The sequence below is a fragment of the Macrobrachium rosenbergii genome, chromosome 55 (assembly GCF_040412425.1).
Source record: "Macrobrachium rosenbergii isolate ZJJX-2024 chromosome 55, ASM4041242v1, whole genome shotgun sequence".
Classification (NCBI taxonomy): Eukaryota; Metazoa; Arthropoda; class Malacostraca; order Decapoda; family Palaemonidae; genus Macrobrachium; species Macrobrachium rosenbergii.
Window position 1 is genome coordinate 14,800,575 of NC_089795.1, and position 72,089 is coordinate 14,872,663.

At 38.6% G+C, this 72,089-nt stretch overlaps 1 protein-coding gene and 1 long non-coding RNA gene across 2 annotated transcripts; both read right to left on the minus strand.

Annotated features, from left to right (window-relative positions):
• Positions 1 to 21,283: 21,283 nt before the first annotated feature.
• On the minus strand, positions 21,284 to 55,280 carry LOC136835138 (uncharacterized). The gene is made up of 3 exons (XM_067098341.1): positions 54,393 to 55,280; positions 47,553 to 47,648; positions 21,284 to 23,085 (listed from the first exon to the last, which is right to left on the minus strand). The coding sequence occupies exons 1-3, from the start codon at positions 54,448 to 54,450 to the stop codon at positions 22,565 to 22,567; spliced, it is 675 nt and encodes a 224-aa protein (XP_066954442.1). The 5' UTR covers positions 54,451 to 55,280; the 3' UTR covers positions 21,284 to 22,564.
• LOC136835140 (uncharacterized) lies at positions 23,577 to 37,004 on the minus strand. The gene is made up of 2 exons (XR_010851992.1): positions 36,865 to 37,004; positions 23,577 to 25,153 (listed from the first exon to the last, which is right to left on the minus strand). It is a non-coding gene; the product is annotated as an uncharacterized lncRNA (long non-coding RNA).
• Positions 55,281 to 72,089: the final 16,809 nt, after the last annotated feature.

Sequence of the window (72,089 nt, forward strand, 5' to 3'; positions counted from 1 at the left end):
CAGAAATGCATGTGAAATAGGACCAGGTATATGTGAAACCTCTTAGGATAAGTATTTGATCTTTAATCTGGAAGATTCTAATTGTGATATTTTTAATGTGTGCAAAGAGATTGTGAAGTGTTGTGGGTGAGAGCCCAAGATATCATCTGAAGATCAAGGAAAACTGATAGTAGAATTGGCCTTAGCTAAAGAAAGTGAAAAATTTAAAGCATTATTTTGTCTTGGAGTAGTTAAAGTAGACTGTTCAGTACATGCATTTTGGAATCACTGCAAGGGAATAATATTTGCACCCCAATTGATGACGTAATCAGAACAGAATCTTGTAGAAGAATTAAAGGATCAAGGTGTGATTAGAATTGAAAGAATGAAGAAGATCAGTGGAGCCTAGTTCCAATTTCAAATATCACAATTTTTGAAAGTAAATTGTATTTTTCCTAACTATACAAACCTGAGGTCCTTTACATTAGGAATTACTTTCAGGCGTAGGCTGGAAACGGACGTTAAACTCTTGAGCAAGGTGGTTAGGCAGTAACTACTGCCAGGTAGGCAGTAATACCTGCCTGCCCGGTCCAGGTTCAGATTGAGGGGTGGCATGAGGTGGGCATGGTATGTAATGTAAAGGACCTCAGGTTTGTATAGTTAGGAAAAATAAAATTTACCTTCAAAAATTGTGATTTGTTCCGACACGATATACAAACCATCAGTCCTTTACAATAGGAAGACTCACTGGTTGGAGGAAGGAATCTGAGTGAGTCTCCTGAACTGACTGGAGTTCTGCACACCTGGGCTACTCCTCCTGGTCGAAAGAGTTAGGAGGAGTACTGTGCCTCTTGACATATTGATCGGAGTGTAGGAACTGTAAGATCAAATGTCAGATACTGGACCTTTTCGCATGAGTTAGGAAAAGTAACTCTTACGAAATAGTCTGGAAGGATCTAGAGTCAGAGGCAGTAAGGAAAAGCAAGGATAGGGTTCCCTTATTGCCAGTCTCTCCTTCCTCCCCTTGCTAGAGGAAGGAGCAGAATTGCTTCTATGATTCTATAAGAAAAATAGAACAGGTGCTCAATGTGTAGTCTTACCGCATCAGTGCCAGTTCCAGCAGCTATTGGTTTGAGTCCTATTCTCATCCCTAAGGAGGAGACGTTGTAGGACGAGGAAAGAGGAGGAAGAGACGCCAGTCACTCTCGGAATCCTTCTCACTTCCAGAACCAACACCTTAGGCGAGATGCTACTCGTCCTCTTGAAGGAGCCGGGTAAGACAACACAACTTGTTGAGCAGCCACCACAGAGCCAAGGAAAAAAGGTTCCAAGGGCCTGTGGGCAAGACTGAAGGAAGAAGACAAGAGCGTGGTATAAGAGACCACATCTTGTTTCCAGACCGACAGAAACTTCCGGAATGCGAGGGATGGACCAAGCCATCGACTTCGTGAGCTCTCAGGTGGAAGGTACCGGTATCATCGTCATCAGCTGCCGAGTACCTCCTTTGATTGCTTCACGAAGTCAGGAGGAAGATGTGCCCTTAGACACTTCTTCCTTGGGAGAGACAGTACTAGTGAAAACGTTGACGACATCCAGGTTAGGAATGTCGAGCCTTCGGAAAGTACCACAGCTCCCTAATAGGACAAAGTAACGAATGATCTGGATCATCGACACAAAGTCCAAGGAGGAGGAGAACCAGAAGGACTCAAACCCGACAGTAGATGCCAATGGATTCGGAGTCCACCTACGGCATCCAAGGAGTCGAGGTATGATCCCCATCCCTGTTCTTCCATCCTCTACGCCAAGGCCGGAGTAAGATGAGAGATGGTCCTAAGAGGGCATATCTCTATCCGATGACTCTCGTAAGGTGTGTGCAGAGCACGGACAGGAACCCTAAACGAGAGTCACATGCCACCCAGGGAACAGTTCCCTGGGACAGCACAACTGAAGAAGCTTCTCGTCCGTAGCTAACTCTCGACTGAGGAGAAAAAGGCTACTTCAGATAGAAGACTAGGTCGCAAGGGCCTACGTTCTACACAAATGAAAGGGAGAGAAGCAGTCCTCGGCGGAGAAGAAGAGGAAGTCCAGACTTGAAGAGCGACTCTGACCCAAGAAGAAGTTCTGTCAACAACACCATCAGTGAAGACGGATCCAGTCCCTGGGAGAGTGTTGCAGAGGACTTCAAGGGATATCCAGCTATATCCGTTGCTGCTCAGCGAGAAAGCCTATGCTTGCAAGGAAAGCTGGAAGGTCTCCCAGTCCTGAACACACAGGGATGTACTGCCTCAAGAACCGCTTCTTGTGTAGCTGCTACAGGAAGTTGGGTCAAGCAGAATTCTTCTCGATGCCTCAGCAATCAGGTCGGATGAAGGTGAAGTCTTCAAGTATTTGTCTGTAACTCGGGGTGAGCAATGCTTGTGAACCCTAGCGAGACAGACAAATACGGAGGGGAAAAAACGTAGATATCGAGTTTTCCCCAAAAAGACAGCATGCCTCACCTAAGCGGCCCCTGGTCTGCTATGAAGGAGCGAGAAAAACTACTGACTTGTGCAGGGAGGCAACAGAAGGACGGTAGGGATTTCTCAGTCGAGCAGTCTCCACATGAATCTACGTGAAGAAAAGAGTGAGCAGCATGTTCCGTCCCGATCACTCAAACCCGAGACCAGGCTTGCCTACCAATACATCCCCACCAGGAATGCATATGGTTAATTGAGCTGTCGAGTGTGCAATAGAACAACACTCGAGTACCTGCAAATGTCAAGATGAAACAGGAGGAAAAAACGATTACTGTACCTCTTGTTTGTCGACAAATGCCACTACTGTGGTTTTGTTGTTCAACGAAATCAGTGAGTGCCACAAAACTCATCCTGAATTCTCGGATGGCCAAAAGGCTGCCCTGAACCCAGGACGGTGATGAGAAGGTACTAATCGTCTCGGTCACACACCTTCAAGACAAGGTCTTACCAGTGTGCACCTATTCCTCAATCGGTGAATCCGTAAGTAGACACAAGATATGAGGGGAATATGCAAGCATATTCAAAGGTTCCTTCATTCAAGCATTAGCCTAACTCCCTCCTCAACTTCAAAGAGGAAAGAAGGACGGAGGAATGGAAGCAGACTTCCATTCTCCACCATGGGGAAGCTTCTGCAAGATGACAGGGTACCGTGCCAATTAGCTCTAGTCGGGCTGGCATTTCCCGAATCGGGAGCACAGGAGAGGAGGCGGGATGGAAGTTCGATGGAAAGAATTGCCGAGACCTAAGGGAAATGGATACTTCTCCTGAAGGAATCCATTCCCAGGTCTCGGCAATGTCGCTGCCAGTTCCAGAGATTCAATAAGTATCATTTCGTCCAGGCATCAGCAGTTGCAATCTTCTTCCGAAGCCTGGGACTTCTTAGCTAAGGAGTTGAGGGGGGGCTGGCTTGAACTCAGGGTCGAGTTGAGATGACTAAGACCCAAAGTTCTTGGCCATTGTCCAGAGGACAAGGCAGTGCCCTGGTACAAACCTTGATTACCGAGGTATCTGGCAAATCTCTGAAAGAGAAAGGCAGAACCAAGTAATGGTTCGTTCCTAAGGGTCGAGCCAACTCGGGACTTACGAAACCGGAGATCCAAATTGGGACAAAGTCCTTCTTAGCACCAGAATTGCCCAAAAAACTGCAGTCGGCAAGACCCTCCAAGGCAAGAAGAATTCATATTCTGTCGAGGCAGGGCGGAAGCTTGGTGTCTCAACCTGAATTAACTCCTTCGAAGAAAAGGATTCATCAGGTTGAGAACGCTCTCGGAAGCCAGGACCGCGGCGGTCCCCGACACTCTCGGCCCCTTGGGAACTGAAAGGGTTGCGAGTGAAAAACATTATTCATTGGGGGGAGCCGTGGTCCTGTCCTGGGGATCCTCGGCGAAGTTCTCCGAAAACACGGGGGCGCAACTTGAAGAGAAAGACCCCTGCTGTTTCCAAAGCGTGAAACTCCTGTACCTCTTCCCTTGGAGGGAGACCTTGACAGATCCCATGAAACCCTCCTCGGCTACCTGGTTATAGTACGAGAGAATCGGGGGACCGACACCCAAAGCACGCCAGGCAGCCGAACTCCAAAGAAGTTCGTTGGAGCTCTCTCTGTCCATCTTGCACCTCTCAGAACAACCGAGAAGAGAAGAGAACAGGTGAGGAGAAAGAGCATCCCTACCTGTCCTGCCAGTAAGATAAGCAGGAGAGGCGGACCGTGAGCGATAATCAACCCAAGGAGATTACTGCCACACGGGGGAAGAAGAGCACTTGTGCCATGGCAAAGCACTTTCCTGGGAAGAGCAAAAAGTTCACTCGAACATAGCCGAGAACCCTGAATTGGAAAAAACAGAGTAGGGTCGAGCCAAGCCGCACTGAACGGAGCCAATCACGCGAACGCGATCCAGCTGGTTGGTATGCGGTGGACTGGGAGGCAGGCGGGCCGCAGGGCGAGCCGAGCCGAGCCAAGCCGATCGCGCGAACACAATTGGAACTGGGCAGGCCGGAACTCATCTGCCGTGAACAATTGCTAGTTTCCCGAACTCTAACTCCTTCGAGGCTGAGGGCCCTCGAGAAGAAGGTTCAAAGGGGAATTCTGTGTCTGCTATCTTGCATGCTCGAACCCTAAAGTTCAAGACACAAGAATGAAGCCCGGCCGAGCAACCGAAGCAGCTGGGGGGCAGTATCGAGACACCTGGCATCTTGGCACCCAGACACCCAGGTGCCCCAGCAACCAGACACCTGGGTGTCTCGGCACTTTCTCTCGTCCTGTGCCTTTGGTCAGGAGAGTGCTCGTGATTCATAGAATTCAGGCCACCCACGAGACTCCCAACAATCGGGAGCGGCTGCTTTCAGTTTCCTAAGACATCGAAAGAGCCAAGCACAGAACCAGTCTTAGACGCAGACTTCCAAGACTGGCAACGAGGGTGTGGCCTCGAGAGGCCGCTATCTCGCGGCCCCCGAAACGCAAGACCCCACAGGAGAATGCGAATCGGTTCCCGCCTGAGGCGGGAAAAGCCAACGAGAGAAACTTGTCTCCCGGAAGAGAGTCAGTCCCTTAGAAGTCCCGCAGGACTCCCGAAGAGAATCTCTTCCCCGCTTTTTTTGACGTTCGAACCAATACGATCGAGACACCAGGCTGGGAACCCGACCGAGCAATGGCAAGCACTCGGGGAGCGCCTGTGGTGCTGGCAGGAAGAGCCGAGACACCTGGGTGCCTCAGCCCTTTCTCTCACACTGCTCCCGAACTGGGCTGAGGAAAATCTCTCCAGACCAGATCCGGATACTCGATATTCCATAGAATCTCGAGCACTCGGAGCGGCTCGCGCCTGAAGCAGCCCCCGTCTTAGAGGCGGAACCTCTAGGACTGGGAACGGGATCGCAGACTGAGGTCTGCGCACCCGTGGCTTCCGAAACACAAAACCCAGGGCTATGCGAATTGGTTTCCTAACCCAAAGGTCAGGAAGAGCCAACGAGAGACCCACTGCTCTTCAGAAGGAGGCAGTCCCTAGACGTCCAAGGGCATCAAGGGGAAGAAGCAGCCTTCCTCTCCGTCGGTCGATGGAGGTCTGTCCGATTCTCAGGACCCCCTTGGACCTCAGGAGAGGAAGGGAAGACGCAGCAGAAGACGAAATCGAAGATAAGATGAAGAAGACGGTGGCTACTTCCACAGGGCGGCTTCCTTCACCTCCACTCCGACATCTTCTACAGGATGGTGGACACGAAACATCGTAACCTCCAGGGCAGTCAGGCAGGAACACAGCGGACGTGGCCCAGGACACCACCACCAGGAGAAGCAGCAGGCATGATCAGGACAGCCGATGCAGGAGCTACAGCAGTGGTTCGGAAGGCAGGAGCTACTGCAACGGCCAGGAACATCTCTTCAACAGGGCGACTTCCTTCATCTTCATGCCAACATCTTCTACAGGATGGTGGATATCATAACCTCTGGGGCAGCTGGCAGGAACACAACAGAAGCGGCCCTGGGCACGACCGCCAGGAGAAGTGGCAGGCATGATCAGGACAGCCAATGCAGGAGCTACAGCAGAGGTTCGGAGGGCAGGAGCTATTGCAACAGCCAGGAACGTCACTTCCACAAGGCGACTTCCTTCCCCTCCATGCCAACATCTTCTACAGGATGGCAGACATCATAACCTCCAGGGCAGCTGGCAGAAACACAATGGAAGCGGCCCCGGGCACAACCACCAGGATAAGCAACGGGCATGATTAGGACAACCGATGCAGGAGCTACATTAGCTGTTCGGAAGGCAGGAGCTACTGCAACGGACAGAAATGTCGTTTGAAAGTTACCAGCAGCGACAGGAATGATCAGGGCGGCTGTGGCAGGAGACCAGGAAAAGCAGCCCAGAGACTCTCGTCGAATTTACAAGAGCATAACACAGGGAACAGCAGGAGCAGATGGACCACAGATACACCGGAGGCAGTGCAACAGCATACGTGAAGACCAGCAATGACAGCGATTGATCCACATCGACGGGAACAGAGTCAGAACGATCCCGATGTGCAAATATGTCGCCTAACCAGGTAATGTGGTCAATCCCGAAGCAACACAAAATGAACGTTGGGACTGCTTCATGCGAGTTATCCTTTGATATACCCAGCCAACTACTGCTGTGTCTCATGATGCTCACTGTCAACCTGAAAGAAAAGCAAAGATGATTAGTAGAGGGAGACCTCTCACACAAGGGGAACTGCCCTACGCAGCGGGAGGAGGTACTCTAGAAGAGGTTGCCCGATCGCTCCCTGCCCCTGGTCTTTGCCCGAAGAGCGAGCGAAGAGGGCGAAGGAGAGAGAAGGAAGAACCTACGGGAAGAGAAAAAGCACGGAGGGGAGGCCACCAAGGGCGCCATGGAAGCGGAACTTACCGACGACGCCTGCAACCTCCCACCCGGCCCGTAGTTCACCGAGCGCAGGCGGCGAGCAACACTCAGCATAAGTAGGTAGGAAGTAGTGATTCCCCTTATACACGGAGGGCACAAGCCCAAGAAGGGAACAAACTCTTACGTCCCGATCAATGTAGGGCAGCGAAGATATTACATCCCAAACTATATCTCCGAAAGTACAGGGGCGCCTTCAGTATTCACGTAAAGGGCTGCTAGAAGAGAAGCATTACCATTCGTTTATGCTTCTCCAGTTACGCCCTTGGCTGTCAAACCCAAGACACAGCACAGGGAACGACAGCTTATGCAAGGTTATAACAAATCGTGGGTTTGTATTAATAAATATCAAACACATGTATATATAAACAAAAATACAGAAGGATCCCACCAGGATAATAAGAGTTTAATGACAGTCAGGCAGAGAGAACCAAAAACACTTCTGTAACGCATGGCGCCCGAAAGCAAACTGGAATGTTTACATCCAGGCAGGCGGTAGTTACTGCTTAACCACCTTGCTCAAGAGTTTATTGGCCATTTCCAGCCTACGCCTGAAAGTAATTCCTAATGGTTTGTATATTGTGTCGGAACAATTAATCATTATGCCCAATTCTACTCACTTACCTAAATTAATAAAAGCAGCATGGTTATGTTTTAAGGTTAAGCAGTATATCCCAACACTGAGGAGATGTTTTTATTGGCAAGAATATGGACTATGTTAGGGTTTTGTAGACAGAAACTACAAGGCAAGCCTGCTGCAAGCATTGAATGTAGTCAATCAGAGCATAGTGTATGTTATAAGGAAGCAAAATGTATACATTGTGGAGACAATCACCCATCTTCTTCACAGAATTTTGATGTGTACATGATGTAAAAAGAAATCCAGATATTAAGGGTAACTGAAAGTATCACATTTAGAGAGGCAGAAGAGAAAGTGTTAAACTTTTTCCAGTATTGCTGCCAACCAAAAAAGAAGTGTAAATGCTTCCAAGGTACTTCCTTTGTAATGTAAAAAGAAGATCAGTGATGATCTGTACTCGTGCCTCTCTGGAGGCTGCACCAGTTATACCTGGTGCGTCGGCCTCTTTGGAGGCTACACCAGCTGTAGCTGGCACTTCTACCTCTTAGGAAGCTGTATTACCTGCATCTGGTGCTTGTATCTTCATGGAGCATGCACCAGCTGTGACTGGTACTCCTGATACTTTGGAGGATGCAACAGTTTTGTCTGGCCCTCACCTCTCCTCGGGCAGCGCCAGCTTTATCTGGTGTTCCTAAGATTGATAATCCTTTGTCAAAGATACCGTCAAAAGTGCCTAACCCCGTTAATACTGAGGAGGTTGTGCCCTCTGCGGCATGTTCTGCCTCCATGGAAACGGCACCGTCATCAACCCTGAAGTGGAAGGCAGCCACAAACAATCCAGAAAAAAGCAGGATAAAGACAGTAAAATAAAATCACTGAAAAGGGGCTCCAGCTTAACAGCCTCAAAATCCAAGTAAAATTTATTAATTTCTTCCAGTGGAACTGTCAGGGATTAAGAACTTAATGAGAAGCACTAAGGTTGCTCATATCAGAAGTGTGTCATGAATGTATAGTTTTGCAGGAGACTATGAATGGTAATAATACATGTCTGTCTCCACAAGAGTATACAGCCTATCATTCCCCTTATAACATTAACATAATGGGGGTGTAGTTTTATATGTTCATAATGACACCCCATAAAATCATGGTAGTATCCAGTCAACGCTGCAAGTGATAGGTGAGTAGATCCATTTGCAAAGAAAATATACTGTATGCTCTCACTGCCTACCGCCTAGTGAAGTCTTCCCTACTGATGAATTAAATCACTTATTCAACAGTTACCTCATCCCTTTGCTATTCTGGATATATGAATAGTAGAAACCCTCTTTAGAGTGATATCATTACAGATCAAAGGGGAAATAGGCTGTGTTCCATCACAGAAAGTGAAAATGTGGGAATCCTAAATACGGGGGAGTCTGCACATTTTCATATTCAAACAGACATATTGTCAGTGATGACTGCCTTATTGACTTTAAATGGAGTGTGATAAATGACAGATTTACCGGTGACCATTTTCCAATTGTCTTGAATGCGTCATCAAATCCTCCATCTTCAAGGGTACCTAAGTGGAACATCAGTAAAGCTGATTGGGGAACATTCCAGAATCGAAGCTCAATAGATGGCTTGGCTTATGACTTTCCCTCTGAAGACAATTCCCTTGATTTTTCCAATAAATTACTTTCTATTCTCTGCTGGTCTTTAATCAATACCTAGGACTTCAGGCATATTTATTTGCCGATCTGTTCCCTGGACTGTGGAAATTAAAAAGGTACAAAAGGAATCTTGGACAATTTTCATGTCATCATTAGATTCAAAAACATGTCTGACGTTAGTTTGGAAGTTAGAAAAATAGCAGGCAAATTTACTACTTGTCAACCTCAAATTATTAAGATCAATGGTTGTGAAGTAGCAGATTCCCAGTTACTGTATAGGTAAATGAGTTTGCCAATCATTTTTCTAATCTTGCAAAGAACATGATGACAGACACTATTCTGCTCAGAGAATGATAATAGAACAGGTAGAAACTGAATTTAATATATCAAGGAATGATGTATATATACCTTTGTAAGGATGGTATGGAGCGACATACTGGCTGGGTGTTGTCTGGTTTATTGGTGGTTCCTTACTGAATGAATGTACAGAATCTTCAAAGGGTTTATTGGCTGGTGCAAGCCACAAAGTAGTATCTACACACAGACAGGGCAAAACAGAGGTAATGTTTCGGACATCTGTGTTTGTCGGCAGACAAACAGATGGTGATTGTGAGAGACATAATAAACGTACAGTGATTAAACATATATCAATGGAAAGGCCAGGAAATTCCACATATGGCCAATTGCATGAGATTTGAGACAGATTAATGAGTATAATGCAGTACTTAATATATGTGAAATGGCGAGACGTTTGGTGTCTTCACAAACAGAATCATACATACAGTTTGATACAGAAGATTCGGTGGAACATTATGAGTACTGTACATGATTAGAATGCTTGCATGGCAATGCAAGTAGTGGTGATTGTACATAAATCAAGACAACAATGGTTAGGGAGAAACAGACGGAAATATTGTATGGTAGAAGTTGCGTTCCTTGAGAGAGAGAAAACGGGATATTCTTGTTTTTGTCTTGGTCCCTCCGATGGATGACGCACACACGTGTGCTCGAAAGAGACCGCGATCGGCACGATGAGGTCTCTGACAATACTCCCCCCCAAAGCAAGGCGTTGATGCGAAAATCGTCTTGCTGACAATTGGAATGGGCACGAAGGGCTTGGGCTTGGGGCGGGTAGGAGGCTGAAGGGCAGCACTGGCCGGCAGGAACTCAAGGAGGACGGTACAGTAGCGGGTTGAAGGTTGACGTAGGCTGATACTTCGGTAGCCAGCTCGAGGGGGACTGCAGAAGGCTGAAGGATGACGTCGGCTGATCTTTCGGTAGCCAGCTCGAGGGGAATGGCAGCAGGCTGAAGGATGACTTTGGCTGGTCCTTCATTGGTCAGCTCGTCCAGTACAAGTTTGGGGGCGGCGTCAGACTTCCTGGAGGAGGTGTCCAGGGCTCCGGTGGTGGGGTGGGTCATCTCAGAGGGTCAGACATCTATTGAAGACTCGGGAACGACGGGAGGCTGAGCCAAGGAGGCGGTGAAGGATTTCGTTGGCACTTGGGTCGTCATCATGGGTCGGATGTCTACCATCAGCTCCTTCGGGTCACTCTGGGGTCACCAGTGTAAGGATGGTATGGAGTGACATACTGGCTGGGTGTTGTCTGGTTTATTGGTGGTTCCTACTGAATGAATGTACAGAATCTTCGAAGTTGTTATTGGCTGGTGCGAGCCGCAAAGTAGTATCTACATACAGACTGGGCAAAACAGAGGTAATGTTTCGGACATCAGTGTTTGTCGGCAGACAAACAGATGGCGATTTTGAGAGACATAGTCCAAATACAGTGATAAAACATACATCAATGGAAAGGCCAGGAAATTCCACATATGGCCAATTGCATGAGATTCGAGAAGATTAATGAATACAATCAATGGAAAGGGTCCCAGGAAACGGGGTTCCACATAAAATCGTCGAAGCCGGAACATCGTCAAAATGTCAAAAATCATAAGAAAAGACTTTTAATGCTCTGGGTGCATTGAAAACGATGTAAACTGCATTATTATTGAGTTTTACAAAAACCTTCAAATTATGATTATTCTGCCAATACAATGCAGTAGCATAATATATGTGAAATGTAAACCGGGACTGCCTGTATATGTGAAATGGCGAGACGTTTGGCGTCTTCACAAACAGAAACATACATACAGTTTGATTCAGAAGATTCGGTGGAACATTATAAGTACATGATTAGAATGCTTGCATGGCAATGCAAGTAGTGGTGATTGTACATAAATCGAGACAACAATGGTTAGGGAGAAAACAGACGGAAATATTGTACGGTAGAAGTTGCGTTCCTTGAGAGAGAGAAAACGGGATACTCTTGCTTTTGTGTTGGTCCTTCCGATGGATGACGCACACACACGTGTGCTCGAAAGAGACCGCGATCGGCGCGATGCGGTCTCTTACACCTTTTACTGTGAGGGAATTTGAATCAGCCTTAAGTAAATGTAGTGAATGAGCTCCTGGACCAGATGATATACAGTCGACCTCCGGATTTATGGGGTGATAGGTACCACAACCCCCTGCGAATACAGTAGCTAAAATCTGCGAATACAGTACTTGTCATCCCTCCAAAAACTCTTTTACCCGTCTTTTAATAGTTTATTCTGAAAAATGTATTTAGTCAAAATAATACGAAAATACAGCAATTGGTGAATATTTCTATGAAAAATTCAGCGAATAGGCAAATTTACCACGAATAATTTGGATATACGTTCCACGGAAAAATGCACGAATAGGTGAAGCTGCAAATCCAGAACTGCAAATAGGCGGGGTTCGACTGTAACATATTCAATGAACTTACCCCAAACATACCAGATTTTTCATATTAAGCCTTATTAATAGAATTTTTTGAGAATACATCTTCCCAAAGCTATGGTTGATGTTAATATTACTGACATTTGTGAAACCAGGGAGAGACCCTTTCATGACAGAGAATTACCGTCCCATTGCACTGACATCATGTCTGTGTGAGATCATGGAATAAATGCTGAATCCACATAAGTGTGGTACTGTACTTGGAACGTGGTGACTATTTGTTACCTGCTCAGTGTGGTTTTTTATTTGTTCATTTTTAGATGCCTCTTCTATGAAACTCGTTTTAAATTTTAGTCATTTATTTATTGATTTATCTTTTTAGTTCCTTAATTTTATTACAGCGTCAATAACCTACCTATATTTTGTGACCCCAGATTTAGTAGCCAATCAGTCAATGACTAATCAAAAAGTATGTTAGTGAAAAAAGGGACCTCTTTTGTGCGTTGCTTTCTTACAACTAAAAACAAAAGGAGGTTATTCTGATTACGCAAATAGCAGGGGGAAGATGGTAAAGAAACCCATTGTTGTCATTATTATAATAAATGCAAGGGGGCCATCAACTTTGAAGACTCTAAACTGTGTAAGTACATGACTGAAAGGCATACAGTCAAATGGATAACAAAGGTCGCCTTTGCTTTTTTTGGAACTACTGTTCTAACCAGTTACATACTATACATAAAGCACACAAGCTGACAGCAAACAGTGTCATGAAAACACTTCATGCTTTCAATAATTAGGCTCTTGATTGAGGACTAGTATAGACCTTAAAGGCAGTTGCACAAAAGGAGAAGCAATGCAGAGATTGCTGCAAGCAGGGATGCTTGAATTGAGCTGCCTTCTCATGAGTTTACAATTCCTGAAGACATTCATGAGTTGCATAAATTGCCCAAAGGTAAGCTGAGAATATGTGTTGCTGGACATGAACACAGGACTCTCTACTAGAATGTCAGAAATGTGATGTTCGGCTTTGTGCTGCATTCTTTGCTTCATAACAAAAGAAGAAATAGACAGCAGGCGTATGGAGGTGGCAGTGACAGTGTCATAGGAGAGGCTGTCATCATTGTGGCTGGTTGTGCAGTCATCTCAATGGTCACCAATGTGCAGAGGTGTGTGCGAGTAAGAGGCAGCATTCGAAACTTACTCATTTATTCAAACAACAAACAGACAGGTCAGTAGCTCTTGCGAGTGGAAATGTAGTGCCTGACAGGAGGCGAACAAAACAGAGGTCAGAATACAATCAACTGTTTGTTGGAGGATGGACAGATGTACATAAGTCAATATACAAGACATGAATGAAGTTATGATACATATAGCCGGAAAGCTGACATTGTAGTGCTTGTACTAAGAATGATACATTTAACATAACATTAATATGAATGATAATATATGTACAAAGGATGTGTGGCATCTGCTGTGTATCTTGTATGTGTGTGCTTTGCACATATGTCGGGAAGATGCTCGTTGTGAGGAGATCAGCCAGCCAGGTAAGATGGATGGTGTGTGGGTCCACACTAGTGGATCCAGAAAAATTTCAGCGGGGTTGGGGCACCAATTTCCATATACATACATACATATACATACAGTATACAGTATGTATGTGTAACATATATATACTGTATATATATGTATGTTTGTTTGTGTTTCTTTTTTGCTTTGCTTGATAAAAAAACACACACAAACGAATGCAGACAGTATGTTGAGAAGGTGACAGCAACATTGAGTGTTTACAGTTATGTGGTACTGGCAAGGTTAGGTGAGGAAGGATGCAGAGTTGCACTTGAACACTAGATTTTTTATATGCTTTCATTTAGCTTGCTTTTTTGTCTGTTTGTTTGTTTGTCTGGGTCAAATCTTGTAACTCAATTTTTTACCTGTTCTCTTTGTCTGATGGACTTGAAATTTTGCATTGTTACTCAGTCTCAGTGACATACAACCTTACACAACCTTCCAGTATCTCAGGATTTGTATGAAAATCATTGGATTTTTCATACCTTCTTTGGCTCGACAGGATAGCATGTTCAATTTCGTTAGCTACATCATCACAGATAATCATACTTGGAGTCAACTAAACTTTTAATGAAATACCAAACAGTAAATCAAGCAATAGTGCACAAAAGAATATTTTATCGCTGTTGATATTTCATCTCTAAAGATATTTAAAATGGAATTTTTAGATGTGGGTAACACATTTTTCTATATATATATACCTTATGTACCTTAAGTCTTATCACTAGCCAAAGCAAAGGGGTATGTGCATACATACATACCCTATGCACATGATTGCGTTTATCTTTTGGGTTTTAAAAATGAAAAATTAGAAAATACAATAAGAGTAAAAATGAGAACAGCAAAAAATAAAAATAAAATAAAGGGAAGGAGTGTGTGTTTTTTGAGCTTCAGTGTAAGTGATATCTCAGTTGTTGCTCTCTCTCTCTCTCTCTCTCTCTCTCTCTCTCTCTCTCTCTCTCTCTCTCTCTCTCTCTCATATCTTGTTTTTTTCTTTGTGCTTCATGTATTTCAGTACAAGTTATAGTACAGTAGTGTACTGTACATATTCTTTAATAAAATGTGGAAAAATCATACATGTAAAAACATGAAACAAAACAAGCTCTAGTAAATCAGACATCCGCCTAGCCTTCTTCACCTAACTAATACTGCATCCACACCCCGTCCCAGCCATAGAAACTGCTCTCCAGGTCCAGCCACCTTCCAAAACAAGCCCTTCTCTGAATGAGTTCCTATTCACAGCCTTAATGCCCCTCCTCTCCCATGGTGCCCAGCCACCCGACCCCTCCCCCAACCCTGGAAACTTCTCCAGGCCTCCCCCACCCCCAAATCCTTTCTCAGTCTGTTTATGAGTGCAGGCAGTGTTACCAGCAATTTCCTGAGGGCACGCAGCTTTGCCAACCATCAGAAAGCAGTTCTTACAAATTTTTAAAAAATTATATATATATATATATATATATATATATATATATATATATATATATATATATATATATATATATATATATATATATATATATATATATATATATATATATATATATGTTACAGGAACAGAATCAACACTTTTTTTTTTTGAAGTGTACATAGCGTGATCTTAGCGATCTACTTCAGGAAAAAGACGTAAAGGTTCAACCCATGATTCCTCGCATTTTTTCCTCTCTCTCTCTCTCTCTCTCTCTCTCTCTCTCTCTCTCTCTCTCTCTCTCTCTCTCTCTCTCTCTCTCTCTCTCTCTCTCAGCCCGAATCCCTCTCTCTCTCTCTCTCTCTCTCTCATCGTTTTCCGAAGCTCATCCACCCGACCTCTCTCATTCTCACAAGTAATTAAATGGACTATTTAAAGAAACACAATCGTTCCTACAAAAATAGGTTTATTATTCAAATAACCCAACAAGAAATGAATAAAACAAAGCAAAAATTAAAATGCATAATAAATGAATTATCGAGTCATATAATTAAACTCTAAACTGCAAACCACTTCTGACTAAAGAAGTCTCATTATGGCTAATAGCCTGGAAATCCCCAAAATCACACATACTCCCAAATCAATAACCAAAAGTCATGTCCAAAAAAACAGTCTACCACAAGTCCACAGACATCTGTCGAAAGAATTAAACATGATAGAAAACTCCCAAAAATATATGAAATACAAAACACAATAATGGAAAGTGTAAAATGCTTAACCAAGATATGGCAAACGTAACATAAAATAATAATATAAAAGAGGTATGAATATCCATATTAAATTTCCCACACCAGTTCACAAGTACATAATGATCAGAAAGTCATGGTAAAAATCACAAGTTCAATTTTCTCCCATAAAAACAGAGATTTGAGACTCTACCTTATCTGCCGATTTTCAAAGCCTGGAACCACTCCAAAGCTATGACTGGACAACTGCAGTTCTATCACGTTAATGAACGATCAAACTCACTTTTAGGGCAGATTTTGGCATAATCTAGATCAAAGTAACGCACGTACTCACGAATATACATAATGCTTCGGAGATCACCTGATCTCCAATATTGCTGAGCTTCTCGCGCAAAGAGCTGAGGAATCAAAATATGCACTGTTTCAGCAATCTTGCATCAAACCTCTCGCCCTAGTTCGCTCTTACACCGAATCTTCCACGATAACATCTTAAAGCATTAAAGCTATGAAATGCATATATGTGTCCTTTAAATATATATATATATCTGTGGGGCCTTGGTCCTGGTCCTGGTCCGGCTATACTGGAAAATGTCCAGTTCCAAAATATGGTGATCTGGATAATTGAGAGATTACTCTATATCAGATACGGATGTATAAATGAATGTGTGCATGAATTCACATTCATATATATATACTGTATATATATATATATATATATATATATATATATATATATATATATATATATATATATATATATATACATAAAAGTGGATGTATATGTATGTGTGTGTGCGTGTGTTCCAGCATAACTCTGAAATGCATTGAGCAATTTCACCCAAACCTTGTATACATATGACTTATTATCTAGAATAGAATACTGTGGGAGTAAGACATCACTAGCAGCAGAGGGGGTAGGGGTGGGAAGGGCTTCCCTGAAATGGGGCTGGTTCTGCCCTTAGACTTAGTAACTAAATAAACTCTATGGGTTTATCATACCTCATTTCTGTATACATATGACTTACAATGTGAAAAAGAATACTGTGGGGGTGAGACATCACTGTATGCATCAAAGTGGGTGGGGGTGGGAAGGGGGTGACATGTAAAAATAATCCTTAGTGTTCTAGGTCGCTGAGATGAATAGTGGCACTCCTGATGCCCTTAAGTCCAAGTTCAGCCCCAATATGAAGAGGTGTGAAAAATAAAATGTCAAAAATTATAGATATTAGTGTCTTAATTCATAGTTTTCAAGGTCGCTGAGATGAATAGTGACACTCCCAACACCCTTTAAGTCCAAGTTGAGCCCCGACAGGAATGAGGGGTGAGAAGGGGTGAAATATAAAATGTTAAAAATGCTGGGCAATGCAATTGAAACCACTGTCTTAAGAGGAAGGGAGAGAGAGAGAGAGAGAGTAGAGGGGGTGGTGGGGAGAGAGAGGGAGAGGAAGTGAGTAGAGGGGGTGTTAGGGAGGAGAAAGAGAGAGAGAGTAGAGGGGGTGTTAGGGAGGAGAAAGAAAGAGTGAGGGAGAGTTGAAGAGAGAGAGAGAGTGAGTGAGTGAGAGAGAGATTAGAGGGGGTGTTAGGGAGGAGAAAGACGGAAGGAATGAGGGAGACTTGGAGAGAGAGTGAGTTTATCAGTTGTCATTCAGAGTTTTCCCAGGCAGCTGCGCGGTTGTTCACTTAGTATATATATATTATATATATGTACAGTATATATATTCACAGCTTCAGTTGTTCACGGATTTTTCTGTGGAACGTATTTTTCAATGCATTGCAGAAAATTTGGCAAGTCGCTGATTTTTTCATAGAGCAATATTCTCTAATTACTGTACTTTCAGGTTATTTTCATGACTGAATAGATGTTGTTTGATAAAAAAATTATTTACTAGTTTTCAGATATTAATATTAATGTAAAAACAGCAAAATGTCAATCAAATGTCTAAGTAAAATCCCTCAATATCGATCTATTGTCATTGTAATATGTACTGTATAAAAAAACAATGTTCACCCTCTCTCTCTCTCTCTCTCTCTCTCTCTCTCTCTCTCTCTCTCTCTCTCTCTCTCTCTCTCTCTCTCTCTGTGACAACATGCTATTGTGACAACATGCTATTGGCTGAAGGGGTTGGAAGTAGCCAAACACATAGCTTGTAGCTCGATGCTTTTGTATGTACTGGTAGTAATGTATGAGTTCTCTCTCTCTCTCTCTCTCTCTCTCTCTCTCTCTCTCTCTCTCTCTCTCTCTCTCTCTCTCTCACTGAGATAAGAGAGAGAATTTTTATGCATATGTAACATGCATGTTTATTTGTTTTGTATGATAAATAAATGATTTACTAATTTTCAAATATTAATATTAATGTAAACAGCAAAGTATCAATTCATTAAGGAAAATATAGTAATTTAGGTAAGATTTTAGCTCGATAATTGTTTTCCTGAATTTTTTCTTACTGTCTCCAAGTTAGGAGGAGGAATGAAGGCCTAACTGTCAATCATCTTCACATATTGACTACTGTGAAAGATTTAGCCCCTGGGCAGAGAGTCGCTCGCTCTCTCTCTCTATGCCAAAGGATACTCATAGAATGTGAGAGATGAATAGACAGGTAGATAGACAGATAGAAAGGGAGAGGGGTTGACAAAGATATATATATATATATATATATATATATATATATATATATATATATATATATATATTATATTGATAATAGATCAATATAATAATACAATGTATATATACACACACACACACACACACACACACATACATATATATATATATATATATATATATATATATATATATATATATATATATATATACAAATATGTGTGTGTGTGTATATATATATATATATATATATATATATATATATATATATATATATATATATATATATATATATGTATATATATATATATATATATATATATATATATATATATATATATATATAATGTATATGTATATATGTATATATATATATATATATATATATATATATATATATATATATATATATATATATATATATATATATATATATATATATATATATGTGTGTGTGTGTATATATGTTACTGTAGTATTATATTGATCTATTATCATAGTAATATGTATAAAAATCTATCGTTCCGACATTTTTAATTGTTTAACTTACGTAAACAACCCAGTTCAGCCTCTCTCTCTCTCTCTCTCTCTCTCTCTCTCTCTCTCTCTCTCTCTCTCTCTCTCTCTCTCTCTATATATATATATATATATATATATATATATATATATATATATATATATATATATATATATATATATATATATATATATATATATAATATATATATATATATAATATATATATATATATATATATATATATATATATATATATATATATATATATATATATATATATATATATATATATATATATATATATATATATATATATGCCAAAGGATACTCGTGGAATGAGAGTTTACCCTCTTTTGGTTTTCTGTAAAGAAAATTGTGTGACGGCTTTGTCCGTCTGTCTGCACTTTTTCTGTCCGCCCTCAGAGTTTAAAAAAACTACTGAGGCTAGAGGGCTGCAAATTGGTATGTTGATCATCCATCCTCCAATCATCAAACATACCAAAATGCAGCCCTCTAGGCTAAGTGGTTTTTATTTTATTTAAGGTTAAAGTTACCCATAATTGTGTGTCTGGCAACGCTATAGGACAGGCCACCACCGGGCCGTGGCTGAAAGCTTCATGGGCCACGGCTCATACAGCATTATAAACTTTACAGAAAACTCAATTGTGCTGAAGAAACTTTGAGGCATTTTTTACTTGTTTATGATTGATTTTAGTTTAACCCTCAATGGATGGGAATCATTCTGTGAGTACAGTATATATAACAGGTTTTGAGTAATGGATGGGATAACCCATATAAGTATTAATACTACGCTTCATTCGGTTTGGATGAATTTAGCGGGACAAAATGTTCATAGCACTTCAGTGGGCCATAAATGACTTACGGCAACTACAACAGCTCAGCACAGGAGAGACAACGATCAGTATGCCTTGAGATTTCTAACTTAGATGTACTGCCTCTCTGCAGCTCCAGGACGTCTTTTTATTTATTTACTCATAAATATACCCAGGGAATGCTGTTGGTTTTAGTTCTCATCTTTTATGATAGTAAGTCAGCTATAAATGCAATTTTGCAAGGAAATATTAGAAAAAACATGTATACCTCACAAAAAGTTACTGCATCTCCCTATCTCAGTAAACCTCATAAATATTTTACAACAAATATACTCAGATTTTGTCACTGATTTTAGTTCTTATTTGTTATGATATTGTGTGAGCTGTAATTAAAATTTTACAAAATAAAATAGAATAAATTATTAGAAAAACATGCATAACTTGGTAAAATTAACATATTTTTACGAGAGTCGTGTAAAAGAGGCCCTGCATAGGGTTGTAAATAGTCACTTTTAACTTCCCGTGGAAGGTAGGGAAAAATTTTTAGAATTTGTTTTCTTACACCATGTGCATTTGCATATCTTCCTCTTTCCATTGATTTGTTTTTTTCTTAAAAGCCAACCTTACAGTTTTCCCGGTCGGGAGGTGTGCTTGATATATATCTAGGTCGTCCCTTAGCAGTGAATGTTTACTGATGAATACTGTATATTATAACCTAGTTTTGTGAATTAATCTTTACCTTTGTGCACATACTGTCACTAGTGTATTAAATATTTTTAATGTGCATAAATATTTTTGTTCTCTCTCTCTCTCTCTCTCTCTCTTAGGGGTAACTTCATTAGTTTTCACACGTAGCTGTGAGCCATATATTTTTAAGGGTAATGTTTTAAGATGACTTTGAAATGATATTCAAGTGTTTTAGGATGATAGTTTAAACTATATTTTTGTTTGAACTATTAAAATAGGCAGTTATAAGCATTTTAGTTTAAGGTATACTGTACTCAGTTCTCTCTCTCTCTCTCCCCATGACGACAGCTATTGGCTGGAGGGGTTGGAAGGAGCTAATCACACAACAGGGTACCAGCTTTCCTTGATGCTGATTGACTGAAAATAGGCATTTACATGTAAGCTTTTTTAGGGGGTGGGGTTCCAATATATCGCAGATATTCGTTATTTGCAGTGTTTCTGGTCCTTAACCCCTGATAATATGAAGTCGACTGTATATATATATATATATATATATATATATATATATATATATATATATATATATATATATATATATATATATATATATATATATATATATATATATATATATATATATATACTATACAGTATTTTATTATATATATGCATATATAAAAAAAAATATATATACAACCAATGCTAATGTATGCGTTATGTAAATATACGTGACATATTTCACATAGGTGTTTTGCGCTGAGTGCCAGTATGCTTAGCATATACTGAATATTTGTGAATTATTCATTGAAAAAATGTTGTATATCCATCTGATTTTGCTTTCCTCTGAATGACAAGTAAATTTGGAGCACGTTAACGTTGGTTTTAGGTAAATAGCTCTAGCAATAATGTATAAAATTACGATACAAAAAGTGGCTTCACTAACGCTAAGAAAATGTATGAAGTTTCCGAAAATAAAGGAAGACCTGGAAAAAATATAGAGAAGACAATAATACAATCAAAAGAGTGTCCATTTCATAAAGAAAAGTTGTGCCTTTAACTTGCAGTTTATTGAAGTAAAAATAATCAAAAGCAACAGATATTACAATTAAAAAATAATTCATTGTTTGTAACTTGTGTGGATCAGCATATCAATTTTAGCTATGTACGAACCACCTGCCGACTGAATTTCCTTCATATTGCGGGGCTTAAATTGCAGAATTTCCTACATTAATTAGTATTCCTTAGTATTCCACTTTTGAATGTATCTACTCAAATCTCAGTGAGGCTGTACAACTGATTTTTTTTATATTTGTCAACAAGATAGAAGGTAGGGATGTGTTTTCAAAAATTTTTTTTTTCACCCAATATCCTTCAGTTATTCATTACACTGAGTATAAGGAACTACCATTATTATCATTTTATTATTATGGCCATAGAAGGGAAGTTGAGGAGAAGGATGATGCAAAACAGGGCAATCTAACAGTTTTGGAAATTTCTAAAGAACTATGCTGTAGTTACTGAAGATGACGTTAAATTCAAATTCAGTCTTACTTTTCTGATTGTCTTGTCTTTTGCTGTTTTTTTATGAACAGTTATCATTTTTTAGTGAATGGCTTTTATATTTTTTTTTTAATTCTGAAAACATTGAATTGAACCTTGATTCTGACTTATTTTAATTAAAAGAAATGTGAGGGAAAACACTTTTTTCAGGTAATTTACGTCTTTTAGACAAATTTTCATGATAGTGTCACACCTCTTACAATGGCCCGATTTTTCTATCTTCAGTTTGTTTTTATGAATAGGTCTAGGAAAAAGCTGCTCATATGAGAGTTCAGTAGGGTTTCCTTCATTTATGGCCACTATTTGCAAAAGGGGTGGGGTGGAGTTACATTGTAAAGCTAGGCTTTCTGTTTATTGCCAAAGAGATTATGAATGAGACTGCCATGAAATTTTGTTTGAAAGGTTCAAGCAAATGGGTACATTGGGAGTAAATGCAACCCCAATAATAGTGACAGGATTTGATTCTCTGACTGTTTCTGAAGGCCTGCTTCACAATAAAAACCTAAGTATATTTATTCTCTCTGACACAATTTACTTCATATTCATTTCCTTTATATCACTTTTCCTAATCTTTTTACAAATATCTGGGGATATGAAAATGGGGTTGGAAACATTTATTGTTTGCTGTTTTCACAGTGATAATTTAAAGGATAACAAGCCACATTAATATTGTTACTGATGGAAGTTCTTTACAGGAAGGAATAGAAGTGTTATTGTGATTTTTCAAATTATGACTTGAATCACCTCTGCAAAACATCAGAAGGCATTTTTTTTATGGGGAGTCTTCTATTTCATTGGATGCGGTGTCAATTTCCAGTGGCGTTGCGGTTGCCATTGGTACCGCTGGTGTCTCTCTCGTTACTTCAGGGGGACCAGAGGGAGGTGTGCTTCCTTGAGTGGTAGTTGTAGGGGCAATGGTCTCCTCCTTGGAACCTTGCTTATCATCAGGAGAGATGCTGACGATGACTTTGGAGTAAAAGTAACTTCCATTGTTACCCTTACTGACTGTCTGGCTTACTTCATAGCTGGTGCCATTTGTGAATTGTATCTTGTCTGTGGAGTTCTCAAAGATATCATCAAAATCAGGCATAGCTGGGAAACTGGGAAATTCAGGGAAACGAGGAAAATCTGGAAGACGAGGAAATTCAGGAAAGCTAGGAAAGTCAATGGTGAATGGCTGACTGAGAGATGAGGAGAACAATCCTTTGCCAAAGAAAGCCTCGAAAGCGCTGTCACCAGAGATTGCTGTATCCTTTGACATTTCATCTGTGGTTGGTGTGCTGGAAAAAATATCTGGAAATAAAATACAGTTAGCTCGAGGGTTGTCTTCATTGTTACTAAACCTCAACTTAAAGGGATAACTTGACTGCAGAAATAACTTCAAAAAATGAAAATGGAGGATCTGCTTCATAGCTAATAATATAAAATAAGAGAAATGCTATTATTATATTTTTATACGTATCTCTACTAATCCACAAAATGATAGCTGATAGGAGGGCATCCAAAACAAACCAAGGTGACTGTAAAGGTGATAATACAAATATTTATGAGTTGGTGTCTGTTTCCTGGAAATCATATTTGCCTCCATTAACCATAGCAGTGAATTATCTGCCTGATGGGCAAGTGACTGTTGTGGGATGCAGTCAGGGCATAGGACTAAGAACCACATTCCAGAACACATGCTGACGTCCAGAGGATTAATGCCCTCTGAAGCTACCCCCTTCCAGGTTGAAAGATCTGTGTGTATGTATGCTGGTGTACCACAGGCTATAAATCATGACCAGTTTTGTCTGTTTTTTTTTTTTTACATCTTCTAGAGGACTAATGCAGTGTGGTATAAATTTACATTGTATATGCTAGGGTGACTGTACAAATGAGCATATTAATGGTTGAAAAAATACTTGAGTGTTTTTCCATGCAGGTGGCTCACAACTTTGCTGTTAGGCATAGGTAATTACTTTCTTTAAAAGCTGTATATACTACATTTTATACGTATTACTTTCGAAATCAGTGGATCAAGTTTTTTACATTCTTGGCTGTTATTCATATTCTTAAACAGACTTTCTTATATAAAACTGGATTCAGTAATATTTCTTTCCAGTATATTATGGGAATGAATATCTTTACAGCATTGCCCAACAGATGACATGATTTGAATTACCATAAGCAAAAGTTGCTACGTTCTGTACATATCTTACACATTTTAATGCTGTTTTATTCATTTTACCAGTGAATTTCCAATTTAAAATATAAAAAATTCTCACATGATATTCAGGGGTTACATGTATGCAACCCTCTGTACTGTCAGGCCAGTTCTTAATAAGTGGTGTTTTATCAGTGCATTGTTTTTCTTAAATGCTACATGAATCTAAACTTTGGAAGGAAGTAGAGGATATCTTTGAAATTATGTTATTATATGGTAGTAAAGAGCAGGGTTGTGTTTTATGTTTCCCTCTAGTATAGGCATGAGAAGTTTTATGCTGCTCTTCGTACAACTTCTAATACAGAATTCGGATATTTTAATTTTTTATTCCCTACATTCTTTACATATATGTCATTGACAATTTATTTGAGGCTACATATTTGTAATGCTCACTAAAACATGGATTAGAAAGCTGATTTCTTTACTTTTTTGCTTTGTATAAAATAAAAATGCACATAGGCAAATCAGTTTTCATGTCCATGTGATTGGGAATACAGGCAAGAAATTAAAATATCTGGGTTTTCTACTGGACATTGCAACAAGAGTTACAAAAAAAAGACAAATAGAGAACACAAAACTTGCTCATACTACGATATTATAATAACAGTTTCAAAGATATTCCCCATCTTAAGAACTTCAGAGTTTATGTAGCATACCAGAACAGTAATACTATGAAACAAGCACCTATAATGAACCCTCCCAATAATAGTCAAGGACGTTTGTATTGAATCCCATATCAGTCATTTGACAAATTATTTTTTTTAATCACCGGGAAAGAGAGAGAACAGTGTAGAATGCATAGGAGACCAGTGTAATTTTCGTTCATGTTAGTAAAAAAGTCATCTGCCAATTGGGCAGGTGCTAAAAAGATACTGGAAGGAAGTATTACTGAATCCAGTTTTATTTATAAATGAAAGCTTCTGTAAGAATGTGAACACCAACCAAAGATGTATGAGCAAGTTGTGTGTGCTGTATGTTTCTCTGTTGTTATTTGCACAAAATATTCTTTTTCGCCACTCGTGCTGCAATGCCAAATACAGAATCAGGATATTTTATTTTTTTGCCAGCATTTTGGCACCCTTTGTTGACTGGCACCCTTTGTTGACACGCATGGTTCGTTCAGCCAGGAATCTGATGTCTCTACTGCCTCTCAACAACCTTGAGCACCGCGCGCAGGTAAGTGGAAGAGAAAAAGTTTTTATTTCATTTTTTAAGTGTATTTTTATTGTGTGTACACAAAATAGGAACTGTGTTACATGGTAGTGTACTGTATGTGCACTATACTGACTGTACTGTGTGGTGTAAGAAAGAAAAGTAAAGTTCTGTGTTGTTGTTTAGCTTTTATTTTTATTTTTATTCTGTGTAGACATTACTATTTTTACAATACAAAATAGGAAAGAAAATACAAACCTTGTTTCACAAAAATAATATACAATACGGTAGTGCGCCATATGTACAGTGCCTACCATTGTGTGTTGTTTTATATAAACATCATATCTTGTTACAAATATGGAAAAAGGTATTGTAATAACTAATGGTTTAGCATTCATTTTCAGTTTATTGTGTTGGTTGTTTTATATAAGCCTACTTATTGTATGTGGTTATTCAGTTTTGACAAGAGGGAGGGTAAGGATGTGGTGTTTCCGTTTTTCACCCATAGAGTGTTTTTTTTTTTTCATCATATCCAGCAGGGCTTTGGATGTATTAATCAGGATACGGATTAATACATCCAGGCGTTGGACCGGGGAAAGAGTTTTGGGGTAAAGCTTTTGTTACTCATTAGCTTAAAACGCACTGCGTCTTTTGACTCGTCATCACGCGTCATTTTGTGTGTTGCTTTTAATTGGCTGAGACAGGTACCTCACCAGTATTGAGGAAGGTGCGTGGGTGGCGAGCACTCGTGTTATTTTGTAAATTTACGCCCTGTTGGTGAAAACTGATACGCCATTATGTTTTTCCTTTTGAACGGCCGATAGAGATGTGCATTATATCATGAAAGTCTCCTTCTCTAACTGGCTGCATTTGAAGAACACCAATGCACTTCGTTTGCTTTCTGAACAATTGTTAAGTGTTCACATGTAGTGATGCTTTCTTTTCAGCAAGTGCTCTTGTTGCAAACCCTGCAGTATTGCAGGTGCCGTGTATTTTGCGTATGGCCACACCACCTAAGAAGGCCAGAAGATGTGTACCCTCAAAAAAGGCCAGAAATCGTCAAGACTCTAGGCCAGGTGGTTGTTGCACACATCATGGTGGAGTATGGTATCGCACATTCTACCCTGGACATCAAGGCTGCTAAAGACATGCTGAAGAAGTATGCAGTGGACTTTGGGAAGAAGACTTCAGAAGTCAGGCCCGCAAGGTCATGGTTAAGCCTTGCCCTAAGGAACTTGAACAGTAGACCTTGATCTGGTTTTGTAAGCAAAGGGCGGCTGGCATGCATGTGCATGGTGCTGAATTGAAGTGTGCAGACACAAAGTTCATAGGTCTGCATGGGGTTGCTGACTGTAAGGCATCCGGGGTTGGCTGTTTTGGTTCGAGATATGTGCTTTCCAACAAGGAGAGTCATGGCAAAGCTGTGGATGCTTCCAAGGGGGGATGGAAAAATTTCGGCAGATGTTGAAAGACTTGATGATGTGGCGGAATTTAAAAAACACAAAAACAATACACAACACATACACAGAACATATAACCACATACAATACTCACTCTGATCCTCAGTTTGCTGGAGATGGATGAAGGTGTCCACTGTCGCCAACACAGTAGACAAATTACACAAACAAAACAGAAAAACAGACTTTCAGCAAAAAAACGAGCAAAAAGAAGGCACATGCGACAACAATGACATCCAGGCACACGACTCACAGAGCATACAATAATCCACCATCAATGTCCGCGCACAGGGCATCAGCTCAAGACTCCCTCCAAAACCGAAAAAACTCCCTCGACATTTGCACAGACAGACAGCACCGTAAACAAACTAACGACCTCATCCCTCTTCCAACAACCGAAGCACACACTAACGACAATTACACTCTCTCTCTCTCTCTCTCTCTCTCTCTCTCTCACAAAACGTTGGGAAATGCTAAATACAAACAAGTTTATTCATCCCTCTGTAATTCTCCCCCTTTTAGCATTCCCAACCAACACCTTCACTGCATTCAAATCGCCTTACGCCCAACACCCACGGATGCTCACTAGAGTCCTCTAGATCGCGTTCGGCGAACGCATAATCATTCTGGGAATCATTCTCTCTTCTAACTTGACTTTAAATTCACATCTTCTCTCCATTCTCTCAGATTCGCGCTATCTTCTTCACTATTGCACCCTCTCAATTTCATCCACAATCTCATCCTATACCCACTCTAACTCGTTCCCAAATACCTCCCAATTCTTCAGCTAACCCATCCCATTCGCTCATTGACCTTTCCAATTCTTGCAACGATTCATTCATACTTTCAATCACTCGTATGTACTGCTACAGCTCTCTTACTCTTACACTTTCGCTCACCTCCAGCCATTCACCTAACCCCTACGTTCAGTCAACTCAGTTATATCAAACCCGCATATGCTATACGTTCTATCATACATCCATTCATCAAGTATTACACGCTTTATCACTCATTTCCCACTTTAGCCCTCACCCCTATCCACAACTTACGACCACTCCGTTCACTCACGTTCTTCCCTTTCTTCGTTTCCTACCATACTCTATCAAAACAAATTGCTGATCCTCCATACACAAGCTCTCATGCATGCTTGGTTCACCCACATTCGATTTCAACCATTTGCCTGCCCATTCTCTCTCACATATTCCGGTACATCCCTTCCCATCCACGCAATTTGGTTATGATGCGATCATCTTCTCTCACACTACCATCTACACATACTTCCTACAACATAACTTCAGCCCACTGGGACAAACCCCAACCTTCATACGGACCTTAAATTTACTACCATACACACTTAGTACATTTCCAACCGCCCTTTCTCGGTGCTTCTTCCAACACTTTCTCGCCCACCTTGTAACTTTCCAGACCTCTCATGTGCCTTCTTCCCATACCTCCCTATGCTCTCAGATATACCCAATCTAGGTCTCACTATCTTTTCAAAATTTAATACATATTTAGGAGACATACCAATACCCTTATGCAGTGGCGTTGTATACCCTGGCAACTTGCCCAACATTTACAGCCCAATCATTATGCATTCACTCATCATCGTAATATCTCTGTCAAGCATTCTCACCGTTAGTTCCACGCCCAATCGTGCACTAGGCATATCGGCGTAGAGTACACATGCTCTATACTGATCACTGTATTTGCCGACTCATCCAACAAATTCAGGCCATTGTCCTCCAAAATTCGCGTCAGCGCACACACACATTGTATCATACAGCCCACCATTCGCTACAGTCACTCTTTTTTGTTCCGAATCGCTACCTGCATGTAAACTTACTCAAATGATCTACCATTACAACGCCATTTCCCACATGTCCTCCTAGCAGTCACAGGCAACGACACACAATCAATCACAGCCATCTCAAATAACTCTTTGCATCTGCAATTGCCCAACACAGGTGGATTCAGCATGCCACGCGATGCCACCCTTCGACGTTCGCACACGTAATCGCGACATCCGCACAAATTTTATTCAATCCAGGCACATTACAATCTCTCTCTCATGCATTCCTAATTTTATTTTTCCCCAGATGCAAACCTACTCATTACACTAATAAACACATACCTGGCTGCATCTTCAGAAAACACTGGCACATACACTTCCCATCACATTTCCTTCCTGATAAAAAATAAACTATACCTTTGCTACAACAAATCTCTTATGCCTTTATATAGAATTCTAACTCAGACAGCCAATTTCCTACTCTTATGCCTCTAACACCTCTCTTAACATACTTATTCTCATGCACTGATTTTTGCATCTGTAATTTCCTCTTCCTCAACAAATCGTTTTCATCCTTGCAATATCTACCATACCTACAAAACTAGTTTTAGACACATCGCCTCCTTTAATGGGTATTTCCTGCCGCCCTTTCTAAATTCCCTCTGACATCACACTTATATCATGCATTCCCTCATAAAATCAATTCCTAATAAAAACATGTTGGCATAAATTATTCTCATCCATGACTACAAAATTATGTATTATTTCAAATCCCCCTAACTGAATTTTTAATTGTACCTCCTCCCATACTAACACACTCCCTTGTCCCAAACCATGTATCCTTACACTCGTTGATTTTCTTTTTATATCCCAATGCTTTCCAATTCACTACTACTGTGCTGCTCACTATGACAACGTATCGTATCTACCAAACTACAATATTCACTCTGATTCACCACTACATTCATTACTAATTTACCTTTAAACTTCATGCATGCGCTCTCACGGCTACATTCACCTGCTTAGCTTCCTCACAGCCATCCCTCCTATCGCATTCATCTTCAACGAATATCCTCAGCCCCCTACCCTTGTTCCCTGTTTTACACTCACCTTTCTTAACCAGCCAGCTACAATTATCCTTTCCACATTGAACATTTAAAATTACATTCGTACCATTTTCATTCACCCTTCCTTTATACTCCACCGGCCTATTCCATCCAAAGAACAATCGTACTGTAATTTTAAATATTTCAGCCACTACCAACAACACTTTCACTAACTTTTCCTCCTCATCTAATTTACTTCCTTCCTCTTGTACTCCTCCTTCCGGCATTTCCTCATCACCTTTTCCGTATGTTCAGCCTTGCAGGTACTCCGTCAATCCAACCCATTTGTTTCAAATTACTCCAGCCCCCAGTTGAACGTTCCACACTCGATTCTCCCCTACATGCTGTTGCTTTACCACAAATCCTACAGGTACTTGGTCCAGGTCCCATTAAACCTAGCCCTATCATCTCGTTCAGTCCACATGCAGCGACATAGCATCTGCAACGCTATATTCTGTCTACCTTGTACATACTCTACCTTAAAACTAAACTCATTTCAAAATCCTCTATCGTTCTCATAATTGTATTACCTCTCCTTTTTAACCATATATACTAGCGGTCGATGGTCCGTCCATTATCACAAAATCTACCCCATACAAAAATACTTTCACGCTTTCACACAAAACCTGTAGCCCAATTTCCTTTTCAATCACGAGTCTTTCAACTCTGGCCTTCAAACGCCTCCATACGCAGTACTCCCAGTTGTTTCTTCCCCATTCGCCTTCTGCATTTAACACCAGCATCCCTCCATACTATATTTACTTGCATCCATTATACAGTTCTAGTTTTCGCATTCTCACTATAGTCCGGGAAAGCCAACGTCACGTCTCTTTGCAGCCTCCTCTTTCCAATCTCTCGACGCTTGATCATTCGCTCTCATCCCATTTTCAATCTTTTCAAATTTCTCTTCCCCGTCCATTCAGTAAGTGGTTTCCAGTCTGAACAATCTTTATAAACTTCCTTCCAAACTCAATTAAACCTAGAAATCCTTTTCAACTCACGCACGGTCGGGGACGTGAAATTCCCCTTACCTTGTTCACAGACTTATCACTCTTCCATACCCTCTTCCACTCACCATATGCCTAGGAATTCCACCTCCCCAGCCAACCAAGCACACTTTCAAGTTTTACTTTTATTCCTACTTCTTCAACCTTTCTAACTCGTTCAAGCAGTTCCATATTCTCTTCTACAGTCTCACTCGCAATCAAAATGTCATCTATAAAAGCAGTTACTGTGCGCAATCAAACCCAGCCAGAACCACATACATTGCCCTTTGGAAGGCAGCAGGTGTATTAGCCAGTCGAAACTGTGCCGGAACTGGTAGTGGCAGGAACTCACTAGAAAAGAGCCATGTGTGCCTGCTCCCTTCCTCAGAGGCATCTGGTAATAGCCTGCAGATCTGATTTTGTAAACATCATTCCATTCATCTTGTACACACATTCAGACACCCACATTCATCGAATCGCTCTTTTCACAGTTACTTCATTCACCTTCCAGTGTCCACACATTCGCAAACTTCCATCTGGCTTATGTACCGGTACAATGGGGGCATTATTCAGGCGCTCGTGCTCCCTTTCAATCCTCCCACCCTCCTCAAGCTCCTCTTGCCTGCTCCTCTATCTCACGATTGATAGACGGAGAAAAATGTCAGGGACGCTGATGTAAGTGTCGTCTTCCAGAACTATTTTTAAATTCTGGGCTTGATCCCCCCAAAATCCTCGTCTCACAACTCAGTACCTCGCCTATCCCACAACATTCTCCTCAATCGTTTCTCACGTTATCACTTATTTTTCATCTACCTTTACTCTTTCATTAACTCCTCATACGTCCAAATCATTACTCCTTTCAAATCACCTGTCATCACCTGCCGTACCTTCACGTACCTCATCATCCATTCACAGTATGCGTAATATTCCACGCAATCTCCTCACATATTATTCCTCGGACTCGCTTCTTTGACACTCAGCTTGTGACGTTATATATACCTCGGATCTCCCATGTTCAAAACCCATCATATACACACACATTTGCCCCTATTACTAATTTATTTACGTCTATACCCTCAACTACATACTCACAACTATCATTATTGGCTATCCAGAACTATCCGTATGCACTTTCACCTCACAACTACTCCAATCTCATGGCACTTTACCCTCTCTGTTCGCAATTACAGGCACTCTCTTCCACAATTTTGTTTCAACCTACCATCTTTAAATACAAATCCCCAAGCACATCCCCTTTCATCACGTAATTTAATCACATTCATAGGACGGACCACCATCCCGCATTTTTCAAAAACTCACATCCCAATAAAATATCATATTTATCCCATTAGTACTCTCAATCACACAAAATCACTTTCATCCATCACTACACCCCCAATTTCTAACCGTTCACACTCTTTAACCACTGCTACCTAAATTTCAATCCCTCATACTTCCCCTGACAATTCCTAATTTCACGTATTCCTCAATTTTCTCACATCCATTCTTAAATATGACATACTACACGGTATCTACTAACGTAATCAATCTCTTACTCCTTACAACACTTGCACCTCAGCATAAATCAGTCTTTCAGCAAAGCCCCCTCATACAACAACCCCCTCATTACATGCATCTGCTTTGCTTGCATCCCTAGAGGATCCACCCATTTGAACCTCCTTCACACTCAGTTTCCAGATTCCGCTGTCACATAGTCACCTCTTTCGTCTCGCACTTGATACATGCCCTTCCATTCCACAATTCTCGACACACTTCGCTCTCGGTTCTGAACACATTCTCATAATGCCATTCTTATCACAGTTGCCACATATTACATTCACTCGGGTACCTTTCTGACCATTAGCAATGACTCACCTGTCACTTTCTGTAGCATTTAACCCCTATCTTTGCATTACACTCACTTACTAATGTCGATTACACGAAACACGCTCCTCTGAAAGCCCACCTACTCATTCTTTGTATGTCCTTCCTTTCCCACATCTAAAACACTTCGCTCGACTTCCGCTGACCGACCCTTTGTACACTACTATCTAACCCACATCCAACCCCGTTTGTTCCCTTACCGACCCACCATTCATCTCACTGGCACCTCTACATTACTTGCTCTTACACTCCTATGTATTACACTATCGGCCATTCTCACTGGGCCCCTCAACACTGCATCCTAAAGCTTCCAAACTCTGGCACTCTCTCATCTACCCCAGCCCTTACACTTACACTTCTGCTCTCTTTTATAACCCTGTCAAGCTCATAATCTTCACAATTTCCAAAAATTTCTCCCCAAGTCAACCTTTCACTCGTCCATCTTTTCTTCTCCTTCCGCTTCAAGTTCACAGATTCTCTAACTCCATCTGGCACTGTCCCCTAACAACTAGTACTAACTCCACATTCATCCTATCCCATCATTCCCAAACTTCTTCCCTTGCCAACGTCTCAGCCTACAAGCATACAGCGACAAGGTTTCCCCAGCTTTTTCATTCTTGCCTCATCAAATTCATTTCTTCCTCTTACTTAACACTCGCTTTCATCGTCTGGCCTCCAACTAGTCTAGCTTTCACCTTGTCATACTCAACATCTCCCCACCTCATAATAACCCTATACATATCAAGCAAAAACCCAAATTAAATATTCTCCTAACTCTGTGCCTCTCTTACTTTCCCCATACTTATCCTGACTAAAACCTTTCATACTCCCTAAAGAAGTCATACATCCCTATTCCATGCTCAGTATACCTTTCACCAGGGTACCTCTCCATACATAGCCTTTCTCACTTCTTTCTCACTTTCACTCTCACTTCCTTTCACTTTCCTCTATTCTTTCATACCCTCTTCGAATACAAAGAGTCCACTTCCACTTACTTACATTCATCTTACTCATTGCACTCTTCTTCTTCCTCTTTTTATCCACTTTTATCCATCCACCTCACTATCACTAGTATCTTCACCCTCTCCCTTCTTTCCTGCCTTTCCCACTTCCTTGCCCTTCTTACCAGTTTCCTTTCCTTTTCCCTTCTTCCCGTTTTCTTCCCCTGACTTATCCTTGCTTTCCCTCTGTTCCTTCCCTTGCTTTTCATTCCCCTTTTTCTTACCCTGCCTCTCATTCTCTCGTTTCTTACTTCCTATTTCCACATCACTTTCATCATTCACGCTTCCATCACTTCTTCTCCTTTTCTTTCTCTCTTGCCTTACGCGTTCCAGAGGTTTTCCATAACAGCCCTTCTCCAACACCCTTGAACATACCTTTCACCATTTCTTCCACACTTTTCATCATTCCCTCCAACTTTTTATCCATCCTCTCTTCCCCCATTCCTCTCCTCGGCTCTTTTCATCTCCCCTTTCATTTCTTCTTTTGCACTCCTTACTTATTCCCCCATCTCCTCCAACGGCTCCTCAACTCCTCATTTCTCACCCCTCAGCCTCCCATTCTCCTCTCTTGCCAGCCATAACTCCTCTCTCAACCTCACAGTTCGTCTTCATTTCCTCGATCCCACACTGCACTAGCCACTAATCTCAATTGCAGCTGCCAGCTGCCCACGTTGGGCACCAAATATTATGGCAAGAATTTAAAACACAAAACAATACACAACACAGATACACAGAACATATAACCACATACAATACTCACTCTGATCCTCGGTTGCTGGGAGATGGATGAAGGTGTCCACAGTCATAACACCTGATGAACAAAATTACACAAACAAAACGGAAAAACAGACTTTCAACCAAAAAAAACAGCAAAAGGAAAGAGACACATGCAGGAACCAGTGTGGCATCAACGGAAAGCACACGACTCACAAGAAACATACAATAATCACCATCAATGTCCGCCTTGCACAGAACTCAATCAGACTCTACTCAAACCGAAAAAAACTCCTCGACATTTTCGAACAGACAGCACCATAAACAAACTAACGACCTCATCCCTCTTCCAGCAACCGACACTTTTTGCTAACGACAATTACACTCTCTCTCTCTCTCTCTCTCTCTCTCTCTCTCTCTCTCTCTCTCTCTCTCTCTCTCTCTCTCTCTCTCTCTCTCTCTCTCACAAAACGTTGGGAAATGCTAAATACAAACAAATTTATTCATCCCTCTATAATGAAAAAGGAGGGCCTTATTTTAAATCAAATCTATAACAGTGATGAAATTGGTCTATTCTATCCTCTGTGCCCACTGGCATTTTGGATGACGAGAAGGAAAAGAATTTACCAGAGTGAAAGCTTTCCAAGGAATGCTTGTCTCCTTTATGTGCAAATGCTTCTGCTAGAATTGTTGCAAACCATTCATAGTTGGACATGCAAAGCAACCATGTGCCTTGCGTGGGTTGATGGATAGTCTCCCAGTAATTTGGTATCATTTGGCAAAGGCTTGGTATACCTCCAAGATCATTTCTATTTGGTTCCATAATCACTTTAGTACGGAGGTTGTCCATCATCACACACAGTACCCTGGCATTACTAGACATCAGGTGAAGGCTTTGCTTTTCGTCAACAATGCATCTGCTCATCTTACCAAAACAAGAGTTGGTTGGTGGCAAGGTCATGTTAGGGTCATGTTTTCTTCCTAATATGATTGCACTTATTCAACTGATGGACCAAGTAGTTATTGTTGAAACGAAATGGCTGTACTGAAGGAAGTTCCTGGAGGAGGTGATGGTGGTGTTCAAGTACACTTAGGAGAAGGAGCAAGGCTTGGATACGCATGGGGAATGGGGCCATCAACAACACAGTGTCACGTTGTATGCAACAAAAATTCACAATTAGGCACGTGTTACAAACTTACCAATCAACTATCATGGTGGAGGTGGGCTGATATCGATTCTCCTTTTCAGTTTAGTCCTGTTTATATACAGGTTCACCGTTTTGGATGAGCTGCTTCCCTCTACCTCTGTGATGCTCTTCTGCTTCATCATGCCCCTTCTCTGTCAAGTCCTCCTTCACATAGTCATTCCATTTCTTTCTTGGTCTACCTCATCTTCTACCCTGCAATTCCATCTCCATAGCAAACCTTTCAATATGGTCTTCTCCCTTCTCAGTAGGTGTCCATACCATCTCAGTCTCCCCTCCTGCACCTTCTTTGATATTTTAACCACCTTTGTTGACTCTCTTATATTCCTAATCTTACCTTCCCTTGTTCCACTGCCTTATGGAACTGTCCATTTAGTCTTAGTGGCACTTTCGTCACAAAGGACTCCAGAGACAGCTCTCTGATTTTTCCAGCCTGCTTATATCCAATGTTTTACTTCCTCATCCATTTTTCCACCAGCCTCTATTACAGACCATTTTTTTTCCACCAGGCTCTGCTATAGACCCTTAGGTGGGTTGATATCGATTCTAAATACAAACAAGTAAAATATGCGCTGAAGTTTCTTTGGCGCAATCGAGTTTTTGTACAGCCGCTATAATCAAGGCCACCGAAAATAGGTATATCTTTCGGTGGTGTCGGTATAATGCTGTATGAGCTGCGGCCCATGAAACTTAAACCACTGCTCGGTGGTGGCCTGTCCTACAGTATATCCATGCCAGAAGCACAATTATGGCAAACTTTAACCATAAATAAAATTAAACTACTGAGGCTAGAAGGCTGCAATTTGGTATGTTTGATGACTGGAGGGTGGATGATCAACATGCCAATTTGCAGCCCTCTAGCCTCAGTAGGTTTTAAGATCTGAGGGCTGACAACAAAGTGCAGACAGATAAGTGCATACAGACAGACAAACCTGGCACAATAGTTTTCTTTAACAGAAAACTAAAACCAGAATTTGAGGGGTGCATGTATCCTACAGCAGAGTCAGTATAAACTTATACCTCATTTGATGGCTCACGGGTCAAAGTCATGGGATTTTCGTTGTTCCGAAAGCAGGCAGCGGTTAAATCCACTGGTGATGGAGCACTTATCACTTATAATAAGGCGGTTCCCAAGGTATAGTGAACTGGATATTAAATGAAATTTGCGGCTTAAAAATTCAATTAGTTATCTTAGAGTTGGGTTGATATCACTTGTAAGTACAATAATCTGAATTCGACAGACTTATGTACAGCAGAGCCGGTATCAACTTATACCTCTATGGCTCATTGGTCAAAGTCACTATTTTCAGTTTCTAAGCCTGACAACAGTAGTTTATATATGTTTACTATATATATTTTTTTATTTATGAATTTATTGTATAAGGATGTGACAACCCCACTGCCATATTTCTAAGCTGCAGTTTACCAAGATTTGGCTGAGTGAAGCAGCATTTTGCTTTCATTTACAAGGTCCATAGATTGTTCCTGGCTTACCACAAACCAGTCGCCCCAGCTGTTAAAGGGCCATTATCTGCTAGTGTCGAGAAAACGGTGTGGGGCTAGTAGCCTCACCTTTCAAAGATCTGGCTGTTCCTTTGTCGTTCCATCTTCTCCAAAGGGGGAAAGAGGTTTAAAAAAAAAAAGATATTTGACAGTTATTTATTTCCTTCTAGAAGAAAAAAAATGCAAATTTTCTCTTAAACTACTGAATATTCAAATAGCTCACCAGTAGTATGTAGAACCCCAGAACACAGTCACCTCTTTCTTGAGTGCACTCTCTAGCTTCTGAATATTAGCCATTCTTTTTCCATCCCTCTCCCTCTCTAATAGTGCTGTGCTCTCTTAGCTTTCCCTTCCTTCTTCGTCCCATCACTTATGATTTATCCACACTTTTCATCAACAAAGTGTATTCCATTCTTCACATACTGTCATGCTGTTTCATATCACTGATCTATTATTCACTTAGCCTAAACATTTAACCACCACTACATAATCTATTATTCACTTCAATCCTTCCTAAACATTTAACCAAACAGATTCACTTTATTTAATTTCTTGAACATACCCACTTCCATAGCCACGAACTAAGGAGTCCCTTCATACTTTTCTTTGGTGTCCATATGCTCCTCTGCTCTTCAATATCTTTTGCATACATCTGGCTACCTTCCTTCCTTCACATAATCTGACTTGTTCCTGTCATCCATTACATATATTGCCAAATAACTATACAAATCAGCTGCTGCTATTTATTCACCATCCATACTGATATTCATTGTTACATCTTTTGTTTCCATTTACTATCATAACATTACTGTTGCTTGCTCACATTCACTTAACAAGTATTATTCCATCTCCCTGGTTCCCCGTATACTTCATAATCTTACTCTCTCGCTCGCATTTACTTTTTAACTCATGTTGCTCAAATGAAAACACTTACTTATGTGCCCTTGCAGTGAGCCTGATTCAAAGATTTCATTGTTGCAGACAATTTATTTAATACCATGCATATGAAAATTTTTTTCCAAACAATCAATTTTCCAGACGATCATGGGAGTGCATAGTGTTGTTGGCGGTGTTTCTTGATCCAAGATAGGTGATGTGTGGGACTGCTCTCTTCCATGCAGTAACAAAAAAAGGATTTTTTTTTTGAGGGGGAGGGGGATTAATTGGAACAAACATTTGCAAACGTGAATGGAACTTGTATGTTATGAATATGGGATTTATTGTGGAAAAAGAGTCGCAATGCGTGCAATTAGCATTAAGGATGCTGGTACTGTTAAGGAATAAGCAGTTATTAATTGGCTACTATTCCTAAAAATTTCCTGCCGATGGTAATGTTAAGGGGCAAAACAGCAATGATGACGCGAGAAAAATTCGAACAGGCTCCTTAAATTAGAGAACTGCAGCATGTGGCTGGGTCTAAAATGTTGGGTTTCAAGAGGAGGTAGTCATTTTTCTTTCAATAATCTCAGTTCAGATAAACATAGAAAGTATCCGGTCATGATGCGAGGCACAGCAAGCGCCCCTGTCTTGGCTGACCTTGTTTGTGCAAAGGAGCCCCTTTGTATGGCGAGAGTTTGTGTTCACACCAAAGCATTGCCATAGGCATGTATTGTCGAGGTGCTGCAGATTCACCTTCACATTTGATTGCATGGTTCAGTGATTTTCTTTCCCTCATCTGCTGAACTGCTTCGGTAGTTCTGGAGTCTAGAAGTATGTATTTTTTCTTAGAATGTTAAAAGGTGCAAAAGGGACTTCATCTGATGTTAGAATTACTCTGGAGAACACCTGTAGCTTTCTCCGGCTGATGACAAATGTTAAAGTTACAGTTATTTATGATGTTTTGTTTGCGATACTCTTGTTTATATGCAAACTGCAATAACACCACTTATGAACAAGGCCCTTGCTTTATCTTTATGATCGTCTTGAATCATCTGAGACATCGTAGGCCGTTAACAACGACGAGAAACGAAAGACATAAAGTATTTGACAGACATTGCTTCAAAGAAAAAATTAGTCTGAACATTTAGTTTCCGAAAAACTCGGCAGAACATTTTCCGAAAAACTCGGCAGATTTGCAGAGTTGGACAGTGTAGTGGAAGGAAAGGACAGTAGATTAATAGTGGCAGACCAACTATACGGTTTCAACACCTCTGTCCCCGAAAGAATAAAATTCATTGACACGCGGTCCATGGCAACACTGTGAGTTGTACTATCCGTAAACAGATGAGAAAAAATGGTAGAGGATGGACACGAGAGAGAATAACAAACGAATACTTATGAGAGATACGAGACAGAGAAACGAAGCATGCAAAAAGAGAGAGAGAGAAAGAAAAAAACGAATTGAGAGAGAGAGAAATAACGGCAATCCCGATGTCTTAAAACATCGTATTATAGGTCTAGGCTTAGACTTTTTTTTTCAAACTCGATTAATTGAATAAATTCAGTACTTTTAATATATAAATTTTAACGTTAAATAATGTATCCAACCCTTTCATAAGTTAGAGCTCATCGAAAAGTGCGTAAGATTTTCAGTTCGGTTGAGCATTGCCTCATTACTTATTATCTACCTTTCATTATTGTTACCCGGTTAGAAGTAAAATCGGAACACCATAGAAAAACCATAAAGCGTCATAACTTGGAGTGGTGATCTCCCTGCCGACCATGCGACCTCGGGCGGCTATATTTCAAAGTCCTGGTCCAGCACATACTTTAGAAACGAAGCACTGCTGCAACTTTGCTTTCTCTCTCTCTCTCTCTCTCTCTCTCTCTCTCTCTCTCTCTCTCTCTCTCTCTCTCTTGTTTAATTATTATAAATATATTTCTCACAGGTAAATTAAGCATCACTGTAAAATATATTTCGATATATTTCTATTTTGAGGTCTATTGCAGTTGAAGTAAAGAATTTTGCAATCTAATCTGTAAAATCCCAAATATTTGAAAACCAAATATAAGTTGACTAGAAAAACTTACTCCCTTATTAAGTAGTCAGTATTCCATATACATAAAGAATAACTATACATTCTCTTGTAACAAAAACAAAAAGAAAAACCTAAAATGTTGACTTATACGATGTACAGAATTAAGCTTAAAAGAATCATGCACTTTAATCTGTATATGTCTGAAATAATAAGTTTGTAGTTGTGAACGGTTTTGAAAATTGAAGCATATCTATCTATCTATCTATATTATATATCTTATTGTATATTTATGTATGCACACACACACACACACACACACACACACACACACATACATATATACATATATATATATATATATATATATATATATATATATATATATATATATATATATTAAACAAAACGACGAAAGAAACAGTTAGCAGTCATTTCTTTCCATTCTAATGCTGTGAGAAAGAATAGTTAAGTAAAGTAACATAAAGTAATTTTGACTTATTTGAAATAGTTGACAATAAAAATACATGCCGAGTCCGTAGGCACAGGCCTAGCACTTGCGAGGCTAAGATTGTTTTCCTTGCTGTTATATACTATTTTAAAAGGCTACTTTTTCCTTGCTGTGATGGTTCGATAACTTTTACCGTAGAGAAATAATTTTTATATATTCGAAAACAATTTGTACATAGAAACAGGTTCAAATGATATAGCATCTTATCAAATGATTAATTATTTAATGGCATAAGTGTATCCTAGGCTATCAAATTTCATTTTCTTGCTATTACCAATCTATGAGACATGGTTCGATGTAAACATATATTAAGCCAAGATTTGTTACACATAAAAAATACAAAAAATTTCACTTCGATTAGGATAATAGTAGTTCCTTCTAGGATTTGGTTAAGCTCCCTAAAATACTGTCATAGTAACATGTTTAAATGACGAGGCTTGTTGACAACCTACACACCTTGCTACTAAGCCTTTTCAATAACAGACAAGCTCGTTTTTACTTTATATGATGGTGGCAAATATAAGATGAATGATGTTGCGATTTCAAAACTGAAGTCGCTGTTGCACATATGTGCCACGATAACATGCTAAAAGTATGACATGTTAACGCAGAAAGTATTTTATATGCTACGAATTAAAAACAACTGTTTTTACCTAGAATCGAATAATAGGAGTTGTTTCCTACGTTTTGTTTGGGTCTCCCCAAGTGTGACGTTTCGTAATTCGTTGAGAAACCACGTATGTTGATATGCATTTTGTCAAACAACTCTAAAACTGAAAAAAATGATGGCATAGACAGTATCCTACACGCCTACATACTGCAGATAATTCTTAATGACTGACAAAATATAGCAGGTGTCCTTATGCATCACAGTAACATGCTTGAAAGACGAGACAAAGTTGACACGTCTGGTGTGATACTTACAGGCCTATGCAGTACTAGGCATCTTTAGTTACAATCAAGATCGTTCCTACTTTATATATTGTGGCTTTTACAACATTAATGATAATCTGATATCAAAATTAAATTGCCACTACATTTATGTCACAATAATATACTGAATATATATGAGGCACGTTAAAGAGAGAAAGTGGATCTACTACAAAGACGTCATATATCTGGCTAGTACAAAATTAAGGATAAAAAAATTCCTTTAGGCTTTGTTTAATTGTGAAATGTTATCCCATTTTCTCTTGAATTCTTTTTCCCATTTTGGCAGTTGTAATCTGTGCACCATAACATTATTGCAATCAGGATAGAAAAAAAAACAATCGCACTAAGCCCTTGTTCAATTTTCGCGGTTGCCAGACTTTTCAAGATGGCTGTGAGGCTCTGCAGCACCGCCTTGGTGGAAGATCACCGAACTACTCGGTACAGCTATGCTCTTAAGTGATACGACATGAGTGCATAGGATTTCGTTCAAAATTCATGAGCTGGCAACTAACATGCTCCATATTGATCTCTTATTTCAGTATGAAAATACGATTATTTCATACATAAGGCCATAGCATGTTTCACAAGAGTGAAATCTGTCATATGTTTCAAAATTGTAAGAAAATATCACGTGTAGCCAAGTTTCGGAAAAACAGTGACGAAACATTTTTAAAACGCGTTTATTCATCGCTGATGTGTTTGACAAAAAAAGTCCTTATCAAACCTCATTTCAAATGTTAAAATAATGAAAAAAGAAAAAATTTGTCATAACACTAATGTTGCTTGCAATGCAACCATAAAATTTCAGATAGTCCTATTTGATTGTTTTTACACTTCATCACTGAAAAAAATTTAAATAAGTAAATACAAAAGTATTATTGTAGCTAAAACGCATCCGCTGACATCAACGGGTAGGCGGGGCCTGTGAGACGCAACCATTTGAGTGGCAGCTCAACGTGAACCACCTGGAACATAGGTCTACAATGAACAGTGACAAAGAAATCATCTTGACAATATCTATTTTACATTTGTTATAGGAATGTTTGGATTTTCACAAAAACTAAAATGATTTATGTTATATCTCTTAACCACTTCAAAAATTATGGTTTACTATTATTAGTTCACAGTACCCGTGCATCTGATATTCAACTCCGTCTCTTACGACGCTCCTGATTGGCCATTGATCAGCCAGTCACAGGGCTGGAAACTAGTCAGTCTCTTCCAACCATCACTGAGTCAACATCTACGCTGCGACCTCTCCTCATGAAATGTCTTTCAAAAGTTATAACTTTCATTACACCTCAGTTTTACACTAAGAAAAGTGGTATTTCTCAATTTCATCACTAAACACCGTCAAGCCAATGATTTAAGGATTATAATGACATATGAATTATGTACTTCAGTAAACTTAGTGTTAAAATATGTATAGTGAAATAAACATGATTTTTTTAATATAAAATATATTCTTTGTTCCTTACATGACATAGCAGTGCATTTATCATTTATCGTCTCGTGTTTCATACAGTATCGTAGCTTAAATGTCATGGATGACAACGCTACCAAAAAATCATAGGTAAGGCTATCAATATGAAAATAACAAGCAAAAGTTTATATTACTAAATTGTTATAACTATACATATTTTAGCATTAAGTTTAACTGAAGTACATAATTCATATATCATTATAATCCTTAAATCATTGGCTTGACGGTGTTTAGTGATGAAACTGAGAAATACTACTTTTCTTAGGGTAAAACTGAGGTGTAATAAAAGTTATAACTTTTGAAAGACATATTCCATGAGGAGAGGTCGCAGCGTAGATGTTGACTTGGTGACGGCTGGAAGAGACTGACTATAGCAATGTCCAGCGTTCTTTTCCGTTAAGCCCCGCCCACGGCTTACGTCATGACCATCCCTAAGAGCTAATTGGCTGGCAATAGTTTCGAAAAGTTGGTTAATCTGTGGTTCTTTTTATGTTCATTAATATTGCAATGGTTGTTGTACAGAACTAAATTATGTTCTGCAGATTATCAAAAATAAACGTTATATTATCCCCTGAAATACAATCGTAATACACATCTCAATAAAGGTGGTTAAAAGAAAGGAAAATATGAACGAAGTCAGGAGTGTTCCGCGATGCTACAGTGTTATGTTTCGTAAAAGAGGTTCACCTGAATACGGAGGTGAGGTGAGGTGACACAGGAAATGTCTGCGTTCGAATCGGTGCACTTGAATCACTGGACAATGATAATTACCGTCTGATATTGTCAAGCGTGTTCACCATTCTAAACTTAAACACAAAGACTTTCTCAGACCTATGCAGACTGATATTTCATATTGATTTCAGGAAATTCTGCTACAATTTAACAGTCATAAAATCGATTTCATTGCACTCTTTCACACATTCGGAGGGATGACAAGCAGTGACTGCACTCCACAAAACCTGTATATGACCATGTTTAACTTAAAAGTTTTACAGTATAATAGGCTGTACGAGTCGTATTGGATATAATTTGCTGAGAATTTTCTTAAGGACGTTATCTTCTTTCGAAATAACAGGATCATAAAAATGGACGTAGACCTACTGTACAATGTCCTATGTCTTTTTGTTGGTTTACGCAGCTTATGGTGTTTGGATTATAGGCCTATCTTATACTCAGTCGTTTTATTATGGTTATTTTTTTTTTATGGTGCTTGTAGTTTTGTGTCTTCGAAAATTTTTCATATGGTGACCTACAACTGCAGAATAAACATAGACCTATTCATAAAATACTGGTGAAAAGAATTATCTGCCAACTCTTGTCAATTGAAATTTAGTCATTTGTTTTAATTAAAAGTAATCGAGATCTTTATGAATATAGTCTAAGCTAGACTACTCTCCTAACAACAGAGAGAGAGAGAATATTTACTGGCTCATGTATCCTTTTGTCCAACAGGGTAATCTACAAGAATGCCCCCAAAAGCAAATGAATCATGGGCTACTTGCAGACTGGTTTGGATCATCTCATACATAACTTTTTCAGCTATAATTTTTTTTTTCTTATTTCGTTAAATATCTTAAGATGCCTTCCTACTATAGCCTTCATTATCATAGAAATGCTACAGCAGCCTTATATTTACTCATCACAGTAATATAATTTGTTAATCCCTTTTGTAAATATATTTTCAATATATCTCATTGAGAGCAGTCTGATAGTTGTGTGTAAGGAAGGCTCAGACAGTCTTATGATTGATCTGTGTGTCATCGGCTACGTGCCCATAAGTTTTACTTTTACTCTGTGGTATAAGCGGCGTTAAAATTACTACGGCCATCCACGCATGTCTGTGCATGTGCACTTGCTTATACGTGTGCATTCCACTTTATATTATACATTATATATCGTGGAGTTGAAACTACCATATTAATTAAAAGTTACTCTATTTCCAACGGATAAGGGAAGAAAACTATTCGCGATAAGAAATTGACGTGTAGGCCCATGCCCTGTCATGTTCTCAAAATATAAGAATTTAATGCGTGGTCCTATGACCTGTCATTGCCTCATTATATAAGAAATTGACGTGTAGGTCTACGACCTGTCATTGCATCAAAATATAAGAATTTGATGTGTTGTCCTATGACCTGTCATTGCCTCAAAATAAAAGAAATTGACGTGTAGGCCTAATTTCTCAATAATATTAACATTTGACATTGACATGGCTGCATAAGTCTATGCTTCATTTCAATTAATGTGCTCTGTGTGGGATCGCTTATGTAGGCCAACACCAAGATGCTTGTGCATTTAGGCTCCTCATGATAAATGAAAAAAGATGCACAGACTAAATGATCCAAGATCTTCCTAATGATATACAGTATAACTTAATATATCTTTTATCGGAGATATCAATTGCAAACTTCACAACTCCGGGAACTCTTTGGTGTCATCATTCATGCACGACACTCAACATGACCGAACGGAGTCAAATCCGTTCTGGTAATCATTTGGACTGCTAACTAATGTGACGTCATTCACCCCTCGAGAGCTAACCAATCACTGGCGTGCAGTGGGCAGGGCTTAGCTGCAAAGAGCGGTGGACTCTGCTATAGTTTCCAGCCCTGTGACTGGCTGATCAATGGCCAATCTGGAGTGTCATAAGAGACGGGGATATCAGATGCACGGGTGGCGTGAATTAAGTATAGCAAATATTCGCTTATGCAGTTATACTTTTGTTAAAGCCAAGATTCTGTTATGCAGTTATACTTTTGTTAAAGCCAAGATTCTGTTCTTAGGCCTAGGTGTGTTAGCTTTTGTTACTTGCTAAAAATACATCACACTTAGTATTCACATTTTTAAATTAATTTCTGGCTAGAAGCATATGAAGTTATCTACATATTCTTGGGCTGCTAGTTACCTTATGAATATGAATGAATCAAATATAAACCTCAAGAGAGCAGAAGGACTTTTAAGAAAATAACATTCTAAGCCAGTTAAAGAAACAAGTGTTGCGTAGGCCTAGATATTAATACTAATAGATATTTCGATTAATAGCCATCTTCTCCTTATGATTTAAATCATCATCATCATCTTTCATTCTCCAAAGAGGTAATCTCTAAAAACAAATTCTTTAGTAACCAAGAATACATATCAGAAGGCTTAGATTATTTTTATAGGCCTATAAATCATATTGAAACATACAGACAGCTTGAACACAGCCTAAAACTTCAACATTCAAAGAAAACTTTTTGGAATTCATTTTTATTTTTGAAATTTTGTTATGACAGTTGAGCTTATTAGGTCTACTGTTGTAATGCTGCAGAGGTAGTTACATTGCCTAGTCCGAGGACCAAGTTAATTACACTGTCACTGATAGCACCTCTAACCTTATCACACCGTGCTTTGAGCTAAGCAATGTAAAAAGATCAGGTCACACGGATTACAAATTATACCAGTGCATAAAAGGGATCATATTTATATAACCATAGGGAAAATAGTGTTAGCTGTGAGTTCGCAAACTTATCGACATGTGTGACATTGGAAATTTAAAAAAAGTTTAACACTACTTGGCAACTGCTAAACTGAGTGATATTTTGGACGATACAAAAAGAATAATGTCGCTTCAGGTTTGAGCATGACTGTACTATTATACAGATAACACATCCAGATATTATTTTCCCTCTATGACCGTCACTTTGTGGGCAGTACATCTCACAGTGTTGCCATGACCACCTCTCAGTGGATCTTAATTTTACGGTGACAGATGAGTTGAAATGGAGTATAGTTTTATTTAACAGAAGAATGAAATCTTATATAGTCTGCTTTCATTAACTAACAGTAGCGTAATATGAGACTGAAACATCAGTGGAAGAAGTTTCACAAGTAGGACGAGGGACTGAAAACTCAGACTGCAAAGACTGATGTGCTTATGCAATTTTGGACTGCAAGCAAAGTATCTTTTCACTTCATGCACTCGTAGCCGGGATTTCATTGGGGGATGGGGTGATGAAAATGCATCTTCATACCAGTTTTATCTTCAGTCTTCTTCAAAAGCGCTAATACTTCGGTGTTTTTAATGGTATAACCTATCATTCCTTAATTGTACCCGGTAAGAAGGTAGTGCGCCATTCATCGCACGCACTGTCCACTACAGGCATTACTTGAGGTTCTTTGCAGCGTCCCTTCGACCTCTAGCCACAGCCCCTTTCATTCCTTTTACTGTACCTCCATTCATATTCTTTCTTCCATCTTACTTTCCACCCTCTCCTTACAATTGTTTCATAGTGCAACTGCTGAATGACATCATTGGTGCCAGCGCTTGGCATTCGGCCTAAATAGTGTACACCCTCTAAATTGTATTCCTTAATTGTAGACTGATGAGTCGGTGAAGTACTTTAATGATAGTTATAAATTACAAGTTTCCCTTTAAATGTATTTGCTAAAATTTAGGAGTCAACACCCCTTTGTCCCATCGTGGCCACTCCAGTGCTGAACATAGGGTTCTGGGTTGTAGCTGTCAGCAGAATAGCTGGTATTCTACAGTCGCATCTTCATAAAAAGGAGAAACATATTAAAGATATGAGTGAAAGCCGAAGTCACGAACTAAGAAAACAAAATGACTGTGTCAAGATCTTTGTTAAAAGATTCAAGAGGATGCTTAATCGCAGTTATTTCAGAAATCATGTTGCACTTATTTCCTTGTGACTTCGTGCCGATCCTTCAGTTTTAGATGTGATAGGACGCAGACCACTGTAGTGCCCAGTTTTGTAAAAATGTGGTCATAATAATACATTCTCTAATGCCAACAAGAGGCCAGATATATAATGTACAACTGAAAAGTGAAATTGCTCTAATGATATCATTAGGATAATAGGAAAAAGCTCAAAAAGGAAAAAAATCAGAACTGATGTACTGATTTTGCTCTTACCAAAGATACTCTTGCTCCTCCTAGGTTTAATGCGGTCAGTGATGTGGTCGTCCTTATGGCGGGACCCTTTACTCTCTGGCCATTTCACTGTCAGCCCTTAAAAAGAAAATAATTTTGTCAGTTATAAAACATGTTAATGACATGGAGTGTGTCTAATATGAAACAGCATTCATGTTCAGTTCGTGTTGTGAAATCCTTATTGACAATTGTAAGATCAGTTTGTTTAATGTATTATATGGTATCAAAACTTTTTATCCATATATGATAACTGATTTACGTCATTTGTAAAAGACAGCTGTTTTTCAGTGATTTTACAAATATAGATGTATATATGCATATATATATACAATATATATATATATATATATATATATATATATATATATATATATATATATATATATTTATATAAAATAAAACACTGAAAAACAGCTGTCTTTTACAAATGACGTGGCCGTCAGTTATCATATATGGATAAAAAGTTTTGATACCATATAATACATTAAACAAACTGATCTTACAATTGTCAATAAGGGATTTCACAACACGAACTGAACATGAATGCTGTTTTTCATACACACACACACACACACACATACATATATATATATATATATATATATATATATATATATATATATATATATATATATATATAATCTTTTCATGCCTTTGACAAATTGATTTTGTTTTATCAGCAGAGTTGAAAAATCAAAAGTCCAAGTATTTAAGCTTGTTTTTATTGCTCCAGACGTCTTATTATCAATTGTAGAAGGAACAAAAAGCTTCAGAATGAGCACAGCATTATAAAGACACAGGCTTTTGCTTCGAAAGCAGGCCGTAGACCAAGTTGAATCCTGTGGAGGGGGAAAGAACCTTGGACGTGGGTAAAAGACAAGGATAAGCATGTGAAAAACCCCTTGAATTTACATGTTTATAGCAGCAAGTCCTGGTTTTGTCAAACAGCCAGAAAAGAGAAAGAAAAACTTTCGAACTGATAAAATGTAATTGTAAAGATATGGAAAGCCAGTAAGAAAAAGAAAAATTCTGTAAAAGATAGAGTAAGAAGTTCGAGAGTTAAGCTTAAGTGGGATACAGCGGAATATCAGTTTAGTCTCGGTCGTTAAGTACTTCGAGGATCGGAAAGGAATGGTCGGTCACAAAACAGATGAACAGGAGAGCTGAGAAAGGGTAAAATCTAAGGACTTGGTCACTCAGATCTCACTCTTTTGGCTTAAAGTGGTAATCCGAGCGATTGCTTCGGTCTACTGAATTAGTTTCATAGAAGAAAGTAAAAAGGGAAGAATTTCAGGTGCAGAGAAAGAGCATTCATTATTAAAAAACTGAGAACTTCTAAAAGAGAAGGTGATAAGATTTATTTTGAAGCAGAGGTAAGGCGAGTTCTTGTGCAATTTCTAATAAGAACGCTTTTCCATAATTCATTTCATTGCTGTTCTTATGAGTTTTGTCCTGTTTCCATGTTGATATGATTCAGTTTTATATAAAGCAGACACTCCAGTTGTCTCGCGGTGACTTCCAGTTCTATTATGTCACCAGATTTCATCAAAATGTAGAATGACAGAACAGGTGGTTCCTGAGGGTGGGTTGAAAGAGGGGTCATTGAGAAAGAGAATGCTTTGTTGAAAAGCATGGAGGAAAAAAGGTGCAGTGGATGGAGAAATGTTGCTGTGCTGAGGGGTGGTGTTGCTTTGGCGTTTCCCTCGTTTTTCATCCTCTCAGATTTCAGTCTGCTTATGAATTATCCCTGTTTTCGGCTGTTTTCGGTGTTTGTACTGGGACTGCTGTTAGCGCTGCTTTAGGTGCTGGTACCGGTAGTATGATGTTAGGCGTGGGAGATGTTGCTTTTTTCTGCTTTAGAGTGGTTGATTTCATCTTCGTTGCTTTTTTTTTTTAACTTACCAAGCTACAGTTAAGTGTCACGTCGACATTCGTAAATACCACAAATAAGGTATCCTTTGCAGCAGTATATACTTGTAGTGTCCACATTTACGGCAATGCAATGGTAGCATCTTAAAGGTTCAGCTGTGTAGTCTTCAGTAATTGCCACAGATACTGATGCACTCTTTGTTGACCGCCGGGCCTTAGAAGGTCGCGGACTCATTTTCAGTCAATTTATTCGCGTTCTTTCCACACCTGGCACATGTAGTAGGGGTGGAGATGTAGAATGGGGACGAGAGGGAAGTACTTGGATATCCATATATCTGGTGTTTTTTTTTTTTTAGTTTATCCATGGGGTCCCATAGCAGGAAACTGGTGGTTTCCTTCAGGATTTGGATCGATTCTTAGTCCTAGGAGTAATTGGAAATTGTCCCCTGAAGATTTGGCTCGATAGAGATCTTCCGTGTTGGGTTCTTCTTTTCTAAAGCAGCAACAGTTGCATGTGAGGGTCCATTCTTTGTAGGCAGTTTCTACTTCAGGATCGGCGGGAAACCATCCTCGGCTGTCGATGTCAGCGGGGTCTTGCCGACAGTAACGGAGGGTAAGGAGTAAGGTTTGGAGGGTGATGGGGAGAGGAGGAATGAGTTGAGGATGGAGGAAAATAGGTAGGATGAAGGAGAGGGAGAGAGTGGGTAAAGGCTGGTGGTTGAGTGGAGTCCTCTGGAAAATACTTCATATCTTCATAGGTGCTAGAGTCTGTGTACACGATGTAGGAGGGAGAGCTGTTGATAGCTTCGGTCCTTCTTTCATCTTGTGAGGTGTTGGTCCTTCATTTTCTAACTTCTCCAGACATATTACGAGACACTGACTTCCTCCTCTTAAACGGCATCTTGCTGTAAAGGACTCCTCGGAACCAAAATTCTCGGGCACAAGGAACATAAAGTCATTGGTTGGTAAACCATCATACAGAGCTGCCACGCTTATGAGCAAGACAATCATCGTAACAGGGTAGCGTTATCAGTTCACCTCACATGGTGTACTGTAGGCATTACCAAAGGGTGTTTGCAGCGTACCTTCGGGTCCCCCGCGTATCCTCGTTTTAGCCTTTAACTTTACCTTGGTCCCCACTTGTTCTTTATTCTGTCTTGGTGTCCAGCCCCTCTAACTGTTGCTTCATTGTGCAACTCTGAGTTTAATTCCAGTTCTCTCTTTAAATCTCACTCTACCTCCCTCTTTTCACTGTATTAATCGCTGAGTGGTCGAAAGTGCCCCAGTGCTTGGCTTAAGGGGTGTGTTTTATTTTCCTGGTAGGTCTTACTGAGATGAATAAAAGTATTAGAAATGGTAGTGTTTGTACAAACTAGGGGCTAGAGAAAAAATATCAGCTAATAACAAATCAGGGTTAGGGATTCCCGTGAGCTAGAAGCCAGAATGACCTTATTTTAAAACCAAATGTCCACCACATTAAAAGAGGACGAAAGACTTTTCTAAATATATCATCGTCAATAACTGAAGTAAAAACGGTCGTGTACCACCAATGAAAGGTGAAGAAATTTCACCACTAAATGTAATACTGCCCTTTGACCAGCTGAACCCCAAAGGACCAACGTGGTTTACAGGCACACCTGCCAGAGTGAGCACTGCTGTCACACAAGGGACGACAAGGACGCGCCAGTCAAAACATCTCGACTGCCACCTCCAAGACGCCACCAGTAAAAGGTACTACCGGGGGTTCGGGTGCTTTTGGCGCGGTTTTTTGGCGCCGTTTTTGGGCTCCAGATTTTTGGCGACAAGTTTTTTGGCGCCACACGGCACCAAATTTTTTCACCAAAATAAGAATGAAAATATCAAGAGGATTACATTAAAATAAGAAGAAAATTCAAATCTTTTATTCGTGTCTATAACATACATACAAAAAGAATACATAATAATAATGGTTAAAATTAAATAAACATATATATATATATATATATATATATATATATATATATATATATATATATATATATATATATATATATATATATATATATATATATGTATATATATATATATGTATATATATATATATATATATATATATATATATATATATATATATATATATATATATATATATATGTATATATATATATATATATATATATATATATATATATATATATATATATATATAAACGGGGATTAAACAGTAATTTAATGCATTTCATAATTGTGTGCTAAACCACTCAAGTATTCTAAAGGTTCCTTCTCATTAAATAGGCGCGTAATATTCAAAATTCGCTCATCAGCTTTCACATACTTGAGGAGTTTCTGTCTCAGCATGACCAGCAACCAATTGTTCATAATATACATCTTCTTTTGAATTTTTCGAAGACCATCAATAAATTTCCATATTACTGGGTGATGGAATTCGGCATATAGGATGTGCTGCCTCTGCATGATTATTAGTTCGGTCACTTCCAGCGAAGGTTCGATTGTACTGGTTCCACATTTCGGGGTGGGGAAGGACGGCGCCTGCCATTGCCTCTTCTCATTAGTCGTCCGACGTAATTATCCTCAAATAAAGGTTGCAGTTCTTCTGGCAAGTCTTCTGATAGGGCATCAATGTAGTTATCCAAATGAGGAACAGGCTCGAAGCATAAGGCTATGATCATCTTAACTTTTAACGCAAAATCAGAGTTATTATTATATAAAACCTGGAGCCCAATTTGTTTAAGATGTTTATGCACGTTATGAGCTAAATGGAAGAAACATCCTTGTATTATCACTCCTGGAAAGCACTCTTCCATTGCCGAAATAGCTACTTGTTCAAAGTCACATGATATTGTTGTTGGATTTAGTCCTGGGATTGCGTCATGAACTAACTGAAACATGCGAACATATGTTGCACGCCTTTTATTCGGTAATAAAGCATATAAAACTGGATGAACTCCTCCATGTCTTCTTCCCAGAATAACATATACCTGTGTGAATAATGGAGGAGCTAATTTGAATGTTCCATCACAATACCACACACATAAAGATATCCATTATGCGAATATTTGGGTTTATTTTTCTTACTTAGAATAAGTTCAGCCATTTCTGTAAATGGGTTCAACTCAACTATTCTTAAATTTTAACTTGTAGGCGGTAGTAAAAAGCTGTTTCTGTACTGAAAGAGAAACAGATAGATAGGCAGTTACAGAGAAACAGATAAATAAGCAGTTAGTAGTAACAGGCAATTTCTATACTCTCAGAATATTTTAACCTGAGAGAGAGAGAGAATTATTTTCTTATTTTTAGCGCCAAAAAAATCGTCGCCAAAAAAACTCGTCGTCAAAAACCCTGGAGCCCAAAAAACGGCGCCAAATAGAACCATTCCGCTACCGGGACCATCATGGAATTGTCTAACCATAAATCTTATCAGCAAGACAGGAATGACTGAGTTTAGGTCCATCTCCGAACACCTCTTCCTGCTTGAAGACATCGCCATAAAAAAGGAAACCCTTTCAGTGTGAACAGTTCTTCACAGTACCAGCACTGAATCCATGAGACCCCGAAGCACCACCGAGGTTCTCACCTGACATCGACTCCCTTGTCCCAGGTATGGGATTGGTGAACGCTTCTGCAACTTTCTGAGTTAACCCCTAACCCTGATTTCTCCTCAGTCACTACTCTCCTCCCTATCCCCATTTTCCGTAGCTCCTGTCTTGTCTTGTACTTTGTACTTTTGTTCGTTCTGCCGCCGGTGACTAAAATGCACCGCCTTGAAACACCCGGAGAAATAACTTAAATGACTGGACCATTGATTTTTTAAAATTCTGCTGATGAAAGAGGAATTTGGCGGAAGCTAGGAAAGCCTAAGCAATAAAGAAAAAAAAATCAGTTTTCACATCCGTATTTTAAAGAGCATTACGTATGTGTATCCCTGGGTATATTAATAGTGAAATAGATATAATTAGGAATACAAGCTCAAAATTAACATGTTCTGAGTCTTTATTAGACTATCCATTGAGAGTGGCAAAAAGGACTTTTTATGGCAACAGAGAAACTTATAACAGAAAACCTGCTTTTATTGCCACATGGTAATAATAATTATAAAGATAATCCCCATCTTACTAGAACTTTGGAGTTAATGTAAAATTTAAAAACAATGAAACAAACTCCTATGAAGAACTATCTGACAATAATGAATTGTATGTATATCAAACAACATGCAAGACGTGTGACAATTTTCATATTGGTCAAACTGGGAAGTCACTTAAGAAGATAACAGAGCAGTATGAAACTGTATAAGATGTGTACAGGAGCAGAGTGCAGTTTTCCTAAACGTTGGTGAAAAAGTCATGTCATCAGTTAGACATGGGAAGATATGTAGGTTGTTCGAGTAATATGCTGGAAGGAAAAATAATCAAATCCAGTTTTATAAAAGAAAGCTTCTGTAAGAATAAGAATATCGGCCAAGGAATGTGTAAACTCGATCCCTTCATCTCACAAGAAATATGTAAAATATATAGATTTTAAGGATGGTAATTTGCCCGAGTCTAACAGAAAGGGGCTAGCCCCATTTGCATTGAAAAGCGTGAGTTTACTGCACGAATTCCTTCTTCCTACTTATCGGGCGTGAATATTTTTCCAACCGTCTGTATATTTATTTGCACTGTCACCTCGGAACATAAAGTATAAATCACTGGCTGTGCATTTCAACGAAACGGCTGTTGGAGAATAACTTGTGTAAAAGATCCTCGCTTAAAAAAAAAAAAAAAAAAAAAAAAAAAACAGGCGGAGGTTGTTGTGACTTTTCTATCGGATTATCTAAAATTTTAACCTTTCTGACCATTCATTGCAAAGTAACATGATTGCTTTGAGGATAATTTATTACGGTACAGTTTTAAATAGATTATATATAACCATATTAAAGTCTGACTAGCTTCCCGATTTTAATAATTAAACGCTTACCTTGAGAGGAAGTTGTAGAAAGTAGCATAATGGATGTTAAGATCAGGCAAAACTTCATCCCGTAATCACCGTGTAAGCTGGAAACAAGGTCAAAAATAGTTTGATAACTGGCCACAGTCGATGTATGGTCGTTCTTCCGTGAAAGTCGCCTTAACGAATGAAGTTTAGGAACAATGAAGCCTTCTTTAATAGGTCCATGATTATTAACTTGAGTTGCCAAACGCCGTCAGAAACTTCAATAAAATGCTACTCAATAATTTGTTTTTAACCGACAACAGTTTTTAACTTGTAACGAAACGATTACCACGTCATTGTTTGTTTGTATGTAATTTTCTGGTGATTTGATTTACTGTTTATCGCAGTCGAAGAAGGAATGACAGCCCACTATTGCAGAATTTTCAAACACCTTTTTGATAACACGTCAGTGTATGAATCCTAATGACTCACCCTGAATACTCTCTTTCCCAGTCACTAAGGCCAAACATCACACGGTTCATCGTTATTCTTTCTTTCTCTTTTAAAAGGGAGTGATTCATGTAGATGTTGACAGTTCCAGGATCAATTGTTCAGACATCGAAATGCATGCAAGAAGTTGTTATTATAATGTATAAAGACGGTTCAGACCATCGGCTACATTTCGGACCAGTTTTCAGAGAGCAATTTCTCTTGTCTCATCGACAAAGTTCGGTTGTTGTTACAAAGGATAGTCTTGTGAAGGGTTAGAATAACGAAGTGCCATCGTGGGCTCTGATGAGTGCTAGATAAAGACGTTACCCAAATTATTGCATTTTAAAGTAGTTTCCGAGTGTTTCTTCTAAATCCATCTGCTTGGTACAACGTATTATTCGCGACTACATTATTTGAAAAATCCGCATTCTTTTAATGACTGAAATATTCATGTTCGCTCATGAAAAGTCGTAGAAGGTGTCTTATGCAAGAGACGTGCCTTATCGTGTATTGTAATCTTAACGAAATAAAAACTAATGTCCAACCACTAGCTCCTGCCTCTGTTATCAAAACACCGATTACAAGTGACTCGCTTCGCCGCTAATAAAAAGAGAACGCAGTTTGACGAACAAGACCTTTCCTCCGGAATATTCTGCAAGAATAATAGCGATGAGTCACGACATTCATGCTTTCGAGCCTTGCTTGGTTAGCAACGTAAATTTGAAGGTGGTTTAGTTGAAAGCACTCAACTGATATCCTAACACTAAATAAATTCACAAGCAGAGGATTAGGTAGGGTCGTGCACAAGCAAAATTGATGTAAATTTCAACTTAAGATCTTATCTTCTAATTATATTTGTCATCGATTGAGATTAAAAATGGATGATCTTTATCGAGTTGTCATAGTACCTAGCTAGTGAGTAAAACCTCGAGTTTTGGTTATAATACTGAACCGTTCTCCAAGGAACGATGAAAGAAAATCATTGTTAAACAGACTAAAGTCAACTTATGTCCAAAGACATCTTCTTTCTGTCAAGAAGCAGTCATGATGCAGGGAAGGGTAGAACGAAGTGATTTTTGGCTGTAGAAAAAGTACAACGTTCATTACCCTCTTCTTTTCATGGTAAGAGTTGAAGAGCCCTCTTCAGATAGAAGCATAAAAGACAACCCACTTACAAATGAAAATCTGCACAGACTAAAATTAACATTAGTCAAATAATGAATAACCCCATTAAAGTTTTTCAGTGTTAATCCTAATAATATTATTAATACTAACCTGTTGGCAACGAGAGTCTTCATACATTCGTCCTTCATTTAATTGTGTAGCCGTAACTCATAGCTATATGTACTGTACATCGTTTACAAAATTGCAGTTGATGCGGAAGTCGGATAAAAGTTACAGCACGCATAGTGTAAGAGAGGATGACATTTCTTAATTTTTTTCTTCGTAGAGTCAGAACTGTTTATGCAGGAAGACTAAACCTTCCGAGAAAACGATTCCGTTGTTATGCTTTGACGACGCGGGACCCAATTACGGGTGCAGGTGTTTCAGGATGTTTGCTGCTCATGAGTCTGACAAAATGTTCTGGTGATAGTCTAAGACACGCCTCTCGTTGCTTTTTCTTTTTCTCCTGGTCTATTAGGTTTATTTCATTCAAGTTATTAAGCGAATCAGTATACTTGACTATACGTAAGGCTACTCTAGATTCACAGTTCTATCTTCTTGTGTCGTCAGACACTTTAAATTAGATGGTGAATAACATTTAGTGGTAAAACATTATGCTCATGAATACGAGATTTGAATTACGAATATTTTGCTGAAATGCCAATGAATATTCATTTGTATTTTTGACAGTGCCTTTTCCTTCACTAGCGCCGCCGAACTCCCAAGGTCTCTTGCAAGCTTTTAAATGTTCTGAACGTTGTTGAGTTTTGGGATGAGGTTGCTGGCTTTATTCTTGTCTTCACAGATGACCAAAGGAACTTTGGTGTCGAAGGCGTCTGAGTCTCATTAATGGTGACCGACTCTCCCCTCGTTGCTTCCCAACGCCACTTCACTGAAGCGAAGTCAGAAATTAACATTCCCATCTCTGATTATCCAGGAAGAATTACTCGTATATGCTCTCCCCGGTCAAATGTAAGTGACATTTTAGTGATCTCAAGCCTTGGCTCATCATTATCTCCCCGAACGTGGTTGAAAGAGTTCATTGCCATGGCTTGTGTGTGTGCTTGTTGGGAGGATTTCTCCAGAATGGATGAGTGGATTTTGATGACTCTGGGCCAAAATGTTTCGTAGGCGACCCCTCCGGGTGATGTGATCAGCTCATATTCCTTGGAATCCATGAAGATCTGACGATGTGTCGTCGTGAAAACTGCCCTGCAGTCATTCGGAGGCGAAGATTATTAGAGAAACAACACATTTACATAGTCTTTTGGGAATAATTGGCAATTCATCCTTGCTTGGCATGACTAGGTACAGATACGGTCGCTACTGAGTGCTCTTTTTTTTTCTGCAGTCGGAACAGTAAAAATTCCCTTTGAGAGAAATTAACACCATCCAAATATATGGCAGTGGTTTTTAATATTATGTGGTTAAATGTTTCGGGTGCATTGATGCTACAAGCGACGGTAATTGCTTAGGAGGATGGTAATGGATGGAATCTTTAAAACTTCATGTTCATGACTGTATATTGTATCCTTTTTTTTTTTTTTGCCTTATATTGGATAGTGGGAGGGATGATCACTCACTGAGATCTTTTTAGTTTCTACACCTTACAGCCTCCTTCCCCAGCCTCTCTCTCTCTCTCTCTCTCTCTCTCTCTCTCTCTCTCTCTCTCTCTCTTATCCTTTCTGAAAGCGTTGGGCTTAGCGCTGAATGCTGTTCGTAGTAACCCGCTTTCGAATCCAGATGGAGAGGGAGTTGGCAAATTCAGATTTAATTTTAAAGGAAAATTTAAAATCTAAAAAATGGAAATTATTTCATCTGGTTAACTTGTTACCGACGATGTGATGAGTGTGGCCAGTTTATATACATATGCAGACATCGAGGCCAGATGGAAAGGCTCACGAGCAATTAGCATCGTTTATTATAGCCGAGCGTTTCATTAACCATTGCATTTTTCTATATATATATATATATATATATATAATATATTGCATTTTCACATTATATATATATATATATATATATATATATATATATATATATATATATATATATATACATTAAAAGAGATTTGGCTCTGATGGCATCAATGAGTTCCTTGCAGGAGCTTCATACATTATATATATATATATATATATATATATATATATATATATATATATATATATATATATATATATATATATATATATATATATATATATATATATATATATATATATATATATATATATATATATATATATATATATATATAGCATGTATCACCCCTTCTAGCAAACTTGTACATTGAATATTTCTGAAACAGAAATTTTGTCGTCTATCAAACCCTGTAATATGATCTGGCTTAGATACGTAGATGATATTTTTACTTTCTGGGACAATAGCTGGGGAGACTAATGAATTTTTTAATACACTAAATTCACTAGTTCCGACCATAAAATTCAAAACAAAATGGGAAAAGGACGGAAAATTGCCGTTCCTAAATGTACTGATCATAAGAGAACAGAACAGATATGCTTTCACAGTATATAGGAAACCCACTTTCGCTGTTTCCTATATTAATTTCTTAAGCTACCACGATGTCTCCGTAAAGATCATGGTAGGGTGCAACTTATTCCCCAGGGGCTTAGAATATGTTCAAATGGGTACCTAGATAAAGAATTCAACACAATCCGCCAACACCTAAAGCAAGTGCTCTATCCACCACACATTATTGAGAAGGCTATTAACAAAGTGAATAAAATATACTAGAGGTCCCACTCACAACAGACAAATAGATTTTAATAACAAAATAAAGCTTCCGTACGATGAAAACATCCAAAAATCTACAGAACAACTCAGGTCTAACAATCCTTTTATTTTCCATTATCCCAAATCCATCAGGAGCTCGCTCATTAACGTATACTTAAATAAAAAGTGGAAGAAGCCGGAGTTTACAAGATTCCGTTCAGCAATTGTAATGAGATTTACGTGGGGGAGACTGGTAGATCCCTCTCGCAAAGATTAATAGAGCACAAAAGATCAGTACGGTATGTTTCAGGGGTTCGGGGATTTTCCTACATATCAGGGATAAAGGCCATACCATAAACTGGAGCGGGGCGGAGTTGGTTTTCAAAAGTAGCTGTCCGTACAAAAGAAAGATGCTGGAATCTGCTGTCACCAATGAAACCAACAATATGAACTTGTCAGGAGGATCTTGGAAATCGGATGACATCGACGGATTAATCCTCAGGCCTCTTCTCAAGCAGGTGTTCCAGGAAATACGACCACCAGACGCATCACCAGACAGGAGTTAATGGGGCCAAAAACCACTAGGGAATTATTTATTTTCCCTCCTTCTTGGAAAACAGTCACCTGCATATCATCGGAGACTTAACGCCACACCTACATATGCTTTATATATATACTCTTGTAACATTTCATCTGTCCATATTTTACCAGTGAACAGAGACACAGAAGGAAGTGCTCGAAATATATGGTTGCAACGTTCAAATTGTGTTTTATGGGCCTTTTTATCTTCATATTATTCTGTGGTATTACAGTAAAAGACATTATATATATATATATATATATATATATATATATATATATATATATAAATATATATATATATATATATATATATATATATATAGCCTATATATATATATATATATATATATATATATATATATATATATATATATATATATATATATATATATATATATATATATATATATATATATATATATATATATATATATATATATATATATATATATATATATATATGTATATATATGTATGTATGTATATATATATATATATATATATATATATATATATATATATATATATATATACATATACATATATATATATATATACCAGGTGTTTCAAAAAACTCCACAAAACAAATGGAAAGTTATGAAGTTTTATAGCCTATCTTTACATTATTTTAAGTTTCTATTAAGCTATTTTTCATTTTAAATTTCTTGTATTTTCAGACTGAGTGACGGAGTTAGATACAGCCATGGCTAACAACTTGGAGGAAATCAGATGGATTGACCGAATCCGGGCTATAACCTTCAGAGAGGCCAGGGATGCTGGCGCATCCTTCATTTCACATTCCTGGATAGCTAAATACATTAAAAGAGATGAATCTTTTGTTAAAAGAAACTGGAACAAAAATCCATATGATTGTCATCGTGAAAAGAGTGAGAATCTTGGAAGGCCTGAAGTCCTTTCTCAGGAGTCAAAAGACATCATAGCTGAGGCAGTGGGTAGACCAAGAAAGTCTTTACGTAAATTGGCGCTTGAACTAGAAACAAAAGGGGAAAGAAGAGAAGTTATAGTGCTGTATATCGTGAGTTGAAAAAATCTGGTATCAAGCCATTTCATGTTATCAGCAAGCCCAACATCACTCAGCAACAGAGAGAAGACTGTGCATGGTTTTGTGGTTCATTTTTTAAAGACTGGGATGAAGCCGACTTTTTCCATGTTGCCGCATCAGATGAATTCTTCATTTACACAGTCAGGAAGCCAAATCATAAAAATGACATCATTTGGGTCGCAAAGTTGGATGATATCAGCGATGACGTGCACTATCGCCAAGTTGTGAAATTTCCTGAATGTTTGGGAATTTTTCTCTGTTTCACAGCCAAACGGTTAATGTGGATCATCAAAGAAAAAGGACAGTCATGGAATGGCGAATACTTCAGAGAAACTGTGCTTACTGGTGGAGTATTTCCTTTCCTCAAAGATCCTGAAAATGTGTTATCTGTTGAAGAAGTCACATTTTTGCATGATAAGGCACCATGGTTCAAGGCTCTTCAGACACAGGAGCTGCTTCGAAACATTGGTATCGATTTCTTCTTGTCAAGTGAATTTCCAGGTAGCTTCCCTGACCTTAATGTGTGTGAAAACATTGGTAGTATCTTAAAGGATCGTGTTGAAGCACGCACAGTGAACTATGATGGTATACCAAGCCTCGACGACCTGCGAAGAGAGGTGACCGAAGTGCTCAGGGAAATGGAGTTTGAGTCTCAGCTTTTTGCGATTTGCTGAAATCATACCCCCTCAAGAATGCAGGCTGTGGTACAGGCAGATAGAGGCCACAAAATATTAAATACTCAGAGAGAAACTTAAATAAATACCTGTTCTGAATTACTTTTGTTTTTGTCCATATCAATTTTAATCTATGCTGTAGAGGGTGGGGCTCTGATTTCGAACCCTATATATATATATATATATATATATATATATATATATATATATATATCAATAATATATATATACTACACCGCTCATATAGTGACTACTATAGATGAACACCCCGGGCAGAAAACTTCCTCAATAACAGAAGCTTCATACACCTACACCGATAGCTTGCCAGCAGGTCATCAAACTCTACATACACTGCACATTGATGTCTACCTTGTAAGCCTTTCCTTTCCCATTCCTTTTCATGCCATCCATTCAGCCCTTTCTGAGTCTTCCTCCCCTCCCTCCAATCATATCAGAATTATACTCTTCAAAAATCTGTCATCATCCATTCTTTCCACAGGGCCACACCATCTCAAAACATTTTGATCAGTCCTTTCCATTCCTTACATTTATATTCATCTTCCGCATTTCACTTCCACACATATTCCAAGTCCATTCTCAATCACTGAACACACCTGCCACCTTTCTTGATCCCTCTGTTTGGACATTCACCTCTTTTCTCATCCTACCACTTTGACACTTTTGCGTCATTCATCCCCGGCTCTCCTCTATCCTTCACATTAAAGAAATCTTCAAAATACTCACCTCGTCGACCCAAGACTGCATTCACTCCAGACAGCACCCTTGCATTTGCATCTTCTATTCTGAAATTGATTTGTTCATTAACATATCTCGCTGCTTATACTTCTCTGTATAACAACCTTGAACCGTGTGTTTTTAAAGTTTTTGTTTACACTTTTCCCTCTATATATTTGTGACTTTTATTTCTATCATACTTTCTTCTTGAATATATATATATATATATATATATATATATATATATATATATATATATATATATATATATATATATATATATATATATATATATACATATAAAATTTATGTATATAAATCCTGACTAGTTTTGTCTTTGGTATTTCCAAGAGATCTTCCAGAGGACTGATGCAACATGGTAAAAATTTGCAGTAGTGGTGTTAATGGAAACAGTGAGACCGACAATTGAAGACTTGCAGGTGACTCTCCTGATTTCCGGAGGATGTCAGCATCACTCTCCTATTCACAAATATAAAGCTACAAATTTCGTTGAATATCCAATTCATTATATTTTGGGAGTAACTTACACTCAGGGGGAATTATAAGTGATAAGTGCTTTGTCACCAGTGGGATTCGAACTGCTAAAAGTCCTAGAAACAAGGAAAATACAGTGACTTTGACCACTAAGCCACCAAGAGACGTATAAGCTGATATTGATTCTGCTGTATATAAGTTTGTAAAATTCAGGCTTTCGTGCTTAGATTTAATATCAGCCCACTTCCAAAATGATAAATGATAATTTTGTAACACATGGCTAATTATAAAGTTTTGCCAATTAAACCAGGACAGTTTTGATATTCACCAATATTAAGCCACAAATTTCGTTTGATATCCAATTCACTCTTCGTAAGGCATGATTTGCACCCAAGGGGAATTATAAGTGATTAGGGCTTTGTCACTGGTGGGATTCAAACCACTGCCAGGTTTAGCAACAACGAAAATTCAGTGACTTTGACCAATGAGCCATCCAGAGAGGTTTAAAAAATGCCATGGTTTATGTGGCGAAAATTCATTATTAATGCAACAAACTTAGCAATCAGCTGTCATGGTGGAGATGAGTTAATACCAATTCTAAGTACGAAAACCGATTTCAACTTATTCCTGTCTTGATGGCTCAGTGGTCCAAGTCACTGGCAGCTATCTGAATCCCACTGGAGACGAAGTACTTATCACTAATACTTCCCCTTGAGTGTAAGCTATTCCCAAAGTATAGTGAATTGAGTATTAAATGAAATTTGTATCTTAAAATTTGTATGTGCATATATATATATATATATATATATATATATATATATATATATATATATATATATATATATATATATATATACATAGCCATATTATGAGTGAATTTTATCACATCACCGTCATTCATATACAAGCATTAAGCTACAAATGTCGTTTAATATCCAATTCGCTCTACCTTGGAAATAATGTATTTTCATATATGTTAACAACCGAAGGGGAATTTTTTGGTTGATAAGAAGTACGTTGTCTCATGGGCTCGAACCACGGAACACAAGAACTCACGACGTGCAGAGAGGTTATGTGATAAAATTCATTCATAATATGGCTACGTGTGACAAACGCACTACACGGTTATCATGGTCGAGGTGGATTGATATCGACTCTATAACAAATGCCCGAGTTTGACAGGGATTTCTAGGTGAGAGCCGGTATCAATTTATACCACTCTTGATGGTCGTGTGGGTCAAGGCGTTAACTGTACGTCGTGACAGCTTCTGCGTCGTGAGTTCTTGTGTTCTGTGGTTCGAGCCCATGAGACTACAAATTTCTCATCAACTAAAAATTTCCCCTTCGATTATCATATATAAAAAATATATTATTTCCGAGGTAGAGCGAACTGGATATTAAACGACACTTGTAGCTTAATGCCTATATATATATATATATATATATATATATATATATATATATATATATATATATATATATATATATATATATATAATATATATATATATATATATATATATATATATATATATATATATATATATATATATATATATATATATATATATATATGCTTAAAAAATCACAGTAGATGCACGTGACCTCAGTGTATTATTGAATCCATTAGGAAAATGACAGGCAGAAGGTCAATACCAAGCGCTTTCACGTTTATTAGCGCATCCTCTGGGCACAGACGATGCGTTGATAAACGTGAAAGTGCTTGGTACTGAACTTCTGCCTGTCATTTTCCTGTGGATTCGCTTATTTATATATATATATATAATATATATATATATATATATATATATATATATATATATATATATATATATATATATATACTTATATGTGTGTGTGTGTGTGTGTGTGTGTGTGTGTGAGAGAGAGAGAGAGAGAGAGAGAGAGAGAGAGAGAGAGAGAGAGAGAGAGAGAGAGAGAGAGTAGCAAATACAGACATTGTAACAAAAAATGATATGGTTTGATTTGTGAGACCATAGTTGAAATTACTGTAAATTTTGTCTAAACAGTTGTTCATGTCATATCTTGAACCTTCCCAGTTTTGCAACTAACCGTACATATCACAGAGAAGATGACTATCCTTCTCCAATAATGAGTTGGGTTTCAAAATGATGCATTAGATACCAATTTATAAGACTAATAGTATAAAGTGTTTGTCTTTTTTTCAGCACCCAATGGGAAATTTTTTTTCGAAAGGGTGGCCAATGAATATAGAAAGTTTTCAATAAAATCAGAAGTGTTACTCAAGCTGAACTTAAGAAATGCTCCTGACAAGAGCTACTTCAGTGAGCCTAAACGCCTTGTTACTCCAGTCGAAGTTACCCTTCAAGAATTTTACTTGTTTGGTTTTCTGTAAAAGGTTTCAGTCGCAGGTTGTTTTCATCCCCTGATTAGGATGGACCATTATTAATATTTATCAAACATAACGGATTGAAACTTGTGTTGAATTACGTAAAATAATGCCATTCTGTACTCTCCTACCTGGGAGGTATTTCCTTCATTTTCTTTTACAACATTATTTCATTTTAATTTTATTTTGTTTCCTTCCAGTTATTAGTATCCCAGTTCAGTACCTTGCTTACATATTATTTCTGCCTTCGACATTTCCTTTTTATTCTTTTATTTTCCTTTCGTTTATATGTTTTGTGTGCATGTTGAGCACTGCTACTTCCATTTTTATTCTCTATTTTTGAAAATGCTGTGAAGGTTCCTGTAGTCATTGCCAGATTTCGGAGACAATGCTCCAATTTCTCACTTTGAGGATCTTTATGTTGCGTCCAGCATCATCCTGTGCACAACATTTTAAATTCTTTGTCTCGCTACAGTTTTTTTTACTCTGTTAAACTAACTGTATCACTCCCATACAGGGTAAAACGTAAAACAATTATCTCGCATAATCTCTTTTCGTACATGCCACCTTTTCAAGAGGCCTTGTACAGCAAGCTCCGTAGGGGGTAGTGCCATCAATGCACCTCCCGCGGAGCACTGCAGGCATTACTTGAATATCTTTGCAGAGTCCCTTCGGCCCTTAGTTAAGGCCCCTTTCTTTCCTTTTCCTATACCTCCGTTCATATTTCTTTCATCTTACTTTCCACCCTCTCCTAAGAATTGTTTCATACTGCAACTGCGAGTTTTTCCTCCAGTTATACCTTTAAAACCTCCTTTTACTCTCAATTTTCCTTTCAGCGCTGAACGATCTCATAGGTCCCAGCGCTTATATCTTATATTCATATTCCTGTTGTACAGTAAGTTCGCTAGAGTCAGTCCTTTGTCTTTTATTTTCTATTTCTTTAAAATAGATATCACTGAAATTATATTTTGACCAAGCAAGTGAATTATCACTTCAGCATTTTGACCGTACGGTTAGAGTTTTATGGGTTTGTAAGCCAGCATATTTAATTTTTCATTTCCGTTTTTAATTCTGGAAACAATTCCTTTTTTTTTTTAATATGAAGCTAGTGACTGACGATGAAGAAAGACACTTATTTAAATAGAAAAGAACATGGAAATAAAACACAATCTTCAAAAAAATATTATCTAGATTTATTACAAATTTACAGGACACCTTGAATTACAATTAAATATGGAACAATATTTCTTTACTAATATTTATTACTGACTTGCATTTATGTAAAAATATAATTCAGTAAGCCATAATTTCTTAGCGACAATAAGATCTTTCCGGGAGAGGTTTCAAAACAAGTTCTAGTCACAAAATTACAGTCATTCTAATTGTTATAACTCCTCGGACAATCTATTCAGATTAACATTGCATGGTAAACAAAGCAACAGGGTCTCTGGGTTACTTTGAACCCCACTGAGACACTTGATACTTTTGACATAGTTTATGATATATTAAGCAAATTTTTCAAGGCGCTTTAGTGACGACAGTATGTATATATTGGTTATAGTTTCATAAATTACAGTGTTTCATTGCACACACTGTTAAGTTGCTGCTAAAGGTTTAGGGACGTTTACAGGAAGAAGCTGTTTTGAAAATATTATACAATTATGTCATCGAGCTGGCTCAAGGGAACATAATGAAGGTAAAGAAGGGAGTAGGGATGGGGTCTCTTGGGGAGTCTGGGATCGGGTGCTGGCACAGGACGCGTCAGGAGCACTGGACGGACGCCTCGGCTGCTGACTGCAGCTTCTTCCCTGCGAAGCGACAGTGGAAACGGTCAAGAAGACAATCATTTACAGCATTATCATTATATATATGTGGGTGTGTTTATAGATACATTGAACTTATTACCAAAAAAAATTGAGAATAATTTTTTTGTTGCTAAATGAAACAAAATGTATCACTGGAATTATTCATTTTTTTTTTTTGGACATAAATGCAAAATGGGTACAGAAAGGTACACTAACATACATTAAGTTTAAATGAAATCCCTCAAAAAAAAAAAAAAAAAACAGCTATTTCCCGGTTCATTTGTTTACATCATACTTGATGTTGTTTATGTCAGTTCTTTGGTAAGTGGTTGTTAATTATAAGAGACGGTTATGAATTGTTTCATAAGCCATAAGTTTGGTAATCTTGTTTGAAAGCCTAGCCTAGTACAATCTACTGAAAATGAAATTTGCTCCAGAAGCATAGCCTAATACAGTACGCTCTACCAAAAATGAAATACTCTGAACAGGCATAGCCTAGAACAGTATGATCTATTGAAAATTAAATTCTTTCAGAAAGTAAAGACACTCATGGAAACTGTTTGTGTGAAACATCCCGTGTTTACATCATTAGTACTTATGGCATTTCTCAGTGACGACTGTCGAAAGCAAATTCATTTTAAGAACGCTACCAAAAAGTAGTTGATCATTTTTGTTTTATTGGAAAATGATTTTTCATTTCACCTCATAATATCACGAAAGTTGCACTTGTATACCTGTGTGTGTGTGTTTACATCTACATGTGGTATTTCATCAATGATGAAATTACCGTCTTTACATAGTGTGTGCGTTCGTGAGCCTGTTTCTTAGCGCAGTATCACGTTTGCCATTTTTTTTCTTTGCTGGATTTACTGTACAGCATTTCATTACAAGTTTAGTTGACTATAAGTATGATTATCGAACATATAACACTACACAAGAGAATATTTTATCACTGTAAATGTTTCATCTTAGTTGTTATTCTCTCTCTCTCTCTCTCTCTCTCTCTCTCTCTCTCTCTCTCTCTCTCTCTCTCTCTCTCTCTCTCTGCCGCATCTTTTTGTTTTTTGTTTTTTTGCTTTGTTACAGTACAGTACTGTACTGTACATATCCTTTAATAAAATGTGGAAAATCATAAGCTAAACAACATGAAACAAAACAAGCGCTAGTGTGTGTGTGTGTGTGTACATACGTACAGGATTGCATTTATCTTTTGGTTTGTAAAAATAAAAAATGAGAAAATACTGTAAAAATATGAATGAGAATAGCATAAAACATAATCAAAAACCATAACAGTAACAACACAAAACAAAACAAGCTCCCCAGCTCCACCCACCTTCCAAAACAACCCTTCTCTGAGTGAGATCTACACAGCCTTACTACTCCTCCTAAACCATATTTCCCAGCCATCCGACCCACCTCTGACCCTGGAAACTTCTCTAGGCCTACCCCACCCCAAAACTCCTTTCTAAGTCTGTTTATGAGCGTAAGCAGTATTGCCAGCGTTTTCTTCAGGCCATGAAGCATTGCCAACCATTGGAGAGTGTTTGTTTCAAAATGTTATCTTTGGGACCTTGGTCCCTGGCCCGGTGTGTTGGATAATGTCAAGTTCAGGGTAATGGTGTTCTGGATAATTGAAGATTTATTGTTTACAGTATATATATATATATATATATATATATATATATATATATATATATATATATATATATATATATATATATCCAGATTATAATGTTCTGTTTGAAATGTTTTTTGTACAATATTCCATTCATTTGCAACATAGTACCTTATCATCATCCCTAGTACAGATGTGCAACATCTGTGCAATTTATGTCGTGTACCCATACATATAATTTTCATGTCCAATATTCATTTGTGAAAAATTCTGCTCTCTTGCCATCATCTGGAAAGGCAGCAACCTACTAAGGTTGTGGAATAGTTGCATAGTGTAATTTCAGCTTCTTATGAGTATAGATCACTTGTAAAACATCCTTTGCACATTCCCTTTGTCTCCTTTGAGGGGAAAACCCTGTAAAGCTCCAAGCTTAGCTGCCAAACCTAGGTTTAGCCACCAGGTTCAGCCAATCACAGAGAAACCCTGCAGTCACTTGCTTATATGTTTCTCACGTTAGCTATCACTAGGTCAAATCCTAGGAATCAAGTTAGTTGTCCCTCCTTACAGTTCCTTTGAGGTTGGCATATATTGTTGTTTTTTTGTGATGCATACCAATATAATGAAGAAAGGTATTTCTCTGTTCGATGAGGCTGAAGGCAATGCTGAAAGGTAGTCACTGCATGACCAAGGCTTGCATTATTGAGCTACTTGCCATTTCCTTTGGATAATTAAATGTACATAAGCAATGGTCAGTACTTTTATCCCTCTGTGTTGCTGTACTAACTGTCATTACAGCAATTTCTTAGGTTCAAACACCTAAATAAGCCATAGGACTACCTTTCTCCATTTTTTATTCTTTTTTCTTTCTTGTATGCTAAGGCTGCACACCATTCAGTGTTAACTGGTTATGGCACAATGGATGTTATTTTTTATACTCCATTCTGCATTCAAAGTGATGAACTCCTTGAGTTTCATTTTGTCACATGCCTTTTATCATTTGGCCTTGTCAACCATTGTTATTTAGGAACTGAAGAATATGATATAATTACTCATTGCGCTTCATGTGCTAAAATGTGTAACAATTCAATTAACTGAGGGTTCACAGGCTTTGCTGCTTCCACCTTTGGCATTCATATGTTTCCACACATTCGTGAGCCTTGTGTACGGAAGTGCAGAACTAGTTAATGTCACCCTTTATTAAAATGTCCAGGAAAGAAAAGTTCTTGTTACTTCAACTTGCTAGTGAAGGTAAGAATGGCTTTTATTGAGTCCTTAAAAGAAATCTTGTAATTCCTGCTTGCTCTAGATATTGCCAATGTTGTTATCTATCAACCTGGGATAGATGACATGTTTGGAGTATAAAAATACTCTCTTTACTACCTCTATGTATATATTACAAACTACACCTAGCTGTGTTATGCACCAGTTGGTGGAATCTAGCACCTGTTGGTAGAATCCTCTGTGCAGGCTGCAAACATCTCATAGAGAGTTTAACAAATAAAGTAAGGGGTTGACATCAGAACTGTAAACAAGACAAACAGCAGTAGCCTAAGCTGCTATTATAGTTAAGAGGCCTCCAGCTCACACTGATGCCATGTCACTTTGGGCTGTTCTGATCAGTTGTAAGCCAGTAAATTAAGGTGAAATTTCTAGGAACTCAGGAACATGTGAACCTATGATTTTTTAGAACTAGTGGTGTAACTAAGGGAGGGCAGTTGGCACTGTCGGGGGGCGGGTGGGCGCCACTCTGGCATCTGTTAAGCAGGTCTGGTGTTGTTTTTTATTTTAGCTTTATGAAATAAAATAAATGATTGAGATGTTAAAGCTTAAAATGTGCGTTTAATTTTCACCACTTTAGTGCTTTTTAGCACGGGAATGGAAGTCCACCCGGGCACCACTAACGCTAGTTACGCCACTGTTTGGAACCAAGCTACACTGTACAATCATGAGTTGATCTGAGTGAGTAATCGCCCACAGTAACTGTAAATTGTATTTTCATGTTGTGTGCTTTTATTATTTTTTTTTTTTTACTGGCTTGTTTACTGTTGCCTTCAGCTCTTTGTCAGATTACTGCTCAGGGGATTATATTTTTGTTGGTTCCCAAGGGTTTGGTCCATCTTCCATCATATTTCTGACAAGATTAGGAACACAAACAGTTAATTTACCACTAGCTCTTGTGATGATATTATGACAATCTTCACAGCTGTCATTTCATTTCATCAATCAAGGAAAACTAAACTCACACCTTCCCTCATAGGAAATAAAACTTAAACTTTAACTGCTTGCAGCTGCACCGAGGAGCAAGTTTAATTTTATATATCTTTAAAAACCTCCGTTTAGTTGTCTGGTTGCCATAAAACCTCAAGTGTTGTTTCTAATGAATCTCGGCTACTTACTTTTGGAGATGATTGAGATGCAGGTAATCGTGATGGGGCAGGTGGATCCCTGAAGATGAAAGATACGGAGGAATGTCATTCTGAGATTTCTCGTTAGACGTCAGTAAGCCCAGTGGAGTACTCATGGTTGTGTTTAATACCTGCAATTGCATATGAACTCAGAAGAGTCGACATGAAAAAATTTTTGTTGTCAGAAAAATACAGCATTTCCAGCAAATGCAATGTTTCAAGATACTTAGTAAAATACCGAGTCAAACAAATTATTTTATAATGCAACACTACACATTTTAGGGTTTTAAGCTTGAGCTGCATTCCTTGCTCTAAACGTTTTTGGTTGAAATATTTCTTTAGTACACTTCAGCTAAGTGGTGAAAGAATCATTATTTTAATGCACACTTGTGTTTAACATACAGACATACGTACATACATATATTTTTTCAGCATCAAGCTGTTTCCCTTAACAGTCGGTGGCTTCCAAGAAAAGAGAGGAAAATGATCACTGCCACTTTCTCACCTAAACTGCTGAATTGCGGATGGATTACATGTGCAGAAATCTTCCACAACAATAGCCACTTCATACACCTATGCAGAACACTTACAACAGCATGTCGAACCCCCTTATGCTCACTTCACAACTCGCCTCTCTCTTGCACGCACTCTCTCCCTTTCTGGGTATGGAGGCCCCTCGCTTCCACTGCCTCTTTCACTCCATCTGTCCATCCCTTCTTAGGACTTCCTCTCCTGTTTCCTGCAACACCTCCGAGTTGTATACTCTTTTCACCAACCTGCATTTTTACATATAACTAAACAATCTCAAAATCCACTGATCCATCCTTTCTTCTGTACTAACCATTTTACCACTCCTACATACATCTCCACATTTCTGGTTCTTTCAGCACTTATCATACCACAGATACTATTACCACTCCTACATATATCTCCACATTTCTGGTTCTTTCAGTACTTATCATACCACAGATACTGTGTAAAAATTCACCACTACAGCCTCCACCTTCTTTATTCATCAGCATCAACATCCATACTTCAGTTCCATAGAGAAGAGTTGGTTCAATAATCCTTTCACACATTCAACCTAAGCTTCCACTGAGGATTGTTTCCTGCCAGTCTTAACACACGTCCTGCTGTCTTTCTTGCTTCATCTGCCCTGGAACTTACCTTTCCTGTCATCATACCATCTTCCTAAATATTTATCCCCAAAATATGTGTAAGTACACACTGCTTCCATTCGATCACCGTCCACAAATACTTTCACAGCTCCATCTTCCTAGTTCCAACTTACTCTCATAACCTTACTCTTGCTCACGTTATTCTCAACTTTCTCCTCTTGCAAACACAAACATACACATCTCTCTCTCTCTCTCTCTCTCTCTCTCTCTCTCTCTCTCTCTCTCTCTCTCTCTCTCTATCTATATATATATATATATATATATATATATATATATATATATATATATATATATATATATATATATATATAACCTTTAAACTAAACTTTTTATTATGGGGATGACTCCACAGCAGAGAGGACTAAATTCACTGCCACACTTATGAACTATGTATCTATGCATGTATGCATGTATACGAAAATGCAACTCA

What these genes read in the sequence shown, in the direction of transcription:
- LOC136835138 (XM_067098341.1), bottom strand. Translation starts at nt 54,450, where the DNA reads ATGAAGTTTTGCCTGATCTTAACATCCATTATGCTACTTTCTACAACT. An exon ending in TTCTACAACTTCCTCTCAAG is followed by an intron (nt 47,649 to 54,392) that starts GTAAGCGTTTAA and finishes TTTCTTTTTAAG; the next exon opens with GGCTGACAGTGAAATGGCCA. An exon ending in GAGGAGCAAGAGTATCTTTG is followed by an intron (nt 23,086 to 47,552) that starts GTAAGAGCAAAA and finishes TTTTATTTCCAG; the next exon opens with ATATTTTTTCCAGCACACCA.